This window comes from Ochotona curzoniae, unplaced genomic scaffold, assembly GCF_017591425.1.
Source record: "Ochotona curzoniae isolate NIBS_2020 unplaced genomic scaffold, NIBS_Ocur_1.0 contig_1942, whole genome shotgun sequence".
In the NCBI taxonomy this organism is placed as follows: domain Eukaryota; kingdom Metazoa; phylum Chordata; class Mammalia; order Lagomorpha; family Ochotonidae; genus Ochotona; species Ochotona curzoniae.
The window spans coordinates 616,105-677,052 of NW_024465266.1; the positions used below are offsets into that span (position 1 = coordinate 616,105).

General features: G+C 44.6%; 1 protein-coding gene across 1 annotated transcript; it reads right to left on the reverse strand.

Moving 5' to 3' along the window:
• Positions 1 to 42,504: 42,504 nt before the first annotated feature.
• Positions 42,505 to 60,298, reverse strand: LOC121149332 (E3 ubiquitin-protein ligase TRIM31-like). The gene is made up of 8 exons (XM_040969878.1): positions 59,906 to 60,298; positions 58,059 to 58,154; positions 50,352 to 50,582; positions 48,765 to 48,787; positions 48,170 to 48,291; positions 45,291 to 45,365; positions 44,099 to 44,323; positions 42,505 to 43,025 (listed from the first exon to the last, which is right to left on the reverse strand). The coding sequence occupies exons 1-8, from the start codon at positions 60,296 to 60,298 to the stop codon at positions 42,505 to 42,507; spliced, it is 1,686 nt and encodes a 561-aa protein (XP_040825812.1).
• Between the last annotated feature and the right edge of the window lie 650 nt (positions 60,299 to 60,948).

A 60,948-nucleotide genomic window follows, 5' to 3' on the forward strand; every position in this document is an offset into this window, starting at 1 on the left:
TTCCTCTATATCATTACTAATGTATAATTCTTCATACAGTCATATGTCCATCATCATGGGCATGGACAATGGCAGAAAGTCCAAAATCCTGTTGTCAAAATGTAATAAACAGTTTCATCGTAAATCCATCTTTGCCTGGAAACAGAAATGCATACCACACTACATTATCACATCTGGATGTTAGTCTCCATTACACAACTACTGTACATTCCCTTAAATAAAAAGTCATAATACAAAATCAACAGCAGAAAGAAAAATAGAAACTTACAATGCCATGAAGTTAAATGACATGTTACTACATATGACAGTCTCTATTACACAGCTACTATACATTCCCTTAAACAAAGAGCCACAAAACAAACTCAACATCAGGGAGAAAAAAGAAGTTAACAACAAAATGAAGTTAAACAACATGCTACTAAATGCATAATGTGTAGCTGAAGAAACAAAAATCAAGAACCCTCTTGAAAAAAAATGATGCCACTACATAATCTATGAGTCACTGAATGATTTAATCAGAAGAAAGTGTTTTGAAGAGATGAAATAACAGAAAACAACAAAACCCATGAGATATAGTTTCCACTGATCTGTTGAAGTGTGTCCTCCAGAAAAATAAACAGAAGGGTTTTGTTTTTTAATCCAGTCTACTAATCTATGGTGTTTGATTGAGCTTAAGCCATTTACATTCAGAGTTAAATATACATGGGTGGTATTTTGGTCCTGTCATTTTAGGAATGGGTTGTTCATTGGTTTAGTCTTCTATTGTCATTTTACTGGGATGTTCTTCCTGCTTGCCTTTGGTTTTGGTAGGTGCTTTTCCTCTTCTCTGTCAAGAGAACATCTTGAAGTATCATTTGTTAGGGCAGGTTTTGAAGAGGCAAATTCTTCTAACTTTTCTTTACTGTAGAAGAATTTTATTTCATTTTCAAAGATGAAAGAAAGCTTTGCTGGATATGTTATCCTAGGCCGACAATTTTTTTTCTTTTAGGATCTGGAATATGTCACTCCATTCTCTTCTTGCCTGTAGAGTTTCCTGTGAGAGATCTCCTGTGAGTGTAATTGTCATTCCTTTATATGTCAATTGATTTTCTTTTTCACATGCAAACTTAAGGATCTTTTCCTTATATTCGATTGAAGAGAGCTTGATGACCATGTGTCATGGTGAAGATTGCATTTGATCAAGCCTGTTGGGAGTTCTGAGCCCCTCCTGGATCTTGTTTCCCAATTCTTTCTCTAGATTAGGGAAATTTTCCTTTATTATTTCATTAAATACATTTGCAAACTCAGCTTCTCTTTCCGCACCTTCCGGGACTCCCATAACTCCTATATTTGGCCTCTTAATAGTGTCTTTCAATTCTCGAATACTTTTTTTGGCCTGATCCAGCTCTGCTTCCAGCTTTTTGCTTGCTTCCCCGTGATGACAGGAGATATCTTCCAATTCTGAGATTCTTTCTTCTGCTTGCTTCATTCTATTTTGGAGACTCTCCATTGTACTTTTAATTTGCTCTACTGTGTTCTTAATTTCTGATATATCAGCCTTGATTTGCTTTATTGCTTCTGTAAATTCTTTGAACTCTTGCATGAGCTTCTCATTGTTGATCAGAATCTTTAGAATGAGTCTTCTGGACTCTGTGTCCCCCATTTTCTCAATGTCTTCCTCACTTACCTCTTAGGTTGCCAAATGATTTTGCTCCTTTGCAGGGGAGTCTTAAGTAATACTCAATGTGCCTCTGTCTCTTCTTTTGCTGTTGATCATTGTACTTCTGGATAGCAGAGTCTTCTTCTTGGGGCAGTTTTCTATGCTGTGTCACCCAGAGGTCTACAGTTCTATTTTACGTATTGCCATTGGTACACGGCTCTTTTCTTGCAGCCACTTGTGTCACAACCTCTAGGGAGTTCTAGGCCTGTGTTCTTATGTCAGATTTCTAACATGGTCTCTACAGCCCTAGCTGCTGGCTCACCACTCTCCACCTCTTGTGATATCGTGCTGAGGCTGCATTGTTGTCTCTGCAACCTTTCTCCCACAGGTCCCAGGATTAGAGAGACACAAGGTGTCCTATCTAGTTAGGTTGTTGGTAGCACTGATCTTGCTGGAACCTGTTGGACATTAGGTCTGGGTGCCACATGGGGATATTTTGACCTGTGCCTTGCCACAGTTGGTATTGTTTTCCTGTGGGACCTCAGTGAGTTCTTGCGAGCTCAGCACATGCGCAGGTCACTGTTGTCCCCTGAGATCCCAACGCTTGCCACAGTTTACAAAATGGTGCCTGATGTACCAGTACTACAGTTCTTGATCTGCTGGCCGTCAGATCCGAGGGCTACCCTGACCTGATCCGGGTGGAACCCGTAGAATGCCACGTCGTTGCAGTTCACTGAGTCAGCAATGAGCTCACTCCCAGCTCAGTCGTTTCCCTTGCTCTTTCCTCCTTACACAAAATGGTGCCCAATTCAGCTCTAGCTGCCTGACTGGGTTATGAAATCCATGCTGTTCTTGCACTGCCCATCTGAGACTTACTGCTCTGTCTCTGCTTCTGGTCAAATCAAAAGGACCAGCAGGACAGACAGTTCTTTGTCTGGGTTCACCTCCCAAGATCCCAGTGAAAGTCCCTTCCCACCTGGTTGCTGGTGGAGTTTCAGCTGCTGGAGGAGTTCAGATCGCCATGCTAGAGTATCAGTCACTGCAACACCACACTGCAGTGCACGCTGCTTTCCTGTGTCTGTCTGTCTCCAGATACCCCTCTGCTGTTGTTCTGTCCTTTCCTATTTCCTGAAATATGTCCTCTCTGCTTCATCCTGATTAAATGCTTCTCCGTCCGTTTAAACATGTCCTTACCCTAATCCTTCATATTGATTCTGAGAATTTAGCTTTTATTCAGATCTCCTACGGTTGGCATGATGATGTAAAAAATGGAAATTTGAGGGCCCTAAGAGGGTGCCTTTCTCCCCACCACCCTATCCCTATCTGCATGCAACTTCCCGCCTGTTACCATGGCTTACAGATTTCCTTTGAGTCTCTTCTGTAGGAAAATATCTCTACCCATCCTCAGGGAAACTAAGTACCATATGACCTGAAAGCCTTGTTAACGCTCAGATTGGTTGAGCCTCAGAGTCAGTGTGAAGATCTGATAATTACCTTCCAAATTCTTACTTATATTCTAAGTTTTTCAGTTGAAAGGCAAGGAGAAAGCAAGAGTGAGAGCAAAAGAGAGAGACAGAGACAGAGAGAAACATACAGAGAGAGAGAAAATCTTCATGCTCTGGTTCACTCCCCAAGTGCCCACAATAGCCTGCTGTTGAGCCAAGCTTGACCCAGGAACTAAGACCTCAGCACAGGACTCCCACATGGGTGACAGGACCCAAAATATTTGAGCATCACCAGCTCTCTTCCAGGTGTGCACATAAACAGGAAGCTGGATTGGAAATGGAAGGGCTGGGACTCCAAGTAGTGTGTCATACACAGATACAGGCATCTAGCAAGTGACTTCACCGCTGTCCCATAGACCCGCTTCTCCAGGTGGCATACAAGCAGCTTGACTTGATTAGAAGAGAAGGGAGGACTGTGTCCTCAATCTTGAGCTCAAAGACTCCTGGTGCCAGAAAGCATATACAGAACCTGTGGGCAATTATCTGCATTTGGACAACAGTCCAAGGCCACAGAACTGTGTGCATTGAGAGTAAACTTAAGACAGCCGTGTGCTGGTATTTGTACTTGGTTCACTCTGTTTCCTGATGATAAATCATTAACTGATGATAGTATGGGGTGTGACAGTCAAGGTCTGTGCCACGTCAATTTCTGTAATTTGACCCCCCCAAGTAATTCAATACAAAGCTGATGCAGTGACTTTCTGTCTTGAAAAGGCAAACCTCTGGCTGCCTGCTTTTATAATCTTTTACTTTTAGGCTCTGTTTCCTTATTTTGTATTCTCAATAGCTTGCCATCTCCCACCCCTACCTGCACCGCCACCCAAACCCTATTCACATTGTGTGGGTCCATGTACCAACATAAAATATTCTCATTTTAACCATTAGGAGAAGGCAGTGCTGCTGAGGGAGTCTGCACATAGAGAACCATTGGTTGGGGACTGGTGCTGTGGTGCAGCAGGTGAAGCTGCCACTTGTGATGCCAGCCTCCCATGTGGCCACCACTTCATGTCCCATTGCTCTACTTCAAATTCAACGCCTTGATGATGACCTGGAAAAAGTGGCAGAAGAGAGCTCAAGTGTTTGGGTGCCTACTACATTTGTGAGAAACCCAGAAGAAGCTCTTGGTTCCTGGCTTTGGCTTGGCCTAGCCTCTCTCTGTCTGGCCATTGTGACCAACTTGGGAGTGAACCAGCAGAGGTGAATAGCTCTCTTTCTTTCTCCTTCTTCCACCTCTCTTATCCCTCTCCCTCTTCCTTTACCTCTCACCTTTCTCTGTGTCTCTCAGTCTCTCTTAAACTGCTTTTCTGAAAAGTAAATTAATCTCTTAAAAGAGAGTGAGAAAATATTGGTTTAGGAATACCCCAACCAGTCCATCCAGCCCATCCAACCAATAAGTGACAAAGCTGAGAATCAGTCCAGTTTAGAGGGATGCATTCATATGTGGGCCTCTGATTAGTGTGCGGACTGTCAGGCATAACGGAAGGTAGCTGGGACACGTTTCAGTTTTTTCTTTTTTTTCCTCCTGAGTCTGCAGGGGTAGAGAAGGGACCATTTTTGGCTGTCAAAATACATCAGCATCAGCAATGGCAAATGGTACTTTAGAGACAGTGTTGTGGGGAAGAGTCCTGAGGGCTTTACTTGAATGATTTTGAAAGCCCTGAGAGCTTGTCAGTTTCACTGTTATAATGTTGAGAAATCTTTCCAAGGTCTACTAGTTGACAAAGTCCACCTTAGTGCATTCACAGACACAGGAACATGCTACAAAGCTTAGTCAAGATAATTTTTCAACCTGCTCTGCTTTCCATTTTCTGATGAAATATTCAACATCCTTTGCTGGCCTAGATAAGCTGTCTGTCATGTACCTTGGTTATATCTTTTTCATGCTGTCCACTGCATGGGAATCAGCAACTGAGGAGGCCTAATCCTGATACATACAACCCAAAATCAGACCATACATCCTGTGATTGTCCCTGTGGTCAGAGTGTGAGTCCAGTGATCTAGTCAGGGAGTTCCTCAATAAATCTCATTTGGGCTGACCTCAAACTTGGCTTAATTTTTTTAAGTTTTATTTTTGATGATTTTTACATAATTGATTAGGGTGTGAAGGGATAAGAAATACAGGAATGTGGGTAAGACCACTGTTTTCCACATTCTCTTTTTTCCTTCCTGTATCTAGGGGAAGGAGGCAGGGGATAAAGGGAGAAGCCCCACCCAGGGTCCCAAATATCCCAGGTTCCCTGATGAGGGGCATGCTAGAAGGGTCCTGCTTAAGTGATTTTGATAGTTTAACTCTTCTGAATTGCTGCTGATCTCGCCATTCCAAGAACAATGAAATGTCTTCAGAATTCACTGGCTGACATAGTCTACCTTAACGTCTCCATTTGCCCCGATTTCCCTACAAACACTTGGCTGGGGCAGATGACCAATTTGCTGTCTTACATTCTTTATTATAGTATCAGTGTTCTATGCAGGTTCTAATGTACTGCCATATCCTCCTAGCACACCTGGCTATGCTTATGCTGTCCAATGTTCTGTCTAAATCATTGAGGAGGACCAACTCTGACATGTGTACCCCATGGTCAGAACATGAACCTGCAATTCTCTCCATGGTTGGAGTTCTTAGTCCAGTGATTCAGTTGGGGGATAACCGTACCACCCCCCCAAAACCTCATCTAAGGTGATTTCTGACTGATTCTTGTGTGCTTGCCAATACAGGGTCCGACCAATCATACTATGCTCATACTGGTGGTTGCATTTGCTAGGTCAGTTCTAATTCTAGCTCTGACTTCTACTCAAAACAGTGGTGTTGCAGACCATCCCAATCCTGTCCACCACACACTCAGCCATGTAAGCCAGTGGGAGCTTCAGCCTAGTTGGAGTGACCTGCAATAACCCCCAACAGGCATGCCCTCTCCACTGGCTCACGTGCTTGCCAATAAATATAGCAGACTGGTCCAGTTTGTCCTACATCCCATTCAGCTCTCATCCATGTCAATGGGTATTGAAGCCTAGTTCATCCAACCAACCCCAATATCTAGTTCATACTGGTGCAGGTAGGTGCCACTCTCTGCCTAGATATGCCTGCCCCTAGTCCTGGTTGTTATGCCCAACAATGGGAGTGGAAATCCAAGAGGGAGGTGCCCACTGTTACCATGATGGGTCCATTCCTACTCTTGTACTCTTGTACTCTCCAGATGGTTCTGCAGTTTAGCTTAACAGAGTTAATCCTATGTCAGCTTCTACCAGCTGATGTTGTGGCAGAGCCCAACTAACCAACACCTACTCTGAGTTATGCATATACGAATAGGAACAGTCAACCAAACCTGCTTTTCCTCAATCCAGCTCTCATGCCAGACAGCAGGTGTTGTAGCCTTGCCCAACTTGGTCTGCCCCAAATTCCAGCTCTCACATTGAACAGTGGGTGTAGTGGTCTAGCAGGGGAGCCACACACAGCCCCCCGATACCATGTTCACTGCTTAACCCCTGGTCCATGCGTGCTGGTTGAGCACTGAGGTCCAGTCTGGCATGGCCCACCTCACCTTGGCATTTTCCCGTGTGTGCTGTAGCCTGGCCCAGCCCAGTCCTCCACCCCCATTCCAGCTCACACTGATGGGGGCTATAGCCTAACTCATCCCAGCCCAGGCAGTCCCAAGTACAGGCCCTTATGTGAACTGGCTAGTATTGTGGCCCAACCTGGCATGACCCAGGCACCATTCTGGTTCTCAGATTTGCCAGTGGGAGATATGGACTGGCCTAACCTGGCTCACTCTAGACCTGAGCCAAATATATGCCACTGGATACTGTAACCTGGTTTGATCTGGGCTGCACCCTGTCTTCATTCCTGAGCTCACCTGAAGGGATTGTGTCCCAACAGAGGAGTTCCCCAAGCTTCTCCATCAGAACATTTTCCAATGCCAGATCTTCTTGCGCACACCAGTGGATCCTTGGGCCAGCCCTACTTAGTCAACTTCCTGGAACAGTGGCCTTTCTTGACTAACACTCACCCATTCTGATACTGGCCGTTGAGTGTCACAGCCCAGCCAAGCCTGGTCCACCCTCAAACACAGCTCATTCATGTCTAGCAGGGGCAGAGACCTAGCCCAACACATCCTACATCTATCCTTGTGCTCATGAGCACCAGTAAATGCTGGAGTCTAGCCCAGTTTGGCCCACCCCAGACACAGACACTGAAGCCATGTCCAGGACAGATAGCAGCATTCATGCTCACCAGTGGGAACCACACCCAGCCAGGGTATACCCTTAGCTCCCTAACCAGGCCTTTTCCCAGCCACAAACTTTGTGTGTGCCAGTGGTTCCTCTGACCCAGAATGGCATAGTCCCTCACCTGTCTTGGCCTTTATCTTTGGATGCCACAGCCTGGCATGACCTAGCCTGACCCCAGTCCCAACTCTTGCTGGAAGATGTTGCAACCTGAACCTGCTCAGTCTGTTCCGATGCCTGTTCATGCAAACTAGCAGATGTGATTGCCTAGCCTGGCATGATCTGTGCTCTAGCCTGATTTCTGCACCTGCCAATGAGCTAAGGCTTGCTTGACCCTGCACATTCTACCCCCTTCCAAAACCAACTCACACACTTGCCAACAGATAGAGCTACCTAGCCCAGACTAGCTAACACCCAGGCCTGGACCATGTGCTCACCAGTAGGAGCTATGACCCAATGGAGGTGTTGTCCAAGTTCCCCTACTTGGCTCATTCCTAGACCCGAATTTCACACATGACAGCAGGTACCAAGCCCACACCCAGGATAACCTGCCCCGTCTGTTCCGGAGCTGGTGGATGTTGTGGACCAGCCTGCCCCACAACCTGCTTTAGGGTGTGCATGTGGGTACTGCAGCCTGCACGTACACAGCCTGTTTTCAGTCCCAGTATCCATGAGTGTAGTCAAATTCCATGGTTACACCTACATCAGCCCCTCACGACCCCAACACTTCAGCTAATCAGTGGGACTTGTAATTCCACAGGGCTAGGCCCACATATTCCTTACAGATTCTACCCGAAGACCTGGCTCTCATGCGTTCTGTTTAGTGTCATAGTCCAGCCTAATGTGACCTATCCACTGTCCCAACACTTGCTGTCAGGTACTGGAATCTAGCCCTGCCAGACAAGTGCCCAGCCCTAACTTTCAGGTGGGCTGGAGTATGGTGGTCAGCAATGTTTTGCTCTAATAAACCCAGCTCCAAACTCCTGTGTGGGCTGGTGCATTGGTCTAACCCATAAAACTTCAGTTCTTTCTCCTTCAAACCTCCTAGTCTCAATCTTCTCACCTGCATATACAGTGGACTTGTCTTTTGGAGTCCTTTTAGAGTCATTCCTCATCTACATATATGGTGGCCTTTTCCAAGGATGCCCCTCAGCAGTAATATCTCAACTGGGCATTAATCCACAGGACATCATTCACCCTCACCTGTGCAATCCCCCATTCTCCCTACAAATCTACAACATCAAGTAGCCAGAGTACACTGCCAGGCATCCCATTGGCTTCACCCTGTGCCATTGGCACCTGGGCCACCCAGGCATCTGCCTGCCTCAGTGGGAAAGATGCCTCCGCCCCCACCCTCTATGGCAGCCGTGGACCTCATTTGCCCTCAGACTTGACTTTTAATGTGCGCCAGCCAGTGTAGGGGCAAGTTCAATCCATCACTTGTACTAGGCAAGCATACACCTGTGAATACAACTGCCTGGTTTGTTCTGCCTCAGCCCCATATATCGCAAGAACTGACAAGTGCTACAAACCAGCACAGGTTAGCCTGTCATAGACCCAGCCCTCATATATACCAGTAGGTGCTAAGGTCTATTTGGGGCAACTCCCAAAAAAACTGCCCCCCTAGGCTAGATGTTTGCAAATGTCAGTCTCTGCTGCAAACTAGCCCTGTCTAGCCTATATCTGATCAGGTTCTGTGCACACCCATGGGTGTTGCAGCTTAGCTCAGCCTGATTTGGCTCTTATATATTTTGATAGGTACTGCTCCCTTGTCTAGACTGGCCCTCCATCCACCCTGGTTCTTGTGCTCCTCAGCAACAGGTACAATTTAGCGGGAGAGTGTCCACGGTCCCCATGCAAGGATGTTCCAGCTCCAGATCTTGTACAAGTCCAGCCTAACATGACTCAAATTCACTACTGGCACTTTTCAGCTGGTGCTGTGGCCTAGCATTGTTGGCCTGCATGCGTTCTCATTCTTATGCGTGTTCATTGGTGCAGCATCCCAGCCAGGTCTTATGGGGCTGGCAGGGACCCAAGAACCATCACCTGTCGCCTCCCAGGACCCACAAGGAGAAGACAGCTGGAAGCAGAAGTGGAGCCAGGACTCAAACTCAGGTCCCGGATGTGGGATGCAGGCATCCAGGTGTCTGAGCACTGAGTACTCACCATATATGACTGCCTTTAAATCACTCCTGAGTGTAAGCTGTCAACTCCACACACAGGCCATTTGTCTTATTTAAATTCTGCTTTATAATGATGTAAAATGAGTATTTACGTGGTACTAAAGTCAAATGTACAAGACAAACTACGTCTAGAAGCGACATCTTCCATCCCTTCATCTGACATTTCCTCCCCCTACAGGGAACTGTGTACTAGATTTTCATTTGTTTTTTCTCCTAAAACATAAGTATAGGCCAACAAATTCTTTCTTAGATTACATGTAACATAATTTGTGTATTGTTCTACATCTTTTATCATTTATCAATATATCTTTCAAGTCTTCGTAAATGGAAGACTTGCTGTCTATCTGCTCAGTGAACCCAATTTAAGTGATTTCTGGAACAATTTCTCCAACCAGGCTGGAAAGTTGTTATCCTCTGCAGTGGCACAGTAAACGTTAATCTAGGCCCACTAACACCAGCATCAGATATAGGTACCATTTATGTGCTGGATGTGCCATTTGCAATCCAGTTCCTTGCTTATGGCCTGTGAAAGCAGCAGAGATAGCTAAATGCTTGAGCCCTTTCATCCACATGGGAGAACCAGAAGAAACTCTGGGTTCCCTGCTTCAGACTAGATCAGCTCTGGCCATTTTGGCCTTTTGGCAATTTGGGGAGTGAACAAGCATATGGAAGACCACTTTCTATCTCTTCTTCTCTCTATAAATTTTTCATCGAAAAATTAACAAATCTTTAAAACGTTTTAGAAAGAAGTCATCCTTTACAACATGCAGATAGTCCTCATTTGTAGAATATATAGAAGGCACCACCAGAATAGGCATGCCTGAACTGTTGAGACACAATTCCTGGATCAGAATTCTCAGAAAGGATGACATACAGAGCCATGTTCAGGGTCATGGGCCCTTCAGGAGCTGGGTGTTAGAGGAGAAAGAGAAATCCGGGGTTAGTTGTCCAGTCTCCTGCACCTGCACCTCAACCAAAACACAGCCAGAGGCTTCCTAATCACAGTTTTCATCCATCACCTGTTTATGGAAATTTGGGTTGCTTCCTGCCTGGTCTTGTCGTAGACAGTGCTTTACCTCAGACACACAGGAATAAGGTATAGTAGAAAGTATTTCCAACCTGGTTAGAGGAATTGTTCTAAGATCACCCAAACTGGGTTCATTCAGCAGACAGGTAGCAAGCCAACTATCTCACATCAGGGTGATAGAAGACTGTAGGTAATTTTACCAGAGGCAGATCAAGGATTCATTAGCTATTGCTCACTTCCCAGACCTTGCAAAGAACTGAACATGTCACAACCATCTCCTGGGTTGTGTGCATATGGTGGTATCTCTGGTTGGGCCCATTGCATCTAGGTTGGTGGACCACAGGAGGCAAACATGCTCTGAAAATGTTGTGAGTGTAAAAGCTCAACTGCAGAGTCTACAGGTAGGCTGGTTGTTATTGAGGGCTTCAAGGATTAGCTCGTGAAACATCTCAAAGTAGAACCTGGCAGGAGGACATTAGTTTCCGGTTGATGGTTGAATTCTGAATCTTGTCATCCAGAAGTCTGCAGGCCAGACTGATACTCCGGCAACTTCCTTCATCTAGTGGATTGATGTTCATTTAAGAGTGGACTTGGGATGATGTTGGAGACAGAGGACCTGCTTGCCAAGGGAGAGAGCTAGATTTGGGGAAAGTGCACCAGAGTTGGTGCCAGGATCAGAAGGGAAAACTGGTAGCATGTCTAATGTGGGGTCACCGAGGCTGATGCAATGGCTCAACTGCCCAATCGTCTGGGTGCAAGTACCTGCATCCTGTGGTCGCTGACTTATGTCCAGGCTGCTTCAGCTTAATCCACCTCTTTGCTTATGGCCTGGTAAAGCAGTGGATTATGACCAAAATTTTAGGAACTCTATACAAACATGGGAGATCTGGAAGAAGCTCTGGCTCTGGCTTTTGTTCAGCTCACTCAGTTGCCATTTGGGGAATGAACCAGTGGATGGGAGAATTTCTTTTTCTGTCTCTTCTCTCTAAAAAAATCTACCTTTCCAATAAAAATAATTAAACTTCAAATAGCGGTATCACAGACATCAGACTCCAGTTTCATGAAAACCTGTTGTCCACCCTACCACTCAGTGGAGGGATGACTAAGGAGCACAGCTGGGCGACAGAGGATAGCAGCCTGAAGAAAGAGAAGATCTTTCCTGGGAGGGAGGTTTGGAAAGCATTAATGTGGTTTTTGGTATCAGGGTCATACATGGTGACCTGCTTGCCCTGGAGATCTATGCAGACATCCACTGTCCCAGGGCAGAAGCAGAGGTCCTCCCATATGATGTTCCCAGTGAGGGCCTGGCACTCAAAGCTACACATATGCAGCACCACCCAGAAACTGTTTGTGAGCTCCAGGGTCAGGCTTCTCCTGCATGGCACCTTCTCTCAGGGCATGCTCACTACTCAGGCCTCACCTGTGGGTCTTCTGCACTCTATTGGGTCCCAGCTGTGGTGCAGTGGTGGAGAAGCCAGGCTGTTGGGAGGTTTGGCTGCCCAGCCCTAAAGATGGCGCCTTGGCTATGTGTGCCAGGGTCACGAAGAAAAGCCTAGCAGAACCAGGAACTTCATCATGATTGGTCCCTAGTGCATGTTCACCACGTGCATGGCACATGAGCTCTATTATGATTGGTGCGCTCTGAGCGTGCTGGATTGACCTTTACACTGATTGGGTCGCGAAGTGTATGTGTTGTGATGCTTGTGCGGATTACATAGAAGAATAAAATACCACAGAAAAGGACACGTACGGTGTGAGAGTCTTTCTCTGCGGGTCAGGGAGCTCTCCATAGCGTGACTTGGATCCAGATAACATAGCTACAAGGTAAGAAGTTGAACTAGGATCTCAGGAAGCCGCTGAAGCGGGACTTGCACGGGAGGTTCGCGGGAACAGTGACAAGTTTTAGGTTCGCGGTGTAGCGACTCAAAAGTGAAAGCAATGGGAAATCTGTCTTTCACAGTGCATATGCAGGGAGTTTTACAGGAACTCTTAAAAAGAAATGGGACCCCAGTAAAAGCCAAGACTATAGTGTCCTTCCTTAAAACTGTAGGGGGAAGTCTGTCCTTGGTTTCTGGAGGAAGGCCTTTTGACCCTGCCACAATGGGACCATTTAGGCAGAGATCTGAAAAGGGCGGGTGAGAAGCGAGCCCTGCCCACAGGGACAGTAGGGTTCTGGACGTTGGTTAGGTCTTGTCTTATGAATTCCACCAAATTTCAGGATATCTTGGCAGAAGGGGAATCAGCTTTGTGCAACATGCAGGAGGAGGCTTCTGTGCAGGAAAATGAAAGCGAGCCAGGGGACTCAGAACAGGAAAGCTCCGGTGAAGCTTCTGGTAGTGACCTGGATGCAATAGCGAGTAAGCTTAGGGACATCTCCCTCAGCCATTCTAAATGCTCCCTCTGGAGGCCTGAACCACCTCCTGGAGAGTCTCCCGTAAAACCAACAGTGTCCCCGTTGGAGGCTCTTGGGGCACGTCCCTGCGCAAGACAGTTTGGCACCTTTGAGTGAGAATCACTTACGTGGCACGATGTCCAGGAGCCAGGCCAAGCCATTTTCCCGGTCTTGGAGAATCCTAATCAGAATCCTCCGATAAGATCATGGGGGCTGGTTGATTTTAAACTACTGAAAGAGCTTAAGATAGCAGTGGACTCATATGGGCCACAAGCCTCCTTTACACAGGCTATCTTAGACCAGCTAGCACAACCCGCCAACACCCCAGATGATTGGAGGAATTTGGCCAAAGCCACACTCAGCCCTGGCCAGTACTTGACTTTCCGCACAGCCACCCGTGACTTTGCTACAGATACTGCTAGAAGGAACGCCCAGGCTGGGAACCCTCAATGGAATGTTGATATGTTACTGGACTAGGGGCAGTACGCGGGTCAGGATAATCAGATTCAATATCTGGAAGCACTGTATGCACAGATAGCAACCATTGGCAAGAACGCGTGGAAAGCGATTCAGGCAAAAGGGGAAATACGATTTTCCATTTCAAAGGTGACTCAGGGACCAAATTTTGTTAGCAGACTTATGGAAACAGCGTCCAAGCTGTTCCCTGGTGTGGAGGCTGGCATGCCCTTAGTGAAACAAGGGATAAAACAAGGGACACTTGGGTAAAAATACGTCGAGATGTGCATGATCAGGTTGTGACAGGCATTGTGCACGCTAGGGAGCAGGGCCGGATGATTGCTAACATTTATACGCCAAGAGTGTAGTGGGGGCCATGACAAAAATTGCTTTAAATGTGGACAAGCGGGGCACTTTAAGCGTGATTGTCGTCAGAAGACGCCACCTGCTCCACAGCCACAGCCCAAGCTATGCCCTCGCTGCAGCAAAGGCAATCATTGGGCTAATGAATGCCACTCAGTGCATGACATTTCAGGAAGACTGCCCCCGCCTGTTGTAGAGCTAAAAATGGCAAGAGGGGCCTAGCACCTCGGGGCCCCTACTGAGCTTACGGGGTGCAGGAGCAAGCAACCATGCAGACTCAGGGAGCCTACAGAGAGCCACCCCAGGCAGCACAGGATTGGACCTCTGTGCAGCTGCCCACTTGGTACTAATCCAAGAGATGGGCCCCAAGCTTTGGATACAGATTTCTGGGACCCACTGCCTCAGGATACGGTAAGCTTGATCCTGGGATGCAGTTCCAAAACATTGCACAGCTTGGTTGTACACCCTGGGGTCATTGATCAGGATTACACTGGCATTATTAAGGTCATGCTTTCTTCTCCCCAAGGCATGACAGTGCTCACCCCGGGGGAACGCATTGCTCAACTACTAATTCTGCCCAGTTGTCATTGACACTGGCGCAGCCACTCTTCTCCCCATGAGGACAGAGGCTTTGGCTCCTCTAGAAACTCCTTGGTGAATTTATCTATGACCTTGCAATCTCAGCCCATGGCTACTCTCACTCTGCGTGGAGTTCTTTTTGAGGGCCTCTTAGACACTGGCGCAGATGTCAGCATAATCAGACAAGCAGATTGGCCCAAGGAATGGGCCCTACAATAGTCAGACCGAACACTACGAGGCCTGGGTACAGCCAATCAGCCCATGCAAAGTGCAAGTGTTATCCAGTGTGTGGATGCAGAGGGTCATAAGGGCACCTTCCAACCCTATGTTTGTCCCATCCCAGTGACTCTGTGGGGATGTGATATCCTTAGCACCTTAGGGCTGCGCTTAAGTAATGAAAGGTGCACCACTGGCAGCCCTCAAGCCTGGGCCATAATGTCAAAGATGGGTTATCAGAGTGGAGGGTTAGGAAAAGGTGAACAGGGAAGAGTAGAGCTTTAGCAGCAGAGTCTAATTAAGGAACAAAAGGGTTGGGTTTTCGGGAGGGACCACTGAAACAAAGCAGCCTTTAAAAATCACATGGAAGTCTGATGAACCCATATCAGTCTCACAGTGGCCCCCCACCTCAGAAAAGTGGCTGGCTGCTCAATCCTTGGTCCAAGAACAATTGGAACAGGGTCATATTGTGCCCTCTATTTCCCCCTGGAATACACCTATCTTTGTTATTAAGAAGAAGTCTGGCAAATAGCACCTGTTGCATGATCTTCGTGCCGTTAATGCCTCTATGCAATCTATGGGTGCAGTGCAACCAAGAGTGCCCCTCGCTACTGCTATTCCTAGGAATTGGTATTTAGCTGTATTAGATATTAAGGATTGCTTTTTTTCTATACCCTTGCATTCCTCTGATACAGAACGCTTTGCCTTTATCTTACCCTCAGTTGATCATCAAGAGCCAGATAAAAGATTTCAATGGGTTGTTCTCCCCCAAGGCATGATGAATAGTCCTACCCTGTGTCAGTTATATGTTGCCCAAGCCTTGCTATGCAGTCAGAAAGTGTTCACTGAGCTATGTATTTATCATTATATGGATGATATCCTAATTGCTGGAAGGGAAGAGAGGCTTGTTCATGGGGCGTTGGTGCACATTAAGCAGGAGTTGCTAAAAAGAAGTTTACATATCGCCCCTAAAAAGATCCAAGAAGGGACAGAGGTGAAATATCTGGGCCTGCAAATAAGAGCACAGAAGGTGGAGCCCCTTCCGGTCCATATACATATGGATAAACTAAGTAGATTAAATGATTTTCAGCAACTCCTGGGCAGCATCAATTGGATTCAGCCATATCTACGCCTTACCACTCAGGAAATTCAGCCATTGTTTGATATCTTATGGGTGACTCATATCTTAACTCCCCTTGAGCTCTTACCCTGGAAGGACAGCAGGTGCTTGAGTTAGTTCAGGGGCGCCTGCAAGGTGTGAAGGTGGAGCTCTGGGATCCTTCCTAGCTTTTGGCTATTATCTTATTACCTGAGTCTATTCTGGCTGCTGTTTTATGGCAAGGAGGGCTGCTAGTATGGGTTTATCTCCCCATGCAGCCGCTGAAGATGCTAACAACTTACCCTGAGGCTATGGGTATGCTCATTCTTAAGGCAGTAGAGAAGGTGTGGGAGGTTTCTGGCATTTTCCCCGCCATATGTATTACCCCTTATTCCAATTCTATGGTGATGGTGCTTTGTCAGCAGTATGATGTATGGGCAGTATTGGTTGTCTGCTTTTCCCTGCAATTTGATACTCATTATCCCTGTCATCCCTGGCTACAATTTTGCAAAGAGGTTCCCTTATGTATCCCTAAGATAGTGCATTCCCACCCTTTGTCTAGTACCACCTTGGCATTTACTGACAGGACAAAAGGAGGCACAGGCTCAGTTGTGTATGATAATCAGATTTTTCGTGTGGTGATTTTGAGTCACCCCCCCCCCAAGTGACGGAATTGGCCACTGTGGCCCTTGCCCTGAAATTGATTACAGGACCTATTAATCTTCTTTCTGATAGCTTATATGTGGTTAATGTGGTTAAAGTGTTAGAAATTGTATATTATATCCCTTCCCGTTCCACAGTTTATGCTTTGCTGTGCCAAGTTCGGCAGCTGTTGCTGTCCCGATCTTCCCCTGTATATATTGGCTTCATTCGGGCTCACTCCAATTTGCCAGGACCATTAGCAGCCGGTAATGCCACAGCCGATAGCGCCTGTGGATTTTTGTTGGCATGTACTACCAAAGAAGAAGCCCGACTCTTTTGTTCACGCTGGCATGTCAGCGTGAACACTGGTTCAGAGATTTTCAGTTTCCCGTGAGACAGCGTGCTCCATCATATATCAGTGTAAACATTGTGTTCCATTGATTTCTCAGCCAGCTGTTGGCATTAATCCTAGAGGCCTATTACCAAATCATCTTTGGCAAATGGATGTCACCCATGTCCCCAGCTTTGGACACTTATCCTGTGTGCATGTGTTTGTTGATACCTATTCAGGAGTAATTTTTGCTTCCGCGCATGCCTGTGAAAAGGTTGTAGATGTTATTTCCCATTGCCTGGTAGCCTTTGCTGCCTGGGGAGTTCCCTATAATTATAAAACTGATAATGGTCCAGCTTATATAGCCAAGAGTTTTGCCCAGTTTTGTAGGGAATTTGATATTAAGCATACTACGGGTATTCCTTATAATCCTACTGGCCAAGCCATTGTGGAGTGGGCCAATGCCACCCTTAAAGCTTTGCTAATAAAACAAAAAGGGGGAGTTTGGGCCTCCTTCTATCCCAATAGTCCCAAACATCAATTAGCCCTTGTTACCTATATTGCCAATTTTTTGATTTTGGATTCTGATGGTCAGTCTGCTGCTGAGCGACACATGTCTAGCACCAAGACCCACAAGGGCTGGATCATGTGGAAGGATGTCTTAACTAAAAAATGGTTGGGCCCGCATCCAGTCACACGCTGTGTGTGAGGTGCTATATGTGTTTTTCCACAGGATTTGGATAACCTGGTGTGGATTCCCAAATGATTGACCAGATTGATACACCAGCAAGATGACTCCTCTGAGGCTCTGGATGCTGGCACTGATCCTTCTGATACTTCGCCAAGTGACAGCTACGAACGGTGAGATGCTCCAGTTATGGGCAATAATGAAGGCTTGGCCGATCCCAGTGCCACTGACCAATGAATCCAGTGTTGGGTTGCCTGCCCTTTCTTTAGACAATGTGGCTGTGCCTTATGGGAACATGACCATAAAGCTTCCTGGTACCATATGCTGGCAGGTACGAGAGTGGGATGGTAATGAAACATGCTCCTGTGTACTGCTGGCTAACCAAACCGTTGGAAACTTTCACGGGAATTCCTTCACGGGACAGGCCTATGCTATGACCTCTGAGACGATACCTCGACTATGTCCCAAGCTGGAATGCGGGAATGGCACCATCACTGGAGTGCAGCAAATCTTACCGTGATGCTAAGGGTGTGGGATTGGCCCCTGGAATGGACTGGGTGTCAGAGTGTCGTCACCTCATGGAGAGTGGCACCTAGACTGGCATTGACAAACTTGTTTCCCACTTATTCCAATAGTACCTTTGGAGGTTATAATTATTCTTATGGTAATCCAACACAGTCGGTGTGTTCCCGACCCTGGAATGCCTGGGTCTTATGTATGGCTAATAGAGGATGTTCTGATATGGCCTCATTCTCCCTATTGCTTGGTGCCTTAGTAAGCAATTGCTCTTATACTTGTAATGAGTCTTGCTTTTGGGAAGAACAGGTCTCTGTCCATTTTAATAAGTCCATATTGCATTCTTCCGCATTGATTTGTGTTCAGACCCTTTTTGTGTTTATTGTCGCCCAGGTTTCCAATGTGTCCCGCTTAAATCGCAGCGCTCAGGCCTGTGCCCTTTCACAATGTTAGAATAGCACAGGCACTGCTGTGTTGGTGAGAGTTCCCAGGTTCCTTCCCATGCTCGTGCAAGTCAACAGTACCAACTTGCAAGCTCTGGTTCACTCTAAGAGAGATTTTGGGGTCACAGCCATGGTGGTCACTATTGTGGCATCACTTGCTGCTGGCGCAGCCGCTGCAACCTCCTTGGTTGTTAGCATCCCAACCGCGATAGCCTTGAATAATGCAACTCAAACAGTGACTGAAGCCTTGACCACGCAGGAGGCAATCAACCTCCATTTAAGAACTGGGATCTTGCTGGTGAATCAAAGGTTGGACCTATTGCAGGAAACCACACAAGAGCTGGTTGATATGCTGGGAATAACTTGTGTATTGAATATACTGGGATTGTGTGTTACCCCTGTTATGGCTTATAAGTTTTCAAATGCCTTTAATATGGCTTGAGAGTTTGCTGGTATGTTAGCACCCAATGGTATTTGGTCAGTACGCTTTGATAAATCTCACCAGACACCCTTAATAACACCCGAATTGAAGTGGCATCAGTGTGCCCACTGGGTTCTGCAGGGCCTGTCCTTTGCCATACAATGGGCAGGCATGGTCAGTCTCGTGATCTTACTTCTCGTAGTAGCCTGGGCAGGGAGCACCCTTCACAGGCGCTCTCAGCAGCAGCAACACCAACAACAACTGCTGGTGCAGGCAGTTCTGGCCTTGCACCAACAAGACTCCCCTGAGATATGGCTGAACATGCTGGATTGGTAGTCAACGATGGGTGAGCATCTGGTACAAGTCCTATTGACCTAAGGCAGGCGCCATGTCTACGGCCACATGGTTAGCCCATGACGGGTAAGAAGGGCTCTACTCTGGAGCACCTAAGACAGGCATGGTCCCTTGTTAATCAAACAAAAGAGGGGAGCTGTTGGAAGGTTTGGCTGCCCAGCCCTAAAGATGATGCCTTGGCTGTGTGCCAGGGTCACGAGGAAAAGCCTAGCAGAACCAGGAACTTCATCATGATTGGTCCCTAGCGCATGCTCACAGCATGCATGGCACATGAGCTGTGTTATGATTGGTGCGCTCTGAGCGTGCTGGATTGACCTTTACACCGATTGGGTCGCGAAGTGTATATATTGTGATGCTTGTGCGGATTTCGTAGAAGAATAAAATACCACAGAAAAGGACACATACGGTGTGAGAGTCTTTCTCTGCGGGTCAGGGAGCTCTCCACACCGGGCAAACCTAGCACACAATGGAAAACGTAGAAAAGCTGCAGCCCTCTTGCATCATCTGAGTGCGTCTGAGGGACCAGGTCTATTAATAGCAATTTCAGATTCTAGTAAATGTTGCTGTAGGGAAGAGCTGAGTTTGCGTTGAAGGTCAAAAAATCCATGGGAAGAAGGGGAAAGCGCTGCGAACCCTGGTTCAAGTCCCTATGGAGGAAGATTTTATCTTGCTAGTCACATCCAGGGGGACAGTTTCTGAGATCCTTAACCCCTGTGTAGATTTCCATTCTGGAGGAGTGAAGGGAGTGGACACAGTCACAGGGACCTCATGAGTCTGCTCGAGGTCAACAAGGCCCGTACAGAGACCAAAGGCCAGTGTGATTGTAGCTTCTGCTAAGAACAAGTGGTAAAGGTCCCTCCGGGGAGTTGCTGCCAGCCCCTCCACCACCAACCTCAGCTCCCAGGAACTCAGAACTCTCTCCTAGCTCCTCTGAATTTGGGGCAACTGACTGCCCCCAGCCACTCATTCAGCACCTGCTAAAGCTCAGAAGAGCACTCCAACCCTGGAAGCACCAAACATCTGTAATGTTGAAATCCTTGGTGTCCATTCATGAGCGATTTCAGGATTCCTTGCATGACATGCTCTGCTTCACAGTAGGCTAAATGCTGAATCGGACTCTGTTATCTTGAAGCAAGTTTGGAGTAGAGGTTGGAAATGAGCTGTGGGATGGGGAGTTGAGAATCCCTTGTTGGCTGTTGGGTTGCCTTTTACATAGAAGGAAAGAAGAGCAAGGTCAGTGGGAGCAAGAGGGCAGGAATCCCCTACCGCCCACACAAGCTCAAGGAGCTCACTCTGGGGCAACCAGCTCCCCCAGTTAGTGGAAAGTAGGCAGAGACAGAGGGGCGCTTATCATACCACAATGCACACGTCTGCCCACACTAGCCATGGCACCTGATACCTCATCAGGTTTTGTGGAGGCCACAGCGTCCTCTCCTCTACCAGCCTCCTCCCTCTTACCTATTTTCTGTTCTTTCCCTTTGCTCTCCACCTCAGGTTGGAACTGAGAACAGTCATTGGTCCCAGCAGCTGTGCTGAGGACGAGGACACCATCCCCAGTTTCCTCTGCAGGCTGTATCCACCTTGGAACACTCACTGGTTTGTATTCCCTCCAGCCCCAAGAGCAGTCTCCTCTCTTCAAGCCTGGAGTTCTACCAGGGTCCTTGGATCAGGCTGTGAGCTTTTGTTCATATTAGCATTATTTTTCTCAAGCAGGCACTTTAGGCATTGAGAAGGTAGAGCTAGCTTTTATCCTTAACCTCAGAGGCTGCGAGCTAATAATAAAGTCGGTACACACCCAACACCAGAATCAGGAATAAAGGCAGCCAGGGATTTCCAGTTTGCACCTCTGCTGCCCCCAATGGAAGTGTGGACGCCTTTCAGTTGACCTCAGGCTCAGCAGGAGTTAGGTTCACTGCCTGCCTGTGCCACTGGGACCTACGGCTGGGAACCCTGATTCCCATTGGAGGCGGAGCACCCAGTCATCATCTAAACCAATGGAGGTCTTGTGCAGGAGCATAGGGATTGCCAAGCAGGACAGCTAAGATGGCAGAGAAGGGCCTGGTCCAGCATGTCTAAGCCATTTCTTGTCTTCCCTGGCTCTGAACAGGCGAAACATTAGTTGATGATTTTATTATTATTATTATTACTTTGGAATGATTTTGAGTGGCTGTGAGTTACCTGGGTTTGAAAGAAAAATGCATTCTCCACCACCCCACCCCCCGGCGCCCCTACACACACACAAGTCTATTTTTCTTCCTTTGGGAGATTTTCTTGTTTCACCTTTGGGGCTCTCACTCTCCCACAGTGGCAGGAAGCAGCCATGCACCCCCAACTTACTGCTTTCTCTATGGGTTGTACTCATATCTTGGAGGATTTTTGCTTCCCCCCCACCCCCATCATCCTGGAGCTGGTCTACAGGTAGAGAACAGAAGGCATGAAAGGCCAGAGAAGTTGAGTAAGGAACCCAGGGTTACACCACAAGATTCTGATGTGAAACCCCAGGGAGTAGTGAGCTGGAGTTGTCTCTCACATTCTCAATGCATATGAGACTCCAGCCTTGCTGTCCTGCTTTGCTAAAGTATCCACACAGCCTAGTACTGTCCAGTGGACCTCTGATGAGATCTCATTTAGAGGAACTTAAAAATTCCTGGGAGGGCCCGGCGCGGTGGCGCAGTGGTTAAGGTCCTCACCTTGCCCGCCCGGAATCCCATATGGACGCCGGTTCTAGTCCTGGCAGCCCCGCTTCCCTTCCAGCTCCCTGTCCGTGGCCCGGGAAGGCAGTCAAGGATGGCCCAAAGCTTTGGGACCCTGCACCCGCGTGGGAGACCCGGAAGAGGCTCCTAGCTTTGGATCGGCATAGCATCGGCCGTTTCACTCACTTGGGGAGTGAATCATCAGACGGAAGATCTTCCTCTCTGTCTCTCCTCTCTGTATATCCGCCTTTCCAATGAAAAAATAATAAAAATTCCTGGGAACTGGAATGGTGGCATACAGGTTATTCTTCCGCCTGAAGTGCAGGTGCATGCATATGGTCACCTGATCATCTCTCAGCTGACCTGATTCCCATTCATCTCTCCTCTTATTACCTAGGAACTTGCATCCACGTGGCAAACCCAGAACAATCTTCTGGTTCCTGGCTTCAGATTGACTCAGCTCTTGTGGCCCTTTGGGGACTTAATCAGTGGATGGGAGATTTTTCACTTTTTCTCTACATCTCCTTCTCTCTTTTGCAGCTCTGCCTTTCAATAGAGTAAAAATAAATAAAAAAAATTTTTAAAGTTATGAAAAGGTCAAATTAGCATATATATTTGTGTGAGCTTCAGGTGCATGTTTAGCATGATGGTTAGGACACTTGATGCCCAGCGGTTTCCAATTCCAGCTTCCTGCTAAGGGGCACCCTGGGAGGCCCAGGTGATAGTGCAAAGGTTTAGGTTCCTGCCACACACATGGGCGACTAAGATTGATTTCTTGACTTCTGACTTTTTCCTGGCCCAGCCCTGGATGTTGTAGACATTTGGGAAGTGAATTGACTGGATGGGTTTCTCATTTCTCTCTTCTCTCTATAGATAGATAGATAGATAGATAGATAGATAGATAGATAGATAGATAGATAGATATAGATATGAATATGTATATATATACATATTTCTCTCTTTGATTCTCTGCTATTTAAAAACTAATATTTTAATGCAACAGAATTTGAATATCTTTGTTACTTTTTCTCTCATGCATATTTTCCATGAACATTTAAACATGCCACATATAATTTCAACTTTTGTAGTGGTAGGCCTAGAGCTGTGGCATTGCAAATAAATCAGACACCTATAATGTCAATATTCATTTGGGTGTCTATATACTGGACACTCATGGAAAGAAAGGTTCTGTCTTTTCCCTAGTTCATGACTGAGGACCTGAGCCTTGGGGGCACATGGGATTGAAGTCCAGGCCACATTTTGTGGCTGACATAAGAATCAGTGGGAAGTGAGTATAGAGAAATACCATGAAGAACACAGCACATGTGAAATGCCTGAGGGAGGCATAGACATGGAAGGGTGCTGTAATGGCCACTGACAGGAGAGAATCCTCCATGAAGAACAGAAGCTCCTTCAGCCTCTTCCTTACCTCCATGTTTATTCCAGCTCTTGATCTTGGAGTCATTTCAGGACTTTGCTTCACTGATTTTTTTCTGCAGTCCCAGAGGATTTGGGGTATTGCTGTGAAAATAACCTAAATGTTTTTACCCCTAGGAGACAAGGCAGAGCTGTGTGGGGAGGCAAGAGAGAGAGGTTGGTGCTCTAGACTGTTTGGGGGGATGGAGTCATGACAGTGGCCGTGAGCATCAAGGGCCAGGGAGCGTCCAGTCAGGAGGTGAGCACTACAGAAATGAGGCTGGAGTGAGAAGTTGCCAAGGATACTTAGAAGTGAAAGGAAAAGGAGAAAAGCAGTGGGAAAGGGAGAGGGGACCAGGAGGCATCCAGCTGAGGGGGGTCTGCAGGAGGCCCCAGGAGATGGAGAGAACAGCTCAGGCCTCTCATAGCCAACTCAGTTCAGACCTTCCAACGTGCAGCCTAAACTTCTGAATGCAAAGTCCCAGGGTGTGGGTGTTAGTGAGCAGGCAAAGTTGAGGGTATCTGATGTTATCTTGAGTACAGAACCTAGCAATGACTCAGGAGGCAACACACACATGAGATGACCCATCATACCTCTGCAAGGTGTCTTTGATGTCCTAGTAGAGAAAGACAAATAGCATGGTCTCATCACTCAGCTGACCCATGGGGCCAGGGAGCATCCAAGGACGCAAGTGGGTGTAGACAGAGCTGGTAGAGTGAGAAAATCTTTGAAACTCTTTCTCTCCTGTTCTCACTCCCCAGGACTGCCCCAAGAAGCACTGATATAGCTCTAAATGGAGACATGGTTAGACATCAAGACGAACCAGTGATGAGCAGGAAGAGTGTGATATTTTGCAGATGAATTTTGTATGATGCTTATCTTAACCAAGTGGGCCCTACTTCCTGGGACAGGAAAAAGACTGGAGTGAGTTTGTACGAACTTTCTGTCAAGAAAGTAATGGATACTCCAACCAGCACAATGGATGCGAAAGACCTAGAAGAAGCTCCTGGCTTCTGTCTGTAATAGTGACCATTTGGGAAATGAACCAGCAATAAAAAATTTTCAATCTCAGTGTGTGTGTGTGTGTGTGTGTGTGTGTGTGTAACTCTCGCTTTCAAAAATAATTAGATATTTTTCTAATTATGAGAATTTTATTATTGGCAAATACTTTGAAGTCTGTTTATACGTTCTTCATCAAATGGAGTTCAAGAAACTTTTCAAACATCCCTCATATTCAGAGATTTTAATTTTTGTGCCCAAAAAGAAATAGTTTTTAAAGATTTATTTATTTATTTATTTGAGAAGCAAATTTGCAGAAAGAAGGACACACAGAAATAAAGACCTTCCTTTAACTGGTTCACTCCCTAGTGTAAGCAATGGCTAGAGCTGAACAGCACTAAATCCAGAAAACAGGAGCTTCTTCTGGGTCCTTGCACCAGGTAAACTCTGTCCACTTTCTGTTCTGGCAAAAACAGTGGCCTTGTTCAACTGGCTCACACTCATTCTGGTTCTTGCTGTTGGGTGTTGCAGTGCAATGATACCTGATCTGTGCCCCGACATAGATTCCACATGGTTCAGAGGGAGCCAAGACCTAGCCCAGCATCTTCTACATTATGGATGTCCTACCAACCTTGCTCTCACAAGTACCACTAAGGGCTGGAGTGTAGTCCAGTTTCTTGCTCATCAAACCCAATGCACACCACTGCTGATGGACACTGTAGCCATGTCCAGCCCAGCTTGCTCCCCTCAAACCTACTCTCATCCACACCAATGGAAACCCTAACCCTGCTGGCACATCCCTACTTCCCCAACCAGGCCTTTTCCCATCAGCACTTCTTCAGCGAGGCAGCAGAGAGTGCAATTCCACAGGGGTGAGACCACATTTCCCCCACAGATCCTATCTGACCCACTTCTCTCACTCTTGTTCTCCCCTCCAAACCAATTTGGTGTCAGCTCTCTACTTATATACTATACTCATGTCATGGACTTATCTATGGAAGTCTCTCAGCTGTAATTTCTAACCTGAGATTAAAACCACAGGGCAGCACTCACTACCACCTGTGCAATCTCGTCATTCCCCTGTAAATCCAGATCCATTAAATTGTCAGGGCAGCTGCCAGGAAGCCCAATGGGCTTTGCCTATCACTTTTGGCACGTAGGACGCCTGGTCCCATAAGCAGAAACCATGCAGTCTGGCTACATGCACCCATGCAGATCAAAAACACTTCCAGGATGGGGTGGTCCCAGAAGCCTGCTGAGCATTCCTTCCCCCAGGACGGCAGTGTGCTCAGCTATGCATGTCTGTGCTGGTTAGAAAAGCCTCCAAGCTGGAGATCCTGAAGGCTTCCATAAACACCCCTCCTCTAAGGGAACAATGCAGCCCGGCTACATGCACTCTTGCAGGTTAAGAAAAAAGAAAGAAATTCATATTATTCTTGAACCTGGTGGAGCTCTTCCTGATGCACACCAGCTATAACTATGTGTACTCTGCAACCTCCTTTGTATGTCTTCCATTGTTTTTTCTTTGTGCTATGATTTCCTTTCTTCCTTCTCTATGATGATTCTAATTCCTGACTTGGTTTCCTCTATGGATTTTGTCATGAATAAAAACAACCAGCTTTATCATTTTTACTCTTTTCTGTAGCTCAATACATTTGTGTCTCAACATTTTGTTTTTCCACTTGTTTTAAGGGAGTTTTCCTCCCTATCTATTGGAGTCCATGTCCACCTTCACCTCTCCTCTCTCCAGCATTTTCCAGTAGCCCAATCAAGAAGCACACTGATCCTTTCACTCTCTCTTTTTTAAAGCTTTATTTATTTTTATTGCAAAGTTAGATATACAGAGAGGAGGAGATACAGAGAGGAGGATCTTCCATCTGATGATTCATTCCCCAAGTGACTGCAATGGCCCTCGCTGCACCGACCTGAATGAAGCCAGGAACCAGGAACCTCCTCCAGGTCTCCCACACAGGTGCAGGATCCCAAGGCTTCGGGCCATCCTTGACTGCCTTCCCAGGCCACAAGCAGGGAGCTGGATGGGAAGCAGAGCTGCCAAAACCAGAACCAGGGCCCGTATGGGATCCCAGTGCATTCAAGGTGAGGGCTTTAGCTACCAGGCCACACCACTGAGCCTGGCCCTTCCTCTTTCTGTCTTGAAAAGGCAAACCTCTGGCTGCCTGCTTTTATAATCTTTTACTTTTAGGCTCTGTTTCCTTATTTTGTATTCTCAATAGCTTGCCATCTCCCACCCCTACCTGCACTGCCACCCCAGCCCTATTCACATTGTGTGGGTCCACGTACCAACATAAAATATTCTCATTTTAACCATTAGGAGAAGGCAGTGCTGCTGAGGGAGTCTGCACATAGAGAACCATTGGTTGGGGACTGGTGCTGTGGTGCAGCAGGTGAAGCTGCCACTTGTGATGCCAGCCTCCCATGTGGCCACCACTTCATGTCCCATTGCTCTACTTCAAATTCAACGCCTTGATGATGACCTGGAAAAAGTGGCAGAAGAGAGCTCAAGTGTTTGGGTGCCTACTACATTTGTGAGAGACCCAGAAGAAGCTCTTGGCTCCTGGCTTTGGCTTGGCCTAGCCTGGCTCAGCCCTGTCCACTGTGGTGATCTGAGATGTGTACCAGCGCATGAAGATTCAAGACTCTTTCCTTCTTTCTCCCGACGCTGACTCTCCCATTCTTCCTCTTTTATCCCTCTGCTTCTTCCTTTCCCTCTCATCTCTTTTTGATACTCTGCTTTTCAAACCACTCAATAATACATACATTTTAAAAGTGGTTTAGGAGCACCCCTGATTACACTAACCCATCCAACCAATAAGTGACAGAGCTGAGAGTCAGTCACAGGTTTCCCACCTCACATTAGCTGCTCTTCTGGATTGCTAATGCCAACATGGAAGATGAAGAGGAGGTTCTTGGCTCTGATTTTGACAGACTGAACTACACCTGCTGTAGCCTTTGGGGAGTGAACCAGAGGATAACAGATCTCTCTCTCTCTCTGCTCACACAATGTAGCCTCCAGTTCAGTCCAACTCCTCTTCAATGGAGAATAAATACCTTTTAGGAGATTTTTCAAAAGACTCTCTTGGTGGGAAATCACCTTGGTCTTTTTATGTCTTCAGGTGTGTGTGTCTGTGTGTGTAGGGGGGCAACTGAACAATGTTTATTTGGGGAATGTTAGGTTTAACAAAGACAGATAATTTGTCAGAAAATTATACCATAAGATTAGGTGCACCTTCTCCTTAAAGAGGTAGAATTTGACACACTTCATGATAAAAACTTCTAGAAAATAATTAAGAAGACTGCCTCAACACACTTTGGAAGCTTTCTATTGAATATATAATGCAAAATTATACCTAACTGTAAAAGCTTAAAAATGAAACCCAGATGTAAGTCAGTAATGACCACTCTCATGATATTACTTAACTAGGTACCACAGATCTCACCTAGGATGATTAAAAAATGAAGTAAGAGTTTAAGACTAGAATGTAAAAGATGAATTTCTTTTTTTAAAATATATATTAAATTTTATTTGAAAGTCAGACATATATAGAGGAGGAGAGACAGAGAGGAAGAGTTTCCATCTGTTGATTCATTCCCCAAGCTGTTACAATGGCCAGAGTGAGCCAATACGGAGCCAGGAGCCCAAAAACTCTTCCAAGTCTCCCACAGGGATGCAGGGTCCCAAGGTTTTGGGCCATCCTTGACTGCTTTCCCAGGCCAAAGATAGAAAGCTGGATGGGAAGCAGAGCTGCTGGGATACAAACTGGTGCCATTTTGGGATCCCCGTGCATTCGAGGTGAGGACTTTAGGTGCTAGGCTATTGCGCTGAGCCCTAAATTTCTTTTTTTTTTTAAGATTTATTTTTATTATTTTTGTATTGGAAAGGTGGATATACAGAGAGGAGAGACAGAGAGGAATATCTTCCGTCCGATGATTCACTCCCCAAGTGAGCGAAACGGTCGATGCTATGCCAATCCGAAACCAGGAGCCTCTTCCGGGTCTCCCACGTGGGTGCAGGGTCCCAAAGCTTTGGGCCGTCCTCGACTGCCTTCCCGGGCCACGGGCAGGGAGCTGGAAGGGAAGCGGGGCTGCCGGGATTAGAACCGGCGCCCATGTGGGATTCCGGGCGTGCAAGGTGAGGACCTTAACCACCGCCACCGCTCCGGGCCCTAAATTTCTTACTATTTGCAAGTATTACAGGTTTTCCTTATAATCAATTCAGCAAAAAGAATTAATACAAATTAACTATCCCTTCTTCTAACTCTTCTACTTGAACTGAGTTCTCCCATATCATTTCAACAGCATAGTTCCTCATAAACAGTCATAAGTTGATCATTGCAGGCATGACAATGGCAGAGTACAGCATCCCATTGTCAATCCACATTTTACCGTTTCACTGGAAGTCCATCATCGATCAGAAAGTAGAGATGCACATTAGTCTGTATCCTAACATCTGGGTATGTCAGTCTCTACTACAACGTCACTATAACAACCCCCTTAGTTTAAAGCCACAAAAGAAAATCAACAACAGGAAAAAAACAGAAATTTACAATGCATGAAGTTAGACAACAGGACACTGGATATCATGGTCTCCATTACACAGTTACTATACATCCTATTAAATGAAAAGCCACAAAACAAATTCAACAACAGGAAGAAAAAATAGTAACTTACAACTCCATGAAGTTAAATAACATGTTACTGAATGACTAATGTGTTGCTGAAGAAATGAAAAAGGAAATCAAGAACCTTCTTAAAGAAAACAACGCTACTGTATAATTTGAGTCATTAAATAATTTAATGAGAAAAAAGCATGTTTTGGAAAAATGAAGATAAAGCATCCAAATCCATTAGACATAGTTTCCGCTGATCTTTCTTGGTGAGATGTGTCTCCTGTAGGCAACAAATAGATAGGTTCTGTTTTTTTAAATCTAGCCTAATAATCCATGATGTTTAATTGATGAGTTTAGTCCATTTAGTTTCAGGGTTAATATGAATGGGTGATAACTTAATCTTGTCATTTAGCAATGTGTTGTTCACTGATTTCATCTTCTGTTGTTATTTTACTGGGATGTTCTTCACATTTGCCTTTGGTTTCATTGGGTGCTATTCCTCTTTGTCAAGAGAACATCTTTTAAGTATTGTTTATAGGGGAGGTTTGGAAGAGGCAAATTCTTTTAAAGATTTATTTATTTTGTATTTCTTTTTTTTTTATTGGAAAGGCGGATATACAGAGAGGAGAGACAGAGAGGAAAATCTTCCGTCCTATGATTCACTCCCCAAGTGAGTGAAACGGCCGACGCTATGCCAATCCGAAGCCAGGAGCCTCCTCCGGGTCTCCCACGCGGGTGCAGGGTCCCAAAGCTTTGGGCCGTTCTCGACTGCTTTTTGGAACCACACGCAGGGAGCTGGAAGGAAAGCGGGGCTGCTGGGATTAGAACCGGCGCCTATATGGGATCCCGGGCATGCAAGGCGAGGACATTAACCACTTGCGCCACCGTGCCAGGCCTGAGGCAAATTCTTTTAACATTTCTTTACTGTGGAAGAATTTTATTTCATTTTCAAAGACAAAAGAAAGCTTTGCTGAGTATATTATTCTGGTCTGACATATATTGCTTTTAGAATCTGGAATATGTTAGTCCATTCTCCTCTGGCCTGTAGAGTTTCCTGTGAGAAATCTCCTGTGAATTTAATTGTCATCCCCCTATATGTCAATTGATTTTTTTTTTCATGTGTACATTTAAGAATCTTAGTCTTATGTTCAACAGAAGAGAGCTTGATAATCAGGTGTTGTGGTGAAGATTGCTTTGGATCAATCCGTTTGGGAGTTCTGTGCCCCTCCTGGGTGTTGCTTCTCAATTCTTCATACATATTAGGGAAGTTTTCTTTTATTATTTTATCGAATACATTTTTAAACCCAGATTCTCTTTCTGTACCTTCTGGGACTCCCATAAGTTATATTTGACTTTGTAATAGTGTCTTTCATTTATTGCATACTTTTTTTTTTTTGCATAACTCAGTTCTGCTCCAATTTTTTGTTTTTATTCCCTCTGATGATAAGAATATCTTCCAATTCTGATATTTTTTCTTTTGCTACATTCATTCTATTTTGGAGACCCTTCACTGTGCTTTAAATTTTGCTTCACTGTATTCCTCATTTCTAATATGTCAGCTTTCATTTTATCCATGTCCTGTATGACATATTACTTAAATTTCTTGAGCTCCTGTATTATATTCGTCTTGTTTTTTATACAAGCTTTGGGGTTCCAGGAAGATGGCCGACATAGGAGGAAGGCTGTGAGGGAGAGCCCAGTGAGAGAGGGATAGAACGCTACAGAAGCAGCAAAGAGGAACAGCAAAGAGCCGCAGGGAGAGGTGCGTGAAGTTCCCTGGACAGTGGGGAGCCAAAAAGATCCACACAACTCGGAAGAACAACAAGAAAAAAAAACAAAAGAAAAGGCAGGGAACACGGCGTCCCGCTCCAGACCTGCTGAGTCACCTTTAAGGGCAGCCGACAGGAGACGCAGCCTACCCAGAGACAAGGAAATCGGGAGGGATCGTCACTGGCAAAGGTTTTCAACAGCAGCAGAGGCAGACTGCAACAGCCTGAGGTTCAGGTGAGCCAGGGAAGGGTTAACAGCTTCTGGAGCCCGCCTTCCAAGGGCAGGCACAAAGCCCAAGCCTCTTGGGTGCTCCTTTTACCCTCCCTTCCTGCAGAGGTTCCAGCCTCTGAGAACACAGGGCAAGCGCCTTGAAACTGCCAAATCTGTGCCTTGGAAGTGGCGCACAGTAGTCCTGGGTGCTGAGAAGGCACAAAGAAAGCACGCCAAACATTCCCGCGCTGTGTGGGCCAGTGCATCTCAGTGCACAGAAACTACCAGAGAGGGTGTAGAATCCCCCACACCTTGAAACCCTGTGGGCAGGCGACACACCAGGAGGGCTCTGAACACCTCGCCAGGCTGGGCAGTCCCGGTCCCGCCTGCAGAAGCCATCTCCGTAGCGCACCTGGCTAACCACTTGCCACACAATTTTGTGCGCAGGGGCTACACCAGGAGGGCTCTGAGCAGTGGGACGTGCAGTGTTGTGTGACCCTGGCACGCAGGAGCCACTCCCATAGAGTGACTTGCCCACTCCTCGCCTCTCACCCCGCAGTTCTGAGCGTGGGTGACCCACCAGGAGAGCTCTGAAAACTCCTGCGCCACAGTGGCACTGTGCGAACCCGCCGCAAAGTCATTTTAACAGGGCGCCTGGGTCACTCCTCCACTGCAGTCCTGTGTGAGGGAGTCACACCAGGAGGGCTCTAAACATCCACACGCCACGTGTGGTGGAATCACTGCACAAGAGCCACGCCCAGAAAGTGCCTCACCCACAGTCCCGTGTGTGGGCAACACACCAGGTGGGCTCTGAAAAACCCTGCAGTCCCTGGCATGGAGAAAGCACATAAAACCTTCCACATCCTGTGGATTCCTGTGCAGGGTGCACACCCAGAGAGCGCCTCCATCCCTCCACGCCCTGGGGTGTCACACCTGTAGAAGAGGTGCCCAGAGTGTGCCTGGAATCCACTGGGCCCCCAAGGTGGTGTCCTACAGTCCTGGGCGCGGAGGACGCACCAAAGGTGCCTTGAAAATTACCACACCCTGCAACACCACACCTGCAGGCTCCAATCTCTACAGGAAAGTGCTTGACGACCCCTCAACACACGGGTTCATTGGCCTCTCCAAAATACATCAACTCAATGGGAAAAACCACCAGAAAAAGTTGTGCTCCAGATGAAAGAGCCAGCACCCCACCAAACAAGGGCCAAAAGCCATTATCAATATCGGAGATGCAAGATGAAGACATGGAAGAGTTACCAGCCAAGGAATTTTAAAAAATAATGCTAAAATTTATCAGAGACGAGGGGAAGAAGTGGGAAGACTTCAGGAACCGCATAATCACCGAAATACAACAAATCAAAACCAAACTGGATGACCAGGAACGCAAAATTCAAAGCCTGATCAACAGAATAAATGCGGCAGAGGAAAGGATCTCTGAAACGGAAGACACACAAAATGAAGGTGCCCAGCTAGTTAAACAGCTGGAGACAAGCCTCAGCAAAACTAATAAAATGATGCAAGAAATGAAGGATTACCTTAGAAAATTGAATATTCGGATCATCGGCCTCCCCGAGGGAGTAGAAAGAGAATCTGGGATGCAAGCAGTGCTTGACGAAATTATACAGGAAAACTTCCGAAACACTTGGAACACGAATCCACCCCGCATACAGGATGGACAGAGAACTCCCAACAGACATGATCCAAAGAGATCTTCACCCAGACACACGGTGCTCAAGTTCTACTCCAATGAAGACAAAGAAAGAATCCTGAGACAAGTACGAAGTAGAGAAAAGATCACATACAGGGGAAAACCCATCAGAATCACTGCTGACTTCTCCGAAGAGACCCTACAAGCAAGGAGAGAATGGACAAAGATCTTCCAAGTCCTGAAACAAAACAACTGTCAACCAAGATTAATGTACCCAGCAAAGATCTCATTTGTATATGAGAACGAAATCAGATACTTCCATAGCAAAGAAAAACTAGAAGAATATGCCAACACAAAACCAGCTCTGCAAAGTCTCCTTAGAAATGCGCTAGTCCCGGACAAAAAGGAGGCAAATCACAAACAAAGTTGGCAAATAAGAAGGTCTCCAAACTAAAGGCCGCACAAACAAGACAATTACATAGACAACAATACACACACAACACAATCACATGGCAGGGCAAAATTGCAACCTCTCAATTTTAACTCTCAACACAAATGGTCTAAATTCACCAATCAAAAGACAGAGATTAATAGAATGGATCATCAAACAAGACCCAACCATCTGTTGCCTACAAGAAACACATCTAACCAGAAAGGATGCAAAGAAACTGAAAGTGAAGGGATGGAAAAAGATATTTCACGACAATAGACGAGAAAAAAAAGCTGGGGTAGCTATCCTAATTTCAGACGAGATAGATTTCAATCTAACTAACATCAAAAGAGACAGGGAAGGCCATTTTATACTGGTGAAAGGAATGATCCATCAAGAAGCAATCACCATCATTAATGTTTATGCACCGAATCTTAATGCACCTACTTACGTAAAGCAATTACTTACAGACTTAAGGGAAGACATAGATACCCGCACAACTCTTGTAGGCGATCTCAACATACCTCTAACAACAATGGACCGGTCTACGAAACAAAAACTCAACAAAGAAACAACAGAGCTCACACAAACAATAGAACAACTGGACTTAGTAGACATATATAGAACTTTTTATCCTAAGGCCACAGACTATACATTCTTCTCAGCGGTGCATGGCACCTTCTCCAGAATCGACCACATGATAGGACATAAAGCGAATCTAAATAACTTCCAAAACATTAGAATCATACCATGTACCCTCTCAAACCACCATGGAATGAAACTGGAAATCAACAACTCAAAACTCCCCAGGAAGTATAGGCACTCTTGGAAATTGAACAATATGCTATTAAATGAACAATGGGTCAGAGAAGAAATTAAAGATGAGATCAAAAAATTTATGGAAACCAATGAAAACTCTAATACAACATTCCAAAACTTGTGGGACACCACCAAAGCAGTGCTACGAGGTAAATTCATCGCAATCGGAGCCCATGTCAAGGCCCAAGAAAGACGCCAAATACAGGAACTAACCTCACACCTCCAGGATCTGGAAAAACAGCAGCAGAAGAGTCCCACGCACAATAGGAAACAAGAAATCATCAAAACAAGGGAGGAAATAAACCAAATAGAAATCAAAAAAACTATGCATAAAATCAACAAATCAAAAAGTTGGTTTTTTGAGAAAATAAACAAAATAGACACTCCACTGGCCCGATTGACCAAAAAAAAAAACAAGAGAAAGGGAGAATCAATAGCATTAAAGATGAAAAAGGCAACATAACAACAGACACTGCAACCATTAAGAAAATAATTAGAAATTACTACAAAGAACTGTACTCCCACAAATTTGAGGACCACCAAGAAATAGAAAAGTACTTAGACTCCCACCACTTACCAAAACTCAGTCCGGAGGCAACTGAAGAATTAAATAAACCCATAACCGAGGTAGAGATTGAAACAGTCATCAAGGATCTCCCAACGAAAAAAAGCCCAGGCCCAGACGGCTTCACTACAGAATTCTACAAAACATTCTGAACAGAACTAACCCCAATCCTCTACAAGCTCTTCAAAACAATAGAGGAGGAAGCAACCCTCCCAAACTCATTCTATGAAGCCAACATCACCTTAATCCCAAAACCGGACAGAGAACCGTCAGAGAAGGAAAACTACAGACCTATTTCTCTGATGAACATTGACGCTAAAATTCTCAACAAAATCCTAGCCAATAGAATTCAAAAAATCATCAGACAGATCATTCATCCGGATCAAGTAGGATTCATCCCTGGAATGCAGGGATGGTTCAACATTCAGAAATCCATAAATGTTATAAACCATATCCAAAAACTGCAAAACAAGAACCACATAATAGTTTCAATAGATGCAGAAAAAGCTTTCGACAAAATCCAACACCTCTTCATGCTAAAAACTCTAACCAAAGTAGGCATAGATGGGAAAATCCACAGCATAATCAAAGCAATTTATGAAAAACCCAACGCCAGTATCATACTGAATGGAGAAAAGCTAGAACCCTTCCCACTGAGATCTGGAACAAGACAAGGATGCCCGCTATCACCACTGCTATTCAACATAGTCCTAGAGGTACTTGCAGAGGCCATAAGACAAGAAAAAGAAATCAAAGGCATACGTATAGGAAACAAAGAAGTCAAGCTTTCACTATATGCAGATGACATAATCCTATACATAGAAAAACCAGGAGACTCAATACAGAAACTGCTAGAACTTATACAAGAGTTTGGCAGAGTGGCGGGGTACAAAATTAATGAACGAAAATCAACAGCCATAGTGTACGCAAATAACACCAAGATGGAAGAAGATCTAACCAACAGGATACCATTCAAAATAGCAGAGAGAAGTATGAAGTATTTGGGAATAAATCTAACGAAAAGCGTAGGTGACCTATTCGAAGAAAACTACAAACTATTTAAAAAGGAAATTGAACAAAACCTCAAAAGATGGAATAACATCCCGTGCTCCTGGATAGGCAAAATCAATATCATTAAAATGTCTATACTACCACAAGCAATATACATTTTCAACGCAATTCCAATCAAATTGCCCAAAACATTCTTCACGGAACTGGATACAATGATTCAAAAGTTCATCTGGAAGCACAGAAAGCCACGAATAGCTAGAACCATCCTGAAAAATAAGAAGTTAGCAGGGGGAATCACAATCCCGGACCTCTGGACATACTATAGAGCAGTGGTGATCAAAACAGCCTGGTTGGCACAAAGACAGAAAGGAAGATCAATGGAATAGAATAGAAGCACCAAAAGGGAACCCACACAGATACAGCCAATTAATCTTTGACAAAAAGACCAATGACAGTTCAAGCAAGTGGGAAGGCCTCTTTAGTAAATGTTGTTGGGACAACTGGCTGATAGCCTGTAGAAAGAAAAAGATAGACCCACATCTATCACCATACACTAAGTCCAATCTACATGGATAAAAGACCTAAACCTACATCCAGAAACCTTCAAACTCTTGCAAGAAAATGTAGGAAATACCCTGCAAGACCTAGGAGTAGGTCCCGACGTTCTAAGAAGGACACCTAAAGCAATAGCAGTTGAGAACAGAATAAACAAATGGGACCTCATCAAACTAAGAAGCTTCTGTACAGCAAGGGAAACAATCAACAAAGTAAAAAAGCAACCCACAGAGTGGGAGAAGATCTTTGCACACGATATAGGCGATAGGGGGCTAATTTCCAGGATATACAAAGAACTTCAAAACAACCAAAAAACCAAAACAAACAAGCCACTCAAGAAATGGGCACGGGAAATGGGCAAACATTTCACAAAGGAACAAGTCCAAATGGCAAACAAACATATGAAAAAATGCTCCAGTTCCCTGGCGATAAGGGAAATCCAAATTAAGACATCGATGAGGTACCACCTAACACCAGTAAGATTGGCCCACATAAACAAGAACACCAACGACACTTGTTGGCGAGGATGCGGGGAAAAGGGAACCCTACTCCACTGCTGGTGGAGCTGCAAATTGGTACAGCCTTTATGGAAATCAGTCTGGAGAACACTCAAACAACTCAAAATCTGCATACCATATGACCCAGCAATAGCACTCCTAGGAATATATCCAAAGCACCTGTTTCACGACAAACCAACATGCATCCCTATGTTCATAGCAGCACAATCAGTAATTGCAAAAACATGGAAGCAACCGAAATGCCCATCAGCAGAAGATTGGATAAGAAAGCTTTGGTTCATCTACTCCATGGAATACTACTCAGCTATTAAAAAAACAAAATGCAGTTCTTTGTGGCTAAATGGGCACAACTGGAAACTATAATGCTAAGGGAAATGAGCGAATCCCAAAAGGTTAGATACCACATGTTTGCCTTGATTTAACCTGTAATTTTTGTTTGGTTGTTGGTTATTTTTTGAACCTGTCATTGATACTGTCTCAACCCAGGTGTTTTGAAGAATGGAACTTGCATTATTTTTAACATATTGTTTACCCAATACTATGTCAATTAATTCCATAATGTTATATATTGATACTGAGGTTTTGTTGGGGCTTTTAACTGACCGGATCTTTACTCTGTTAGACCTATCTTCAGACCATAGAAGGTCTCTCCAAGAGGCCACTGAACTTATCTGGACAATAAGACGCTGAACTTTATGCTAGGCATGTGTTTGCAAGCAATGAATCCCAACTGAACTTGCACTATGGTTAAGCAACAAGGTGGAGGAATCCACCATGTGGGGAGGGGTATGGGAGGGGTGGGGGGAATCCCCAGTGCCTATAAAACTGTACTACATAATACAATGTAAGCAACAATAAAAAAAAATCAAGTGACATATAAAGGAATGCCAATTAAACTTACAGCAGACCTCTCACAGGAAACTACAATCCAGAAGAGAATGGAGTGACATATTCCAGATTCTAAAAGAAAAAAATTGGTGGCCAAGGATAACATATCCAGCAAAGCTTTCTTTCATCTTTGAAAATGAAATAAAATTTTTCCACAGTAAAGAAAAGTTAGAAGAATTTGCCTCTTCAAAACCTGCCCTACAAATGATACTTCAAAATGTTCTCTTGACAGAGAGGAGGAATAGCACCCAACAAAACCAATGGCAAAAGTGAAGAACATCCCAGTAAAATAACAACAGAAGACTAAACCAATGAACAACCCATTCCTAAAATGACAGGACCAAAATACCACCCATGTATATTTAACTCTGAATGTAAATGGCTTAAGCTCAATCAAATGTCATAGATTTGTAGACTGGATTAAAAAACAAAACCAGGAGACTAAAAGAAACACATTTCACCAACAAAAACCAGCAGAAGCTCTATATCTCATATTTTGATGTTTTTGTTTTTGTTAGTTTCATCTCTTTAAAACTCTTCTGATTGAATTATTCAATGACTCATAGATCATAGAGTAGCATCATTTTCTTTGAGATTTCTTGATTTTCTTTTTCACTTCTTCAGTAACACATTAGTCAATTAGTAGCATGTTATTTAACTTCATGGTTTTAATTTTTTCTTTCAGTTGCTGATTTTGTTTTGTGGCTTTTCTTTTAAGGGAATGTATAGTAGCTGTGTAATAGACTCTGTCATATCTAGTAACATGTTATTTATCTTCATGGCATAGCAAATTTTTTTTCCTATTGTTGATTTTGTATTGTGACTTTTCACTAAAAGAGATGTACAGTAACTGTGAAATGGAGACTAACATATCCACTTGTGAGGATAAAATGTATTATGCATCTCTACTTCCAGACAAAGATGGACTTAAAATGAAACCGTATACTATGTTTTGACAATAAGATGCTAGACTCTCTGCCATTGTCCATGCCTGCAATGATGGACATATGACTGTGTAAGAACTACACTGTAGTAAGGATATAGGGAAACTCAGGAGTGGGGGGAGGTGGGATAGGGAGGGGATAAGGAAAATCCCAGGAGACTATGGACCTGTATCATAAAATGATAATAATAATAACAATAATAAATAAAAATTTTTTAAATTTTAAAAAATCGTTCTACAAACTGTCAAACCTTTTTGTTTATTTGAAATGCAGCACTAGAGAAGAGAAGCAGAGAGGCAACCCTGCACCAGTCAGTTCACCTTCCCCATTGACTGCAACAGTCTAGGTTTTGCCAACAAGAAGCCAGGAACCTGGAACTCCTTCTTGATTTCCCTGGTGATTGGCAGAGGCCCAGGTATGTGGGGCATCTTCTGCCTCTTTTCCATAGGGAATGCTAATGTTTAGCAGATCCTTAACTCAGTGCACCAAATACCATCACCAACGGTAAATTCTTACACAAATTGCTGTTAATATTTCCAGACCATGAGCACAAGAGAAAATATCTTGGACTAGGGAACGGAGAAGTAGGTCATCTAAGGGCTGAGTACCCCCTCAGTTTCCCTGCTGCATTCCTGAATAAATGGCTGAGACACATCTCCTGTGACTCATCTTTTGGAAGATTCTGACTGATGAATCCCCTCTCTCCCCAGGATCCAGAATGTGTGGTTATAGTTCAAGGGTAATATCCATTTTTGTGGGCCACATCAAATATAAACCTTGCCACAAAGTCTGCTTTCATTCATCATAAACCAGGATCCTGACCACCCAAGGAACATGAGACAGTGAGGACAAGCTGAGAGGCCTCTGAGAGACAAGGGCCATAGGTGGATATAGGTGATCTAGGGCCGCTATATTGACCTGGAACAGGCACACTTCCCATAGGAGGACCCAGCATCCTCGCACGGGGACACCTTCTTGGGAGAGGTGAGCTGGAGCTGGTCTGTGAAAACCCAGTGGACCTTCCAAGACTGTCAAAAGGAATTAGAGGGTGGCTTCAATTAAGAGCAAAGTCATCAACTATGGTTCTGGGGTCTGTACTGGAGAGCAAGAATCTGAGAGTTGGAGTAAGCAGGACCCCATCCTGGTAAGGAACATGCAACTTGAGGGACCAAGAAGGCTCAGTGTGAGAAGCCCATGGCCAGGGTGTTGCATAGGAAATTAGTAGAAGGAACTCTAAATGAGTGTCAGCAGGGTGGTCCAAGGTCGGCCACCCTCAACAGACAGGTTGGGATTTCTGACCCATGCTTTAAACGTTTAAAGTGTAATTCCTTCTATGCTTGGTATATGCTTACAATGAAAGAACCTCAACTGAACTTGAACTGTGGCAATGCAGCAAGGTGGAGGAATCCACCATGCGGGGAGGGTTGTGGGAGGGTTAGGGGGGAATCCCGGTGCCTACAACTGTGTCACATAACACAATGTAATAATAAAAAATATAATTCCCTTGTCCAGACCAGCATTCAAATACTGATACACGTATAGATATATCTTTTAGTCTCTTTAAGAAGGCTCAGAGTGAGAAGCCCATGGCCAGGGCGTTGCATAAAGCATCTAGGAAATCAGCAGTAGGGACTCTGAGTGAGCCTTCTCACAAGCCCCCAGGCCTGACATCATCCCCTTTGACAGGCAGGTTAGGATTTCTGACCCATACTTTTTAAAAATTTTAAATGTAATTCTTTTGTCCAGACCAGTATCCAAACAAAACTACCAATACACTTTGTAGATATGACCTTTACTCTCTTTAAGTCTATTAGTTCCCCTTTTCCCCAGAAACCTCATTGGTAATGTGGTTTTGATGGATGTCTAGTCATGTTTAGAGTTTATTTGTACTCAAGGTGCAGAAATAAATTTTACTATTTTCAGTGGAATTACATCATGTGCTTGTACTGATTTTGAGCTCAAAGCAAACATTACCATGCTTTTATTTCCATTCAATCCTGCTATCTTTATCAGGAAAAAAAAAAACTAATTTTACAGGTTGAAAATATCACATCTTAATAGCTTAAGCATAATTATTTGTTTCATCCGATCTTGTGTATCCATTTCCATATATATCCAATTATACATACTAGGTTCAGAATAATGAACTAACAATATCAACATAATTCACAAATCCAAGATCTATTTGTGATTGCTTTTGTCGTTAGGGTACATCCTACTGAGGATTACAAACAAATTACTGTACATAAATCTTACTTATTTTCATCATATTTGCAAGACAAAAGAGAGAGAAAGAGAGATCCCTTCCATCTACTGGTTTATTCTCAAATGCCTGTAACAGGTAGGGCAGAGCCAGGGCAAATCAGGAGGCAGCAAAGCCGGGTCTCATGGGACTTACAAGGACCCAGTGACCATCACCTATCACGTCCTAGGAGCCACAAGGGGAAGAGAGCTGGAATCAGAAGTGAAGTCAGGACTCAAGCATTGGATGCGGGATGCATGCATATAGGTGTCACACAGCTGCTGGCACTGAGCGCTCACCACAGATGTCTACTTTTAATCACCCCTGTCTGAGTGTAGCTGTCAACTCCACACACATACCATTTAGCCTGCATTGTGATGTATTTACTTGGTACTAAAGTAAAATGTACAAGCCAAAATATGTCCAGAAGGGCTGACTAGCATCCCTTCATCTGTCTTTTCCTTCCCATCAGGGAACTGTTTGCTAGCCTTTGCATTGTCCTTTAACCTAAAACATAATTATAGGTAAATAAATAAGTGTATTTTTTAATTTAACAATTCATCTTAAAAGTCAAGAATCTGTTGAACTTATCTTGACAATTAGATGCTGGACTCTATGCTTGATATATGCTTGCAATGAAAGAACCTCAACTGAACTTGAACTTTGGCAATGTAGCAAGATGGAGCAATCCACCATGGGGAGAGAGTTGGGGGAGGAGTAGGAGGAATCCCAGTGCCTAAAAAACTGTGTCACATAATGCAATGTAATAATAAAAAAAAGTCATTCTATATGGAATGGTGTGGTAGCACAGAAAGATAACCTTTCACCTGCTAGCATCGACATTCCTTATGGGAGCCAGTTATGTGCAAGCTGTCCCATTTCCAATTCAGTTTTCTGCCTATGACCTGTGAAAGCAGCAGCAGATGGGCTTAAGCCTCTGCACTCACGTGGAAGACCCAGAAAAATCTTTGGGTTTCTGGCTTCAGATTAGCTCAGCTCTGGCCATTTCAGCCTTCCAGTGGAAGAACCTGGGGAACAAAGACTGTTTTATATCTCCTCTTCTCTCTATAAAACTATCTTTCATAGAAAAATTAATAAATCCTTAAATATTTTGGGAAAGAAATCATTCCATAACAATATGCAGATAGTCCTAAAGTGCAAAATGCATAGAAGGCACAGGGAATTCAGACTGGACTTGATATGAGGTTGGGGAAGACAGAACTGCCAGCTGAGGAATAGAGAATCAAGAGTTGAAGAAAGTATATCAGGGATGGGGAACAGGCTCAGAGCTGCAACTGGGAACACATCTAACATGATCTAGGAGGGTCAGGATCATTGAAGTTGATGTGATGATTCTTTTGGACAATCCTCTGTATGCAACTGCCAGCATCTCTGGTTGTTGACTTATGTCCAGGCTGCTACACTACAATCCACTGACTTGCTTATGGCCTGTGAAAAAGTGGATGATGAACAAAGGCCTTTGAATTCTGTACACATATGGGAGACCTGGAACAAGCTTATGGCTCCTGGCTTTTCAGCTCAGCTCAATTGCCACCTGGGAATAAACCAGTGGATGGGAGAACTTTCTCTGGCTGTGCCTTCCTCTCTTTGTAAAATCTACCTTTCCAATAAATAATACCCTTTAAAATGATTCATTCATTTCTATTGGAAAGGCAAATTTTCAGAGAGAAGAAAAAACCAAGATCTTGCATCTGGTGGTTCACTCCCCATTTGGCTGCAATGGGTAGGAGCTGAGCCAATCTGAAGCCAGAAGCCAGCAGCTTCTTCCCGGTCTCCTATGTGTGTTCAGGGTACCAAGTGTTTGGGCCATTCTCTGCTGCTTTCCCAGGCCACCAAGCAGGCAAATGGATAAGAATACGTGCCCATATGAGATCTCAGGGGTTGCATCGCAAGGACTTAGCCACTAGGCTACCGGACCTGGTCCAAAAATAGCTAAATCTTAAAAACAGACAAAAATAGAGTGGAGTCACTCACATCATACCTCAGTATTGTGGAAACCTGGTGTCAACCCTATCGCCCAGTGAGGTGGTGGCCCCAAGGAGTCGCAGAGGATGAATAAAGAGCACAGCTAGGGGTTCAGGGTGATCTGGGTGTCAGGGAACAGCAGCCTGAAGAAAGGGAAGATCTTCCCCGGGAAGGAGGCCTGGAAAGTGTAGATGTGGTCTTTGGTGGCCGCGTCATAGAAGGTGACCTCCTTGCCCTCGAGATTCACGCTGACACCCACTCTTCTGGAGCAGATTGGGAGGTACTTCCATGAATCTCTCCCAGTGAGTGCCTGGCATTGGAATCTGGTGATGCGCAGCACCCAGAAGCCACTCGCGGGCTCCATGGCCAAGCTGCCCTGCCTTGGCACTTTTTCCCATGCCACGCCCACAATGCCAGCCGGACCCCTTGAGCCACTGAGCTCCACCTCCCAGGTATGTCGACCAGTGGAGAAGCCTGGTGAGCCCAGAACGCAACGGAACGGGTAGAAGCGCTGCTGCTCTACTGGAAATATTGAGTGGGTCTGAGGGATCACATTCACCATTTTCAGATCCTGGGAAAAGCTGAGATCAGGGTGGGCCGAGTCAACGTCAAACATCACAGGAGCTGTAGGAATAGGAGGCAAAAGAGGGTCAGCCCCGGGTCAAGTCCCCATGGAGAAGATTTTATCATGCGCGTCAGGTCCATGGGGACGGGTTCTGTGATCTGTGACCAGGCAGGCCTTAACTCCTGTGTGGGCTTCCACTCTGGAGGAGGGAGGGGGAGTGGGCACAACCGCAGGGACCTCGTGTGTCCAATAAAGGGCATCACGGCTCATGTGAAGACCAGAAGGCCAGTGTGATTGTGGCGTCTCCTAAGAATGAGTCCTTCCCTCCTGGGAGTCATGGAAACCTCCACCACCACCCTAACACCCTATCCCAGGAGCCCAGACGTTTTGCACCTGACACTCACTCAACTCCCATTGGAGCTCAGCAGTGCTGTCGGGACGGCGGGGGCTCCTAGTGTCCCAGGTGTTAGGGACTCGGCTGTTCCCTGGAACACAGGCAGGAGAGGCTCTGCTTCCCGGCCTGTTCAGTTCTGGCCTATCGCTGTTCTTCTTGGGTTGGAATTGACCTGGGGTGTGGGGAGTTGAGGACCGCAGGTTGGATGTTGGGTCATCTTTGACAGAACCGGAAAAAATAGCCAGGTCAGTGGGAGCAAGAAGGCAGGAATCCCCCCACTTCCTGCACAACTTCAAGGAACTGATTCCCAGGCTACCAGCTCCCACAGTTAGTGCAAATGGACAGAAACAGAGGAGAGTTTGTCCTCCCCCAACACACACAGCACCTCACATCTGCACACACCACCCGTGACACCTGACACCTTTTCAAGGGCTGTGGAACCCACAGCATCCCCTCCTCCATGGGCCTCCTCTTTCTGCCTCTCTTCCCTGTTTTCTGCTCTTTCCCTTTGCTCTCCACCTCAAGTTGGCACTGAGAACAGTCTTTGGTCCCAACAGCTATGGTGAGGGAAGGCAAAATCACAGATCCGCAGCTTCCTCTGCTGGCTGTGTCCACCTCTGCCTACGCACTGGCTTTTAATCACCCTCCAGCGGCACAGGCAGTCTCCTGTTTTCAAAACCAGACTCCTATCTGGGGTCACCGCTGTCTCACACTATGAGCTTCTGCACAATCACTCACTCAACACCTGCTGGAGCTCAATATTGCTCACGTAACGTCGTAAGTTCCCGGTTTCCCAGGTGTCGATGACTTGTGCATTCCTGGGAACAATGGAAAGAGAGGCTCTTCTTCGAGGCAGGTTGAATTCAGGGTTGGTGCTGTTTATCTCGAATTTGGATGGAACTCGAGGTTGGCTTTGAGCTGGGGTGTGATGAGTTGAGGATGCTGGGTAGGCTGTTTTGTCACCTTTAACAGAAGCAAAGGAGAAGAGCCAGGTCTGTGGGAGCAAGAGAACAGGAATCCTCCACCACTCACAAAAGCTCAAGGAGCTCACTCTGGTGCTACCAGATCCTACAGTCAGTGGAAAATGGGCAGGAACAGAGAGGGGAATGCAGGCCCAAACCACCCACATTTCATACCACCTGTGGGACCTGACACTTCTTCAAGGCCTGTGGAGGATACAGCATCCTCTCGTCCGCCAGCCTCTTCCCTCCACCCCTCACCCCTGTTTTCTGTGTCCACCTGGAACACACACCAGCTTTGTATCCCTCTTCTAGCCCCACAGGCAGTCTCCTGTGTTCAAGACCAGACTCCTACCTGGAGAGGCTGGCTCAGGCTGTGAACGTCTATCTGCATTAGCATTATTTTTCTCAAGCAGGAACACTAGGAATAGGAAAAGGAAAGCTGACTTCCATGTCTAAACTCAGAGGCTGCAAGGTATGCTAACACAAAGCCCTGTCCCATCCCACCAATCAGGAATAACTGCTGCCAGGGATTTCCAGGGCGCACGCACAGAAGTGTGAAAACCTTTCAGTTAGCCTCAGGTTCTGTAGGAGAGGGTCACTGTTGGCCTGTGCCACTAGGACCTGGGAGTGGGAAATACTGAATAACCACTGGAGGTGGAGCACCTAGTCATTGTCCTTCCAAGGGAGATCTCTCCTGGGATCATGCAGCTAAGACAGCAGAGAAGACCCTGGGACCAGCACATCTAAACCCATTCTTGTCTTCCCTGACTCTGAGCAAGGAAGAAACTAGTTGATGATTTTTTATTACTTTGGAATATTTTTGAATGACTGTGTGTTTCCTGTGTTTAACAGTATAAAATATTCCTCTAGGCCTGTTCTTCTCCCTTTGTGGGAGAATTCTCCCCTCTTCCCCTTTATGAGTCTCACTCTCCCCCAGGGGCAGGAAGCAGCTCTGCACCCGCACTTACCACTCTGCCTCTGGGTTGCACTCTTGTCTTGGAGAGTTTTGCTTTGGTGTTTCTTCCTGTTAGCCTGGAGCAGCTCTGGGGGTGGAGAACAGAAGACATGAGAGGCTGTGGAAGCTGAGCAAAGAATCCAGGGTCGCATCACAAGGCCCTGATGTGAAACCCCTGGGAGCAGTGAGCTTGAGTTGTCTTTCACATTCTCAGTACATGTGAGTCTCCCAGCCTTGCCGCCTGGTTATCTTAAAGTATCCGCACAGCCCAGCACTGTCCAGTGGACATCTGATTTGACCTGGAAACAGGAGCCACCCATTTTGTGGAACTTAAAAATTCGTGGGGACCAACACCATGTTGTATCAGGCTAATCTGCCACATTGGGGTATCCCATATGGACACAGATTCAAATACCAGCTGCTCCACTTCTGATCCAGCTCCCTGTCTATGGCCTGGGAAAGCAGCAAAAGATGGCTGAATGCTTTGGAGCCCTGAACCCACACGGGAGACCCAACCCAAAAGAAGCTCCTGTCTCCTGGCTCCCACCAACCCAGCTCTAGCTTGTTGCCATTTGGGCAGTGAACCTGCAGATGGACGATCACTCTACTTGCCTCTCCTTCATTCTTTGTGATTCTACCTTTCAAAAAAGCAAAAACAAATCATTTTACAAAACCACAGAGAAATGATATTATAAGATAAATTTGAATGAGATTCAAGTGCAGTGTTAAACATGCTTCTAAGGACACTTGATGCCTAGCTCTGTTTCCAATTGCAGCTCCCACTAACGGACACCGTGGGAGGTGCAGGCGATTGCCCAAATGCTTAAGTCCTACCATCCACATGGGAGACACAGACTGAGTGCTTGACTTCTGGTTTTTCCCTGGGCCAGTCCTGAATGTTGTAGACATTTAGTGAAGTGAATGAGTGGATGGAAGATTGCTGCTGTTTTTTCTCCAATTCTCTGCCTTTTAAACAATTTTGTTAGGTTTATTTATTTTTGTTAGAAGAGCAGATTCAGAGAGAGGAGGAGACATGGAGAAAAAGATATTCCAACTGCTAGTACACATCCCAAATAACTAAAACAACCAGAGCTGAGCTGATCAGAAGCCCAGAGCCAGGAACCTCTTCTGGGTCTCCCACATCACTGCAGGATTCCAAGGTTTTGTGTCTTCCTCTACTTCTTTCCCAGGCCACAGGTATTGAGCTGGATAGGAAGTGAAACAGCCAGGACATGAACTGGCACCCATATGGAATGCCAGTGCTTGCAGGCAAAGGACTAGTTAATGGAGCCATCACATTAGTTCCTTAGACAATTTTCAGGAAGTTCATTTTGGGTACCCCACACATTAGCCTAGTGGCTAAAATACTCTCTTTGCATGAGATCACATCCCATATGGGCGCCAGTTTGTCTTCTGTCTGCTCTACATCCCAACCCTGCTTGTGGTCTGGGAAACCAGAGGACAATGCGCAAGGCCTTGGGACCCTGCACCCATTTGGGAGACCCAGGGAAGCCCATGACTCCCGGCTTCGTATCAGCTCAACTCTGAACATTGTGGACACTTGGGGAATGAACCAACAGATGTAAGATCTTTCTCTTTGTCCCTCCTTCTCTCTGTAAGTCTTACTTTCCAATAAAAACAAATAAATCTTTAAATTTAAAACAATGTGACATTCCAATAAAAGTAAATCTTTTCTTTTAAAAAAATTCATTTTGGTTCAAACCATTTTGAAGTAGTTCTTCTCTCACACGTTTTCCATGAACATTTAAACATGCCTCATATAATTTTATTAAGGAGTTTTGTTGTTGTTGGAAAGGCAGATCAGATTTTACAGAGAAGAGAGACAGACAGAAAGGTCTTTCACCTACTGGTCCACTCCCCAAACAGCTGCAACAGCAGGAGCTGAGCCAAATTAAAGCTAAGAGCCAGGAGCCTCCTCTGGTTCTCCCACATTGGTTCAGGGTTGAAAGGCTTTGGCTCATCCTTTGCTGCCTTCCCAAGACATGAACCGCAAGCTGAATGGGAAGTGGAGCAGCCAGTACAGGAACCAGTGCCCATGTAGTATCCTAGCACCTGTAAAGTGAGGATTTAGCCTTTGAGTCATTGCACCACTGTAGGCCCCGGACTCCCAAGGGTTAACTCCACAGTTTAGCTTGTTTCTCAAGGTGTAACAGGATGGGCAATCTTGGCCTGATACATTTAGCCCCTGGCTTGACAGCAAGTTCCCTCTTCCCTGCTTCCCCTTTTTAAGATGCCATCAGGGGAGCTTAGGTGTTGCTTGAGCATTGGGAAAGTACTGGGAGGAGCCAAGCAGACTATAAAAGATGCAGATTGACTTTGAATAAATTGCCATTCTCTTCACAAGAATGACCCACAGTGCGTTGTCTGTTTTGTAACCCTAGTCCCTGTGCTCAGCTCGGGGTATGCGGCAATGCGGGCATTGCCGACACACCAGTCCCATGCATCATGGACTTTTACATTTTGCAGTATTGGAACCAGCATTGTGACACAGTAAGTACAGCTGTCTCTTCTATCCTCTTCTATCCTCTTGATGCTCTGCTTTTCAAAACAATCAACCCATCATTGAAATCATCTGTAATAATTAAAAAAACAAACAACAAAAAAAAGAAAATGGAGATTCCTAGATAAGTGGGGAACGGTTTTTATTTCTGGGAACATTACCCTCACCTTCCTTTTGCATTTAGTGCATGGGAGATTTGGAGAAGAGTGTGAGTATAGACAAGTACCGTGGGGAACAGAGCATGGGAGAAATGCTTGAGGCAGGCATGGCCAGCTGCATAGGCCCTGATGGGGGAAGGATGCGGTGATAGCCACTGACAGGAGAGACACTTCCAGGTGGGGGAACAGAGGCCCTTTCAACCTCTTCCTTACCTCCACATTTCCTTAGGTTCTTAATCACGGAGTCATGTCTGGACTTTGCTTCATTAAATTGTTGATCCAGGTCCAGAGGAATTGGGGTTTTGCTGTGAAATCGAACCTGAAACTCTTCACTCCTAGGAGAACAAGGCAGAACTGGATGGGGAGTCTGGTCTTTTGGCCCAGCCTTGTGGGGATGGAATCACAGCAGTGGGAGGGGGAGTGGCAGTGGGCATCAAGGGCTAGGGAGCCTTGAGTCAGGAAGCCAGCACTGATGATAGGCTGATGTGAGAAGCTGCCCAAGGAGACTTGGAAGTGAAGAAGAGAGGGGAAAAGCAGTGGGGCAAGGAGAGGGAACCCAGAGGCATCCAGCTGAACTGGGGACCTGCTCACAGCAGGAGGCCCAGGGAGATGGGGAAAACAGCTCAGGCCTCTGGCAGCCAACTCATTTGCTCAGCTCAGATTCCCTCATGCAGCCTAAGCCTCTGAATGCAAAGTCCCAGGGTGTGGGTGTTGGTGAGCAGGGAACACTGAGTGTATCTGAAGTTATGTTGAGTATTGATCCTTGACTGATTCAGGGGGCAGCATGCATGTGGACTGGTTATCATACCTTTTCAAGGTGCCTTTGATATCCTGAAAGAGAAAGACAAATAGCATGGTCTCAGCACTCGGCTGACTCACAGGGCGAGGAAGCATCCAAGGACACAAGTGGATGTGGGCAGAGCCAGGGGAGTGAGAATATCTCTGAGACTTACTTTCTCTCTCTCTCTGTCTCTCACTCTCTACTGTTCTCATTCTCCAAGAAGTGTTAGTATGGCTCTAAGTGGAGACATGGTTAGGCATCAAGAAGAACCATTGATGATCAAAAAGAGAATAACATTTTGCAAATGAGTTTTGTGTGGTACTTAACTTAATAGGGAAGCCCTATACCCTGGGACAGGAAAAAGATAGGAGTAACTTTGCATGAAATTTCTTGAAAAAAAAAAAAAAGGAATGAACATTTCAACCAGCACAGTGGTTTACAAAACCCAGAAGAAGCTCCTGACTTATGTCTGGCACAGTCCTGGCCATTGTGACCATTGGGAGAATGAAACAGTAATAGCAGGTCTCTCGTTTCCCTCTCTCTCTTGCCTTCTCTCTCTGTGTCTTTCCCTCTCTCTGTGTAACTCTGCCTTTCAAGGAAAAAAATAAGTACTTAAGAAAAGAATTTATTTTTTGCTAAATATTTTGAAGTCTCCTTATAATTTATTCATCGCATGGATTTTTCAAAATGGGTTATTTATTTATTTTTACTGGAAAGGCAGATTTACCAAGAGAAGAGCTATAAGGAAATACCATCCATCTGCTGGTTCATTCTCCAAGTGGTCACAACAGCCAGAGCTGAGCTAATCCAAAACCAAAATCCTTTTCTGCATCTCGCAGACCCAAGGCTTTGACGCATCCTCTGCTGCTTTCCCAAGCACATTAGCAGGGAACTGGACTAGATCTGAAGCAGCTGGGATATGAACCAGAGCTCATGTGGGATGCTAGAGGCAGTATCTTAACTCACTGAGTCACAAAATCAGTCACACAACATTTGAAAATAGTTTTCATCTATCTGAAAGGCAGAGATCCAGAGACAACTGAGAGATGTTCCATCTGCTGGTTTTCTCCCTGAATGCTCACACAGACAGTACTGAGCCAGGTAGCAGTCATGGGGGAACACAGTCCCGGTCTCCCTCACGGGTTGCTGGATCCTAGGACTAGCCACCTCACCTGCTTTTTTGCAGGGCCCACATTAGCAGGAAGCTGGGTGAGAAGTAGTGGTAGGGCTTTTACCAGGCACACCCACAAAGAACGTGGATTCTTCAAGTGCATAATATCCACTGTACCAAACACCTACCCTTTAGCATGCTGAAGCTCTTCCTATGTGACTTGCAATATATTTCTAAATTATACATGTGGTTCATGTTACATTTCTAAATTATGCTGGGCAGTAACTGACAGTATATTTCTAAATTATTTATGTGGGTTGCCTATTCTAAATCACACATGTGGCTCATACTACTATTCCAAATGACATATTACCATTTCAACTCTTTCTGCTGGATGGTGTGGCCCTAGAGGTAGTGTTGAGGATTCTGCCAGGCACAGGTGTGCTGGCCAGGCACAACCCTTGGGCTCTGTTTTGCAGTGATTCCACCCCTGAGAGACTCACCTGCAGCAACTGTCTGGGTGGCATCTGTTGCTTGGTCTTCAGGCAACCCATGAGATCTTTGAGAGAATTGAGCTGTGCCTGGATGGCAGTGTTGTAGCGCTCACACTCTTTGACTCCATGCTGAGCCTGCTGCTCGATGTTGGACAGGAGGAAGTCCTTAGTCTCCTCCAGCACTTGATGCAGGTGCTTGAATTCTGAGTGGATCCTTTGTTTCTCAACATCCACCTGGGCCTTGGTAGAATCACAGGGATACAGAGAAAAGAGATGCTCTCAACTGTCCTCCCACTGATGCTATTCCATTTTAATTTCTCTATTGATTATATTGAGTACCAATGTAGAACACAGTATAGACTTGAGAAGAGGTGAGAGCAAACTTTTTTATTAGTTTTGAATTTTATAGTACAATTCCATAGGGTCTGGGATTTCCCTGTCCCCTCCCCAAATTCTCACCCACAGACTGGTTTTCCTCATATTATTACAATAAGTCCTTCATAAGCAGTCATAATTCCATCAGTCTGTTATTTCAGTGTTCCATTACAGTGCTGGTAAAGATAATGTCAGAAAATCCAGCATCACATTATCTAGATATGTCTGAAAGTTTCATTGAGAGTCCATCATTGATTTGAAAGTAGAGATACATGCTGCACTGTATCTTTACATCTGGACATGATAGACCATTATGCCATCACTACACACTCCATTAAATGAGAAGCCACAAAACAAAGTCTACAACAATCACAAAGTTAAAACAAAAAATTTACAGCACCATGACGTTGAAAAATGCACCACTGAATAAGCAATGCATGGTGAAGATATGAAAAAGAAAATGCAAAGGCCTCTCGGGTAATATGACACCACTGTGTGATCCATGAGATAGCAATGAATTCAACAAGAGAAAAGAAACTATTTGGAAGAAATGAAAATAAAACTAAAAACATCAAAATACATAGGGTGCAGCAAAAACAGTATGGAAAGGGTTACTGATCTTGCAGTTTACATAAAGGCTGCCTTATGTCAGAAAGAATATATGATATTTGTTCTTTCCGGATTGACATCTCACTGAGCATAATGGTCTCTAGTTGGGACCATCTAATTGCAAATGGTAAAATTTCTTTCTTTCTTTTTTTTTTTTAACTGATTGAGTAATACTCCCAGGAGTTGATATACTACAGTTTTATTAACCACTCCTCTTTGGACAGACATCTGGGTTGTTTCCATGTATTTGATATTGTAGATTTTACTGCTGTGAATATAGGATTAGAGATCCCCTTCTCATATGCGGATTTCATTTCCTGTGGGCATATTTTTAGGAGCAGGATAGCTGGGTCATATGGCAAGTTTATTTGTAGTTCTCTAAGCATTCTCAATACTGATTTCCATAGTGGTTGTACTAGCCTACACTCCCACCATCAGTGAATGAGGGTACCTTTCTCCCACCATCAGTGCCAGCAGGTGTTGTTAGTAGAGTTCTGAATGTAGGCCAACTTCACTGGAGTTAGGTGGAACCTCAGTGTGGTTTTCATTTGTATATCCCAGACATCTAGGGAGCCTGAACATCTTTCATGTGTCTATTCATCATTTGAATTTGTTCTTTTGAAAAATGTCTGATCATTTCCTTCGCCCATTTCTCCACAGGGTTTTGCTTTTTGTTTTATATATTTTTTCTTTTTCTTTTTCTTGTTCTTCTTTTTTTTTTTAACTTTTCCTGGATTTCTGAAGCTCTTTGTAAATGCTGAATATTAGTCTCCTATCAGTTGTGTAGTGGGGAAAGATTTTTTTTCCCATTCTGTTTGTTGCTTTTTGATGTTGTTAATTGCTTCATTTGTTGTACAGAATATTTTAATTTGATGCAGTTCTATTTGTTTATTTTGTCTTTGACTGCTTTTGGCATCTTTTCCAAGAAGTCTTTCCCCATTCCTATATCTTAGAGTGCTTCCTATGTTTCTCTTTAATAGGTTGATGATTTCTGGGTGTAGATTTGGGTTGTTGATTCATTTAGAGCTGATTTTCATATGATGTTACAGGTGCAGGTCTTGCTTCTTACTTCTGCAAGCTACTATCCATTTTTCCCCACAGCATTTGTTGAAGAGACCAGACTTTTTGTCTGGATTATTTTCAGTTTTCTTGCCAAAGATTAGTTGACTCTACATGTGTGGGCTGCCTTCTGGTGTTTCTATCCTGTTCCATTGATCTTCTTCTCTGTTTCTGCACCAGTACCAGACTGTTTTGATAACCACTGCTCTGTAGTATGTCTTGAGGTCAGGAATTGTGATTCCTCCAGCTTGATTATGGTTCTTCAGGATAGCTTTCGCTATCTGTGGTCTCTTGTGTTTCCAGATGAACTTTTGTGTCTTTTCTATATCTGAGAAGAACGTTGTTGGGGATTTTGATTGTGATTGCCTTGAATCTGTATATTACTTTTAGTAATATGGATATTTTGATGATATTGATCTAGCCAATCCTGGAGCATATTAAGTTTTTCCATTTTTCACTGTCTTTTTCTTTTTTATTAATGTTTTATAGTTTTCATCATAGAGGTCTTCTACATAGTTAGTTAGTTTAATTCCTAGGTATTTAAGATTCCTCTCCAACATCTTGAACGGGACTGTGCTTACATATTTCTTCTCAGCCATGGAATTATTTGTGTACACTAGCACCACTGATTTATGTTTATTAATTTTGTATCCTGCTACCCTGCCAAAGTCTGTTATGATTTCCATTAGTCTTTTGACTGAGTCTTTTGGTTCTCCTAAGTAAAGAATCATGTCATCTGCAAATAGAGATAATTTCAATTCCTCATTTCTAATTGGGATTTCTTGAATTATTTTTCTTGCCTAATAGCTCAGTCAAAGACTTCCAATACTATACTGAAGAGTAGTGGTGACAGTGACATCCCTGTCTAGATCCAGATCTTAGTGGAAAAGCCTCCAATCTTTCCCCATTTAGTATGATGGAGTTTGGTTTTTTATACATTGCTTTGTGTTGTAGAGTGTTCCTTCTATGCTTATCTTATTTAGAGTTTTCAGCATGAAGTGGTGTTCAGTTTTTCAAATACCTTTGCTGCATCTATTGAGATGATCATATGGTTTTTATTTTTCAATTTGTTGATGTGATGTATCACATTTATTGATTTGTGGACGTTGAACCATCCCTACATGCCTGGGATGAATCCCATCTGGTTTGTGTGAATGATCTGCCTGATGTGCTGTTGCATCCTGTTGGCTAGTGTTTTGTTGAGGATCTTTGCATCTATGTTCATCGAGGGTATCAGTCTGTAATTCTCATTTTCTGTTGTTTCTCTGTCTGGCTTTGGCACTATGGTGATATTGTCATCACAGAAAGAGTTTGGAAGAATTGCCTCACTTTCTGTTTTTTGTTTTTGTTTTTTTTTTTTAAAGCTTGCTTCTTGATTCAATTTTGGTGGATTGAATGTGTCCAAAAAATCTATCCATCTCTTCTAGGTCTTCTGATTTGCTTACATGCTGTTACTTGTAATAGTTCCTAATAATTATCTCTATTTCTGAGATATCTGTATTATATTTCTTTTTTCATCTCTGATGTTATTGATGCACATCTTCTCCCTCCTTTTTTTGATAAGTTGGGATAGTGGGGATCTATTTTGATGATTTTTCTCAAAAACCCAGTGAACCAGCTCTTTGATTCATTGATTTTATTTATAGTTCTTTTGCTCTCTATTTGGTTTATTTCTTCCCTTACTTTTTTTCTTACTTGTCTTTGGATTGTTTTACTATTATGTTTCTAGTTCTTTCAACTGGAAGGTTAGCTTATTTACTTGGCCTTTTCTAGTTTCTTAAACGTAAGCATTGATTGAGATGGACTTTCCTCTTAATACTGCCTTGACTGTATCCCATAAGTTTTGATATATTGTGTTGATGCCTTCATTTATCTCAAGCAATTTTTAATTTCCCCTTTGATTTCTTCTCTAACCCATTGCTCATTTAGGTGCCTATTATTCAGTCTCCATGTATTTGCATGTCTTCCTTGGTCTTTTGACTTCATAGTCTCTGCTTTGACTCCATGGTGGTCTGAGAAGATGCATGATATGTTCTCAATATTTTAAAATCTGCTGAAGCTTGTTTTATGGCCTATAATATGGTCATTTCTGGAGAATGTTCCATGTACTGATGAAAAAAAGTGTATTCTCTGTAGGATGAAATGTTCAGTAGATATCAACTAAGTTCTTTTGTTTCATTTTTGAGTTTCTAAATCTCTATCTATCTGATGTAAAGGGGGTTATTAAAGTCCCCTACTATGATAGTATTGGAGTCTATTTCTCCCTTTAAATTCATTAATATTTTTGTCACATAGCAAGATGCCTTGGCATTTGGCATATATACATTGATTATGGTGATATCTTATTGCTGAATGGATCCTTTGATCACTGTGTGGTGTTCTTCTTCATCTCTTTTAATCTTTTTCAGATCGAAGTCTACATCATCTGATATAAGAATGGCTATACCTATTCATTTTTCCTTATCATTAGCTTGAAACATCTTTTCACATCCTTTCACTATAAGTTTCGACTTACCTTTGTTGGTGAGATGTGTCTCCTGTAGGCAACAAATAGAAGAGTTTTGGTTTTTGATACAGTCCTCTAATCTATGGCACTTGATTGATGAGTTTATGCCATTCACATTCAATGTTAATATGGACTGGTGGCCATTTGTTCCTGTCATTTTAGCAATGGGTTGTTCATTGATTTAGTTTTCTGTTGGCCTTTGACTGGGATGTTCTCCACATTTGCCTTTGGTTTGGGTAGGTGCTATTCCTTTTCTCTTTCAAGGGGACATCTCTGAACATCATTTGTAGGGCAGGTTTAGAAGAAGCAAATTCTGGGAGGTTTCCTTACTGTGGAAGAAATTTATTTCACTTACAATGACAAAGGAGAGCGTTTCAGGGTACGTTATTCTAGCGTGACAAATTTTTGCTTTTAGAATCTTGAACATGTCATTCCATTCTCTTCCAGACTGTAGCATTTACTCTGAGAGGTCAGGTGTGTGTTTGATTGGCATTCCTCTATAGGTCACTTGATTTTCTTCCGATGCAAATTTAAGGATATTTTCCTTATGTTTAACTGAAGGGAACTTAATTACCATGTGTCATAGTGAAGTCCACTTTTGATCAACTCTGTTGGGAGTTCTGTGTCCCTCATGGATGCTGTTTTTTAATTCTTTCTCCACATTAGGGACGTTTTTGTTTATTGTTTCATTGAATACATCTTTAGTCCTAGCTTCCCTTTCTGCACCTTCTGGAACTCCCATAACTCTTCTATTGGGCCTTCTAATCATGCCTTTTAATTCTTGGATAACTTTTAGCTCCACCAGCTCTGCTTGCAGCTTTTTGTTTGTTTACCCCTGGTGACAGGAAATATCTTCCAACTCTGAAATTCTTTTGCTTCATATTATTAAGAATTTCCACTCTATTTTTAATTTGCTTCATTGTGTTCTTAATTTCTAATATATTAGCTTTCATTTGATTCATTGCTGCTATTTCCTGTGTGACATATTCCTTAAATTCTTTGAATCCTGTATGTACTTCCCATTGTTGATAGAAGCTTTATAACAAGTATTCTGAATTCAAAATCCCCCATTTTCTCAATGTCTTCCCCAGTTAACTCTGAGAGTGGTAGAGGGTTGGTTCCTTTGCTGGAGAGTCTTCAGTAAGATTCATTGTGCCTTTATCTCTTCTTTTACATTTGATCATTGCTATTCTTGTTGGCAGGCTCTTCTCCATAGGGCTGGTTTCTAAGATGTGTTACCCACAGGTCTACAAGTTGGTTTGAAGCTCAAGTAATGTCCCAGAGTAGGAAAACATCAGCTGTCCTAAATAACTTGATTATTGGCAGCTCTGTTCTTGCTAACACCAGCTGGCCATTAAGTCTGAGGGCCACCTGAAGCTATTTTGGGTGCACCCTGTAGAGCGCCACAATGAAACTATTTTCTCTGAGGGACATACACAATGCACTAAGCTGAAAGTGATTTTGCTCCCAGTTTAGTGCTTGTGCAGCTCAGCTGTTGTCTCAGCAGTCCCCCAGTGTCTGGTTCCAATGAAAATGGCACCTGTTTGCTACTGATTTAGCACATGTGAAGTTACGTCTGCTCCTCCCGGGCTCCCCTCCCCCTCAGACTTTGCCCCTCTGAGCAAAATGATGCCTGACAGGGCACTGGTGAAGATCTGGAGTTGCTGGCTCTCAGATCCAGGTACCACACAGACCCTGCATGATGCAAAGCTGGCACTGTTTTCCCTATGGGATAAGCTCAGTGAAGTTAGCTCGAAATGAGCCTGCTCCAGACAATCCCTTCAAATCCGCACTCTTTGCACTACTACACAAAATGGTGTCCTATCTAGTCTAGCACTACCGACAGTCTGTGATGTGAGTTCTACCCTGTTGCTTAACTTCATCTTGGAGTCAACTGCTCCTTCTCTGCTCATTGTTGGGTCAAACACATCAGCAGGATGGGTAGTTCCTTGCCTGTGTTCACTTCTGAAGTTCTCGATCAATTCCCACACCTGGCTGCTGCAGATGCTCTGGCCACTACTGAATCTCTGGCCCCTACTGGGAGCCCAGATGGCCTGAGCCCAGATCACTGTTCTCTGGTTGCTGGTGCCTTATCCTGTCACTGCAACTCTGCTCCACCATCCCTCCTGCTACCCCTATGTGCATGTGTCTCAAGGTACTGCCATGCCAACTGCTGACATATCTTTTCCTGGGATCTGCCCCCTGGGTTTCACCCTAATGATTCTCTGTCATCACAAACCTGTCTGCACCCTATATCACCACATTGCTGACCAAGAACAAACTTTTTTTTTTCTTAAATGATTTATTTGAATGGCAGAGAAAGAGACAAAGAGAGAGAAAAGAGAGAGAAAGGAGAGAGAAAGATCTTTTCTTTGCTGGTTCACTCTGTGAATGCACATTACAGCTGAGGCAGGTCACGTTGAAAGCAGCAGCCAGGATCTGCATCCAAATCTCCCACATGTGTTCCAGGGCACAAGCACTTGTACCTTCTGCTGCTGCTATCCCAGGTGCATAGGTAGGTACCTGGATTAGAAATAAAGCAACTGGACCTCAAACAAGTACGCATATGGGCTGCTGGTGTCAAAGGAGGCAGGTTATCATACTGCACCATGATGTAGTCCCTGAGAATTTAAATTTAAAAGCATATTTAAATCACTTCTCATGGAAGTGTCATGGTCCAGCCCTTTAAGACATTGTTTGCAAGGAAAACATGTCATATTCGAGTGCTGGTTCAAGCACCAGCTGCTCTGCTTCTAATCCAGTTCCTGCAAATGCACCCTGGAAGACAAGAAAAAACAGCCCAAACACTGGACTCCTGCCACTGCATAGGAGACATGGATGAAGCTTAAAGTTCCTGGTTGCTGTCTGACCACCTTCTCACCATTGAGGCCATTGGAAAGTGAACCAATGAGTGGAAACTCTATCTGTCCTCTGCCACTCTCACTGTTACTCTTCCTTTCAAGTCTTTAATTTTTTTAAATAAAAGAACTTCCTTTGTGCTCGCTGCCACATTCTGCTATCATTTATGTCATCACTTTTGTTTCAAGAATTTGCCTAAAACTCATTTTCCTGAAGGTTGCTCAGTTTTAATATGCTTTCATGTAGTTTTTAATTTTTTCATTTGACACACCAAAATCAAAATAACACAGGGTGGGATTTTTCCTTACCATGAAGTGATTGGTCTTCTTGTCAACTTGAATCTTCATGTGTACCAGTTCCTGCTCCTTTTGTTCCAAGACCCCCACATGCAACTGGATCTGCTCCTGTGGGGAGAAGGTCCTTCAGTCAAGGCTCTGCCTGAATTCCTCTTGGGCTCCCGAGGGTCCCTGGTCTCTCCAGAGAGTGGATTTGAATTCCAGGGTGTCCTGGGAGTAAGTGTTAATTCATATCCCTTTCTCCAGCTTGGGGAAAGGGAGAAACAAGAACCTATGTGACCTAAAAAAGAAGAGGATTGCTATGCCTCTTTAGAGTAATGTTTGGATCATGCTTCAAGACTTTCAAAGAACTCCCCCAGAGCTTCCCTCTCACCTGTTGTACCAACAGTTTCAAGAGGTATGTTTGGAGTCTTCTGCTAATGGCCTGGGAAACCAGTGAAGGATGGCCCAACTTCTTGGGTTACTGCACTTATATGGCAGACCAGGAGTAAGGTACAGTCTTCTACTTGTGACTGTCTCAGCTCGAGCTGTTTCTGCAGTTGGTGAAGATGGAAGATCTTTCTCTCTCTTTCTCTCTCTCTCTCTCTCTCTCTCTCTCTCTCTCTCTCTTTCAAATAAATAAGCCTTTTTTAAAAAGATGTAATTTTGATTTGAAAGCTGAGGCATCTGAGGCTCAGAGAATCCAAACGATCCCTTGAAGGTTGCACAGTCAACTTAAAATCTGGACTTGAGCCCAAATTTTTTAATTATATTTTTATCTTATTTTTAATGTTGCTTATATAGTTGAGAGGGATGCATGCTTATGTGCATCTCTAAATAGGGTGGGAAGGGTCAAGATTATAGGAAGAGGGCAGTGGAAACTATATTTCAACTCTATTTTCTCCCTTGTCTGCTGGAGACAGTTAGTGGGGGTAAGGGAGAGAGCTGCTTTTTGATGTCAAAGTACATGAGACATGATGATGTCTTAGAGACCCCAATGTGGAGTCCATATCTTTTGGATGAGATTCTTGTGTCTTGGAGCCAATGCATGGCTTCAGAGACTAATCCTCCCCATTCAAGTAACAGCATTCCACATGGGAGCAGGTTCACATCCTGGTTGCTCAACTTCCAGTCCAGTTCTCTGCTTATGGTCTGGGAAAGCAGAGGAGGATGACCCAAGTCATTGGGACTCTGTACCCATGTGGGAGATCTAAAAGAGTCTCCTGGCTCCTGGCTTAGGATCAGCTCAGCTCTAGCAATTACAACCATTTTTGGGATGAACAGTTTATGGATCATCTTTTTCTCCTGCTTATCTACCTTTAAAATAAAAATAAATAAATCTTCTTTTTTAAATTAGTGGGAGGTCTGAAATGATGGCCTAATTGGCTAATCCTCCCCTTTCAAGCACCAAGATCTTCTATGGCTTTCATTTTGTGTCCTGGCTAGTTTATCCAGCTCCCTACTTCTCACCTGAGAAACACCAGAGCACAGTCCAAAGCCTTTGGGACACTGCACCCAATTTAGAGACCCACAGGAAGTTCTTGGGTCCTGGCTTCAGATTGGCTCAGCTAGGACTGGAGCAGCATTTGGGGAGTGAACCAGTGGATGGAAGAGGCTTTCCCTCTCTGTCTCTCCTTCTCTCTGTAAACCTGCCTTTCCAATAAAAAATAAGCAAATAAATATTTTTTAATCTGTTCTTTCCATCCTCCACTATTCCCTTGTTGGCAAGGACAGTAGTTTCCTAGACTAGAACCAGGAGCTCAGTGGACCTGGTTAGGTAGAACCTGCAGGAGCCACAGGGAACAAACCCACAGGAAGGAGACAACAGTTTGCATATCTCCACCAATGTCTGATCAGCAAAGGGGAGTCCACATGCCTACCTGGTGATGCTCAACAGCTTCTTCTATCAGACTTGCTTTATGGGATTTGTGTTCCTTAGAGTCATGACACACCAAACAGAGAAGTTCCCCATCTGCTTCACAAAAGTAGTGTAGCGTCTCTCCATGCTTTGGACATCTCAGCCCTTCTTCTTTCAACTGCCTCTTGAATCCAATTTTCTGTAGCAGCTTTGCCAACAGGCGGTTGGGTTTATATGAGAACTTCTTCATAGAACTTTTGCAGAGTGGACATTTAGAACCTTCCTTAAGCTGAGTGATGCAACCTTGGCAGAAGTTGTGCCCACACTCAATGGTGACAGGGTCTTGCAGAATGTTCCGACAGATGGGGCATTTCATTTCCTGCTGCAGGTCTGTGGAAACCCATTGGTTGGCCATCGCAGAACATCCAGGCTGGTCCTTGTCTGTTGAAATCTTGTAAGTTGGCAATGGGCACCAATACCGGAAGGATGAAGGAAAGAAAGCAGGCAGAAGTCATAGAGTTTGTCAATCAACCATGAGAGCAGCATGGGAGGAAAAGAAGAGGGAGAAAAAGGTGATCCATAGGAGTAAGATTTTCAAACCAGTGAGCATTCTGTAGAGGGGAATCAGAAGGACAATCCTCTCGAGTCACGGCTTAGGAAAAAATGACTACTGAGAAAGCATATTTCCTGATTATGAATAGGTTAAGTGGTATTGAACCTTGGACTGGTTGAGTATAAGGCAGATAACTGGATCGGAAGGGCCAGGGCAATAAATTCCAGTCACAGAGGACTTTTAAACAGCGTTAGGAAGAGGGTGAAGCAGATGGGTGGCAAGGCTTAGGACATCTCCTACAGGTGGAGCCAAACCCAGAGAGAGAAAGAGAGAGGGAGGGAGAGAGAGGGAGAAAGAAAGAAAGAAAGAAAGAAAGAAAGAAAGAAAGAAAGAAAGAAAGAAAGAAAGAAAGAAAGAAAGAAAGAAAGAAAGAAAGAAAGAAAGAAAGAAAGAAAGAAAGAAAGAGAGAAAAGAAAGAGAGAAAGAAAGAAAGAAAAGAAAGAAAGAGAGAA

Bases quoted from the DNA above. Each gene is read 5' to 3' on its own strand.
- LOC121149332 (XM_040969878.1), bottom strand. From the start codon at position 60,298: ATGGCCAACCAATGGGTTTCCACAGACCTGCAGCAGGAAATGAAATGC. The intron at 45,366-48,169 runs GTAAGGAAGAGG...CTCCACCCCCAG, and splicing joins GAACCTAAGGAAATGTGGAG to AGCTGCTCCAGGCTAACAGG. The intron at 43,026-44,098 runs GTGAGTGATTGT...CTATTCCTACAG, and splicing joins TGAGCTCCAGCAGGTGTTGA to CTCCTGTGATGTTTGACGTT.